General features: G+C 33.4%; 5 protein-coding genes and 1 pseudogene across 15 annotated transcripts; 3 read left to right on the top strand and 3 right to left on the bottom strand.

The window, feature by feature from the left end:
• Window positions 1–27,280: 27,280 nt before the first annotated feature.
• On the bottom strand, window positions 27,281–31,615 carry LOC106666350 (SCY1-like protein 2). Its single transcript, XM_014393478.2, has 14 exons — window positions 31,255–31,615; window positions 30,665–30,860; window positions 30,463–30,604; window positions 30,243–30,389; window positions 29,970–30,182; window positions 29,798–29,914; window positions 29,492–29,634; window positions 29,268–29,427; window positions 28,963–29,199; window positions 28,772–28,904; window positions 28,492–28,702; window positions 28,272–28,421; window positions 27,815–27,921; window positions 27,281–27,748 (listed from the first exon to the last, which is right to left on the bottom strand). The coding sequence occupies exons 1-14, from the start codon at window positions 31,379–31,381 to the stop codon at window positions 27,321–27,323; spliced, it is 2,511 nt and encodes an 836-aa protein (XP_014248964.1). The 5' UTR covers window positions 31,382–31,615; the 3' UTR covers window positions 27,281–27,320.
• Window positions 31,616–31,632: 17 nt separating this feature from the next.
• LOC106666352 (ADP-ribose pyrophosphatase, mitochondrial) lies at window positions 31,633–52,544 on the top strand. Of its 10 annotated transcripts, none has more exons than XM_024230082.1 (2): window positions 31,633–31,716; window positions 50,569–52,544. In XM_024230082.1, the coding sequence occupies exon 2, from the start codon at window positions 50,576–50,578 to the stop codon at window positions 52,031–52,033; it is 1,458 nt and encodes a 485-aa protein (XP_024085850.1). In that variant the 5' UTR covers window positions 31,633–31,716; window positions 50,569–50,575; the 3' UTR covers window positions 52,034–52,544. The 10 variants fall into 10 exon arrangements, with proteins under 10 accessions (XP_024085850.1, XP_024085847.1, XP_014248972.1 ...); XM_024230079.1 differs by lacking the exon at window positions 50,569–52,544 and adding an exon at window positions 47,975–50,112 and having other exon boundaries at window positions 31,634–31,716; XM_014393486.2 differs by lacking the exon at window positions 50,569–52,544 and adding an exon at window positions 37,004–37,923 and having other exon boundaries at window positions 31,639–31,716.
• Window positions 52,545–54,589: 2,045 nt separating this feature from the next.
• Window positions 54,590–61,384, top strand: LOC106673666 (ubiquitin-conjugating enzyme E2-17 kDa). 2 transcript variants are annotated; one of them, XM_024230076.1, is made up of 4 exons: window positions 54,590–55,037; window positions 60,488–60,568; window positions 60,668–60,872; window positions 60,934–61,384. In XM_024230076.1, the coding sequence occupies exons 1-4, from the start codon at window positions 54,994–54,996 to the stop codon at window positions 61,057–61,059; spliced, it is 456 nt and encodes a 151-aa protein (XP_024085844.1). In that variant the 5' UTR covers window positions 54,590–54,993; the 3' UTR covers window positions 61,060–61,384. The 2 variants fall into 2 exon arrangements, with proteins under 2 accessions (XP_024085844.1, XP_024085843.1); XM_024230075.1 differs by lacking the exon at window positions 54,590–55,037 and adding an exon at window positions 55,415–55,497.
• A 4,363-nt stretch (window positions 61,385–65,747) lies between these two features.
• LOC106673669 (alpha-crystallin B chain-like) lies at window positions 65,748–66,946 on the bottom strand. Its single transcript, XM_014405854.2, has 3 exons — window positions 66,613–66,946; window positions 66,090–66,538; window positions 65,748–66,020 (listed from the first exon to the last, which is right to left on the bottom strand). Exons 2-3 carry the CDS (start codon window positions 66,534–66,536, stop codon window positions 65,913–65,915), a joined length of 555 nt encoding a protein of 184 aa, XP_014261340.1. The 5' UTR covers window positions 66,537–66,538; window positions 66,613–66,946; the 3' UTR covers window positions 65,748–65,912.
• A 1,855-nt stretch (window positions 66,947–68,801) lies between these two features.
• On the top strand, window positions 68,802–69,442 carry LOC106669042 (alpha-crystallin A chain-like). The gene is made up of 2 exons (XM_024230074.1): window positions 68,802–69,248; window positions 69,326–69,442. Exons 1-2 carry the CDS (start codon window positions 68,802–68,804, stop codon window positions 69,422–69,424), a joined length of 546 nt encoding a protein of 181 aa, XP_024085842.1. The 3' UTR covers window positions 69,425–69,442.
• Window positions 69,443–70,222: 780 nt separating this feature from the next.
• On the bottom strand, window positions 70,223–71,662 carry LOC106669041 (annotated as a pseudogene).
• Window positions 71,663–72,089: the final 427 nt, after the last annotated feature.

Below are 72,089 nucleotides of genomic sequence, written 5' to 3'. Positions count from 1 at the left end.
GCGTTTTCAGTAACTCGTCCGACGCGAGGTAATAACAGGGTATTTTGTTCGGCCAGTTGGGGAGCAAAGTGTCTGCTTTGCTCTTCTTCCCTTCAATTAAAAACTGATTGCAGAACAAACAAACGAACACGAGGGGCTGCCTCGACGAGATTAAAGTATTCTAATGGAGTTTAAATGTCATTTCCAGTATTTCCACCTTTTTTTTCAATCACAACACTGTTATTTTGTATGTATCTAATTTTGTTGTATTCGTTCAATTATCTTCTTTCCAGACAGGTAGGGTAAATTAATCAAAGAACCCTATCCTTTGTTGATATCTAACATATATTTATAATACATAATAATAATGTACATAATAATAATACAAGGAGAAAAATGTAAGAAATCAGAAACTCCATTTTGTAAAAAGCTATTTGAATTTGATTAAAATGATACCTTAAGTTTTGAATGGTTGCACCCATATGCCAATTAAATTGGTTATTTGCTAAATGAAATGTAATTTATAATCATAATGAATGAATGAATTGAAAAATGGCAAAAAGAGGAAAAATTCGAAAGTTTGTAGGTTGAGATAGGGAGTTGGTGTCTGAGTGGATCGAAGTCACGGTAGCTCAAGTGGTATAGCAGCGGCTTATTTACCTGAACGTATTGATAGGATTGGTTGAAAAGAAAAAATAAGTATCATGAGCGGGATTCGAATCCACGGTCTGTGCTGAAGGTCGTGGGTTCGAATCCCGCTCATGACACTAACTTTTTCATTTCAACCAAAACCTTACATAAAAAGATTAGTTAATTGACAGAAGTAATTTGGTCAATAAACCACTAAATATAATGGATATAATCATAATATGTATTTAATAAATAAAATGTAGTTTACCATTATAATAATTTATTAATACATGATCACTCAGTTCTATGTTATTATGATGAAGCTGAGCTAAATGAGGTGACGCTAAGTCTTTCTTTTTTTGTATATTAAAAAATGTATGTAACAAGACCATTCAGAAATGAAAGCAATGATTTAAAAAACCCGATGGGGTAAATTAACCAAACAATCCTATCCTTTGTCGGACATATATTTATAATATATAATAATAATCCAAGGAAAAAAATGTACGAAATCAGACACTACAATTTTTAAAAAGTTATTTGAATTTGATTAAAACAATACCTTGAGTTTTGAATTATTGCACCCATATGTCAATTAAATTGGTTATTTACTAAATAAAATGTAATTTATAATCATAATATGTATTTACTAAATAAAATGTAGTTTACCATTATAATAATTTATTAATACATGAACACGCAGTTCTATGTTATTATGATGAAGCTGACCTAATTGAGATAAGGCTGTTTTTTTTGTATATAAAAATGTATGTAACAAGCCCATTCAGAAACGAAAGCAATGATAAAAAAAACCCGATGGAGTAAATTAACCAAAGAACCCTATCCTTTGTTGATGTCTAACATATATTTATGATAATAATACAAGGAGAAAATGTAAGAAATCAGATACTACAATTTTTAAAAAGTTATTTGAATTTGATTAAAACGATACCTTAAGTTTTGAATGATTGCACCCATATGTCAATTAAATTGGTTATATAGGAGCTTTTCCAGTATTTTGCCAAGGTAAACCCTTCTGTGTTCATAGAAGAGATTCAACCATTGAAACCTGGCCTATTAATCAAGTGCCTTGATGAAATAGGACTCACCGGTGTGCTTTGGGCAGAGAACGGGGATACAATAACTCTTAAAGAGCGCAGTATATTGCACCCCGACTATTACATCTACGTCTATTAAATAATGAACCTTTTGTGAAGTTTGCCACTCTCTAGGATTAAACATAAGAGCACCCAATTATACATTATTTCCTAAAAACCAAACTTTGGTGGTATTTTGCAAATTTGATCATTTCTTAAGGTTCTTAATTGAAAAATATCTCATATGAAAATAGTAGAAAGGAAATTTAATACTGAAATCGTGACATACGGTCTGGTGTGATGTAGGTTTCAGAAAAACATTTTCTTTATCGTGCCAACGTTTCGATCTTTATTGAGATCATCTTCAGACCTGGGATTTACAAACATTGTTTAAATTCAACAAAACATGTAGGATGTGGAAAAAAGTGAGTTTATACAATGCAAATAAATATATATAAAAAAAATATTTATTTGTCTTGTATAAATTCACTTTTTTCTACATCCTACATGTTTTTGTTAAATTTAAACAATGTTTGTAAATCTCAGGCCCTGAAGATGATCTCAATAAAGATCGAAACGTTGGCACGATAAAGAAAATGTTTTTCTGAAACCTNATTTTAAAAGAAATACTTTGATTGAATGTAAAAAATATATTTTTTTGCATTGTATAAATTCACCTTTTTCCACATCCTACATGTATTTGTTAAATTAAATTTAAACAATGTAAATCTCAGGCCCTGAAGATGATCTCAATAAAGATCGAAACGTTGGCACGATAAAGAAAATGTTTTTCTGAAACCTACATCACACCAGACAGCTTCTCACGATTTCTGAATAATCATCGACAAACGGTCTCTAATCACCGCACATTAATACTGAATGCAAAACTGTGATAGCCCTGATGTTAGATATTTGTATTTTTTTCATCATTCAAAATTGACAAAAAATCGTAACTCATCAAGGAGTGAAGGAAAATAGGTATGGGGAAACTATACGTTGGAAGTTGTTGCAAATAAGGTTTACCATCGCCAAAAAAGATTTTCGACATCCTATATAGGGTGTTCCCAAACACTTCGGTCTCGGATTTTTTCTACACTTTTGTAAATATTGTAGATAATTAAATTTCCTTTCAATTTAATTTCTCTATGGAATGAAGAGGGTAAAGTTTTACTCATGGTTTTTGGATTCAGGAGAGCGCATCGAGTTAAGAATCCTTCGGGCGACTTTTTCTAATTAAGACGGCTAAACCGGTAGTCCTTTCGTTTTACTAAAGAGTCCTAACTGGTCCTTTAAAAAATACAAAAGTTTCCGCAACTAATTATTACTTGAAAAAGTCCCGTCTGGACTTCCCTCTGTTGATTCCAACCCCTTTCTTCGAGTATATTAGATTTCGAACCTACGTCTGTTTAAGAGGCGAGATGTAAGGAGAGAGCACGTAGTCTAAACTAATTCCGCACAACTTGTAGTCTCGGATCGATCTGAGTTTCTCTGCACCAAGCTCTCTTCTTCTGCCGGCTTAATTCCCTATTTTATTTATTGCCTCGCGATCGTGAAAAACGGAAGAAGATGAAAACTGTATGGCGCGAGAGTGAAATGAAAACTGTCTTTGATAATTTACTGCAATATAAATAACGATGAGACCTTTGTAAGAAGCCGTCATCGAATGTTTCCAATCGCAAAGCGCTATTGGTCATAAATCTAACTTTTAATTGCAAAACTGGTCTAGAAATCTCTTCACAACGACTCTCGTACACTGGTATTTCAAAGATAAAACTAGTAAATAGTAGTAAAAATATGAAACTAACACAGCCAAAGGAAAACAATAACTTTTCCAAGAAAAAGATTTCAAATAATTTTACTTTTTATCTAAGGTCTTAAGGTTGCTAAGCATAAGAAAAAAAACGTCGATATGGTGAGATCTTCAGTTAAAAACTTGCTTGCAAAGTAAAATGATCTTCTAAATGGCTCGCAAAAAGCTAGGACTTTTTAAAACGTTTCTATAAATTTTATGATATACTTTACAAGCTAAGTCAGATCAGAGAAATCAGGTTGCGTAAGAATAATTACAACACTCTTTACGTTTAATGAAATTTTGTTGTTCAAAGTGTTATGAATCGTTAATCAATTTTTAAAAAATACATAAATAAAATATAAATAAGCTATTAAGTACTACTCAACTTTCCTCTTTTCTGAGAATTGAAGGCAAATTAGTTGAAATCTAATCTGACAACCAAGCTGTGTTCAGAGCATTGCCTTTACTTGTACGTAAAGTATGGGACCGCATGCTTGAGTGATCCGGGAGAAGTAGGAATAGACGAACAAACTATCTATTATCTGGTCTCAGGGAACTAAGACAGAAGGGTAAGGAAGAGGCAGATAGAATAGCCATAGAATAGTCGTCAGTAGCATCGAAAGGACCCACGAAGTCACGCCTAAACTCACTCATTCCTACCATAAGAGGGCTTAACGTCCAACTTGTGCTGATTTAAGTTGGGTGTCGCGGACGAGGATCAGCTCACTTACAGAATCTTTTACATATTATGAATAATTAAAATTCTCATCGTTGTACTTGTACTCGAGCCCAGAGCCAATAGCGTGACAAATCCGAGTCGAACACCGACACTACTCTGCCACAACAGACTACTCATTACAGACCGGCTGAGTCAAGAATCAACAAATTACAAAACTCAGGTTAATTGTAGGACTGCTAACCGGACATCTCAATAGGTGGCACTAATAGGTAGTCTGTGTAGGTTCTACCAAGAAGAGGAAACTTTAGTACATATTATATTCTACTGTCAATGCCTGACAAGGAAAAGGCTTCTACTCATGAAAAAGGTAAGTTGAAATAAAGCGGAGCCACTATGTATGACGGGTAATAACAAAGATTTAAAGCTGAATACTGAGCTATACCATAGTCCCATTTTGGTCTATGCACCAAATGGTTCCATACCTGGTGGAAAAAAGATACCAGGACAGAACAGGCGAAAGACATTATTTAAGAAAGTCTCGCCTATAGCAGTTCTGCTATGCAGCAAAGCCGAATACAACTCAGGATCAATGCCGGTCTGCCAGCCTTGCCAACTCTATAGGCACGAGAGGCAAAAAACAGCCTCTGGCTGTCCAGCACATAATATTTTCTACTGTGAATACATGACAAGGAAGAGCCTAAAAACTCAAATGGGAAAAAACCTGAAATACGTAAAGAAGGTAAAGCTGGACAGTGAGGAGCAAGGGAGTAATCACATTTTTGTTGATCTTTGTTGGTTGCAGTGCTCATATCTGATGGAAGAACAGGAGACAATATTTTTAAGAATTTCTCCACTTTAGATGTCCTCTCTTCTGACCATAGCCCTTTTGTCCTCGCACTAGAGTTCCACCCTAAACTAAAACACCTCGACCCACCCTGCTCGACGGACCGATTACCTGTACTTATTTTGAGTAACACTCGAATAACAACCCTAACAACCGTTCAGCAACTAGACAACAACGTAGACCTTGCCTAACTCAACAGAGTATCTGGGACTCCATATTATGCATCAGTCCAAGAAGTACTGGAACGGTACCATACAATTTACCCTTCCAAATAGGACACTGATATCCCGCAAGTGTCGAGCAAGACCTCGATTGCACCGCACTTGATACCCCTTTGGCAAAAGACTTTTCAATCGTTTGACTAGGCAGTTATTCAACTAAGGACACCACTACCACATCAACCAATCCTCGACTCATACAGAAACACGACAATTCACTATGGACTGCTACAAAGAAAATCCTCAAATACAAAACACATCCCAACTCCTCCAACGATGAATCTCGGGCCAAATCCAATGAGGACAAAGCCCACCTCCTGGCCCAACACCTCTCTGCAATTCAATCCTCACGCAGGCAACCAAGATCTTCACCATTCTGAAAAAATCCTTAATAATTTTGACGAACCATTACCTCACTTTCCCTCCCAAAACCATTCTCTCCAGAAGAAGTGAATCTTAAATCTCACCAAAAAGAAAAGCCCAGGTAAGACCTAATCACTCCCATCATCTTTTTCCAACTACCTAAAAAGTCATTATCTTCATAACCTATTCAACGCCATCATAACCCATTTCCCCACTCTTTGAAAACCTAAGACCTAAGAAAACCTAAGAAACCTAATCATCAACTATCTCCTACACATCAGTCTTTTTCCATTATTGGCAAAATACTGGAAAAGCTCCTATAGATCCATTTGTCTAGAGAAATTCCTAGCAAACACAATTCCCATCACCAATTCGGTTATCGGAGTTGCTAGTCGACTCTACAACAGTTCTTCTAACCAGGCCTTTGACCGAGTACTGCGTTGTTGTGGAAGCTCAAGAACATCGTTACTTCCTAATATCCCACAAAGCTTCATTATCTCCTATCCATCCTATTTCTAGCAGGTATCCCATAAGGAAGCGTGCTCGACTATTCGACAGACGATCTAAACTCTCACTGACAAACGAAAGAAAACTTTACATTGCCCTCCCCCATTTGGACACACAGACCTGAAATATACGGGACTGCAAAGCGTTCCAATACCTTCAATCTATAATACTTACACAATAGTCAATGCCCCTTTCCAATCACACCATCCATACCGATATAAATGTTCCTCTTGTTACTCAACTAGCCCTACAAAACGTTCCAAACTATCCCATCATCTGAACTCGTTCGTCAAAACCCTCATCCAGCACGTTACATAATCATCCTAACAGGAGACTGAAGTATCAGGGGCCCCGCGACAACCTCATTACTAAACATCGGTCTCCTAGAATGGATCCCATCAAAATCATATTGATGTACTAACGACTTCCAACACTGGTTAGTTTGTTGTTCATGTTTCCATGCTATTTTATATATACATGATGTTTTACTTTTGAGTCGAATAATGTATTTGTAAAATAAAGAAGAAAAAAGGAAGTTTCACGAACTCAACAAAACGTAGGATCATTGCAGGTCTGCTAGCCGACTCAACAGGCACTTAAAAATATTTAGAATGGCAGAAAACAGCCTATGTAGGTTCTGTCAAGACGAAGACATCTTAAGTTCTACTGTAAACGGTTGGTGGATACACGGAAGAACACAATAGTCCTGCTATTGCCTATAAAACTGAAGTACACAGTGCGATAGACTTTGCAGTCACCTCATACGAACCTAACCTGTTTTAAGTCATGATTTATTTTCCAAAATTAACTGATTAATTAAAATTATTTTAAAAATAAAATTAAAAATAATATTCATTTTTTTCCCAATGATCAAAATTAAACCAAAACCAGGGACCAGACACGACCAAATTATAAGTCCACAACACCACAGACCTCAACAAAAAACCTCATAAGTTTAAATTTTCTTTATTCAAAAAACGACCAACTTTTCAAATTAAAAACTTGTTTATAATAAGCTATAAATAAATTCATGAAGTATGATCCCCTTCGATGTGTAAAACGATTGGGTTAGGCCAGCAATAAAATGATGATTGAAGTTTTATGGTGAAAGTGATAATTGCTGATGTGTCAAGTAGCAGTTTATGGTATACCCAGCCTGTCGATTATGTTATAAGGGAGCATGTGTAAAAATTAAAAAAAAACAACATAGAAGTGACAAACACAATAAATATGTGTTAACAACCCCGAGGGAAATAGGAAATACAATGGTCCATACGTCAAAGTGTCTTGTTCCACTTCGGAATACAATTGGCGATACATTGCGAGGGATAATTCGATGAAGGTTAGGCCTCTGCGGTTTACTGCTGGTCGTAAAAGCCACTTTATGTCCGCGGCAACATCCCGCCCTCTTAATGATTTATTTACTACCACCCACGACACTTCAGGCCTCGCCTCCGAAAATAGACTTCATGAATGTTAATTTTTGTAAATTGTGATTGGATTTTTAAACGATTCTTATCTCTGCACGGCCCGTTTGTATTGGATAGGGTTGAAATTTGTTTTATAAAACTCACCTGATAAACGCGGTTTCTTTCCCACTCGGAATTAACTTGTCCTAAAAATAATGAACACCTGTTAGTTTTAACACTAAAGAACAACCTAAATTAAGAATAGGTAGTGTAAAGATAATGATAAAGTAAACATTCTACTTAACTACTGATTGCAGACTGCAGAGATATGAAACTGACGAGAAGAAAAAAATTTAATCCTTATTTCTTAGATCAAAAAATTTGGGTCGGACAAATCCTTCTTAACCATTATCTTTGACGTTAAAGATCGATATCTACATACAGAAAAGTGCCAGCTCAGGAAGAAATCGCATTGCGACACAATTACTTAGAAACAAGAAAGACACTAAGGACATATCTGCCCGATAGCAAACATATTTCCACCACTATCCATATTAAAATATGAAGGATAAGCGCACAAAAGAAACGCTATACTGATGAAATTACAAAATTTGATAAGGATTTCCTCGAATTAATCTGAATACAAGCCCTTAAATGTAACTACGAACGAAAAGACCTTCGCTTGTTAACGAACAACGAGAAAATAATACATAAATTATACTGTATTTACATTGAGCTTACAACTATGCTTACAGCAATTACATACTTTTCGTTTTTAAATATTAGGTTGGCAAGAAAATATTGATTTTTTTACAGTATACATTTTTATTTATTTTCATACCTGGCATGTTTTTGACTATTCGGATATGTATTGTACATTGTTTGCAATTAGATTTGGCCATCATTCATTGTCTATTCCTTTTGCATAAAAATTTCATTCTTTTCAGTCTAGGAACGTTTGAACAATTTCAAAACTTTCAAAGTTATGGCCATTTAAACCATTTTTTTAATGGCCGAAATAATAGTAGTCACAAGGTGAAATGTCCGGAGAGCATGGAGGGTGTGATAAAATTTCCCAATTCGGATTAGTAAATAATTGTTTGGTCGTAAAAGCAACGTAGGGGCTGGATTAGTGGTGAAAGACAACACCTTTTCTGTTTGCTACTACAAGCCGTTTTTGCTTTATTTTAAGGCCAAACCGGCTAACCAGCCTAAAGTACAGTTCACTAGCAACAGTTTGGTGGTAAAAGCTTAAACGCGAGGGGCCGGATCTGTCCCACCAACTGCCAAAATGCACAGCATACCTTTTTTTGCATTTGTTGTTTTGGAACCACTGAAGGCCATTGATCGGGTTGGTAAATAAGCTTTTTTTCGGACTATGACTTTGAAAGTAATCCATTTTTCATCGCCTGTTAACAATCTTTGAAGAAATGGGTCGTAAGAGTGACGACAGAGGAGTAAAGAGGAGCAAAGTGAGATACGATGTGCCAAATTCCTTTCGCTGAGTTCATGTGGGATCCATATAACGTACTTTTGAACAAAACCACGTCTTTAGGTGTGTTTTCCAATGGTATGGTAAAAATTTAACATGTCTCCTAGATGTCGGGTCGGCAAAAAGGGATTTCCTTCTAGCCTATGCCTCAATGTTGTCGTCAACCTCAAAAGGACGTCCACATCGCGCGTCATCTTCAAGAACAAATCTTCCTTCTCTACAACGAGGAAGCCACCGCTAGACTTTACGAACATTTCAAGCATTAATAACACACTGCACACAAATATTCAGTTGCAACAGTAGAATCTATAAAGTAAACAATGCCTTAAATGCGTTTCATCGGAAGTCATGATTAAATAGAACCTATTAACCTATTAAATTATTTGACACAACTAAAGAATTTGAAAACAGAAACAGATAAAACCTTATAATTTAGGGATTAAGCAAGCGTATTTGTAAACAAAAATAATATAGACAAAAACTGTAAATATTGCGCTAATTAATCCTATAATTGAAAAACGACATTACTTTCTTGCCAAACCGATATAATATGAACTCCATATATGTTTAGCAGTCATAATTGACCGTATTAATTATTTCAATCAATTATATATGTAAGGTCTTGAAAATATAGTGTCACGAGCGAGATTCGAACGATTAAACCAACTTGAGCTATCGTAAGTGTAAGAAGTTAGAGCAGCGGCCGAAGGGCGTGGGTTCGAATCCCGTTTATGACACTAATTTTTCATCCCAACCAAAAACCTTAGATAAAATGACTAATTAATTGGATTAATTAATATGGTTAATTAAGACCTCTAATCAACATAGATTAATTTATTTCTGTTTGTTGGTCTGTATATGTCTATCTGTTTGTTATTTTGCTATATTGTGCTTTCATTTGTTGTGCGAATGTTTTTCTGCTTTTCTTTCTGAATGAAGTAGCTCGTTTGTGTGTATATGTTTATTTTTTCGTCAATTTGTGATTGGGCGTGTTTTTGTTCTTTTGGTTTATGGTTCATTCTTTGTGTGTGTTAGTTCGTTTGTATATGTATGTTTATTTGTTTTTCCATTTCTGATTGCATGTTTTGTTTGTTATGCTTACGGTTTTCAGCTTTTATTTGTGTATATGAAAATTTATTTGTGTGACTTTTTATTTGTTTTGCTTATTTTTCTGCTTTTCTTCTTAAATGTGAGGGTGTGTACGTTTATTTGTTCTTCCATTTGTTATTGTGTGTATTTTTTTGCGTATGTTTTTCTGTCTTACTTTTTGCGCGAGTTAATTTGTTTGCGTTTATTAGTACAAGCGAGTGCTTGTTTGGTTGCTATTTTTATTGTTGTGTGTTTATCTGCACTTGTTTCTGCGGCAGTTCTTAATTGTCTTTGTTTACTTTCTTGTGTGCGTGTCTGTTTGTATTTGTTTATTTCTATGCGTTTTTGTTTGGCTGTGAATTTGATTGTTGTGCGTGAGCGTTTTTTCTTATATCTTTCTTTCTGTGAATATTTGTGATATATTCTTATTTGCTCATCCATTTGTAATTGTGAGTTTTTGTTTGCGTTTTTTCGAAGTTTATTTATGGGTTTGTTTGTGTCTGTTTCCTTATTCCTTCCCGCCTTTGATTTGGTCTGTGTTTGTTTGTGTTTATTTTGTCAGGTATGTTTGTTTATGTGCTTATTTGTATGTGTTTGGTTTTAAATCTGATTTTTGTCCATGTTTTTTCTGCGCTCATTTGACTGTTTGTTAGTTTATGCATGGATATTTTTTTTAAACATCTTTTTTGGTTAAAGCATTAAACAAACCGTAATTTGAAAAATTAACTTTGTAAATTTGATCTGCCTGGAAAATGTACAAATTTCCTTTTAGCAGTTTTATTATAATAGTAAACCGTATTTAAAGTGTTACGAAAAAGTACGTTTTTTAACTATGGGTCGACCTTTTTTTTTTCGAATTGTGTGTCACGCATGTTCGATGTAACCGTCACGAGCGATAGCGAGTAGGTCATTAAATCCATGGCATCCGTCATATGGCAAGTAGGAAAATGATACAGTCATTGCCTGGCTATGGCGAATCACTAAAACCAAACACCTATTTTCATCATAAAAATAATCAAACAGTTGTTAACCTAACTTAAAAGACAGACTTCAAACGAGCGGAATGTCGGAAGACAATTTGTGTAAAATATATTTTCCAAAGGTGCCAAGATCCAATGCCCTGGGGTTAAATGGAAAGTATTAATCTTGTAAAGAGGACAGATAGTACGGATCTAATTTCTCTTTTATATAGGGCAATAGATGGATAAAGACCTTTTCCCTCCGTTTGGCTCGGCTTAAAATACCTTTTTTATTCATGAAACAATCGATTTATTTCTATCCTAAAGCCAAATTATAAAGAAGATTGTTTTTAGGAAAGTTGTTATTTATTAAACGCTTTTGTATGACAATATGCGTCGAACTGTTTATTTCTTACGTCGAACCATATCAATAAAAATAATTAAAAAAATTAAGTCCATTAAAGTTCGTGGTCCGATTGACCAATTAACATTTTTCAATTAATTAATATTTATGAAAGGTATTGGTTAAGATAAAAAAAGTCAGCGTCGTGAGCAGGATTCGAACCCACGACCTTCGGCTAAATACGCCGCTACTCTACCACTTGAGCTATCGTGACTTCGACCTTTTATCTTAACCAATACCTTTCGTAAATATTAATTAATTGAATAATAAACAATGATATAACTTAGTTTATGTTACATTATGCTAAATGTGTGGGTGTTTAGTCACCGGTAGTTAATGATTATTTGGAGATCATAAGATGCGGTCTGGCGTGACGTAGGTTTTAGAAAAACATTTTCTTTATCGTGCCAACGTTTCGATCTTTATTGAGATCATCTTCAGGGCCTGGGATTTATAAACGTTGTTTAAATTATACAAATACATGTAGGATGTGAAAAAAGTGAATTTATACAGACTCAAAATATTTGTATATAAAACTGTTTTCTGTCCCAACTTCTTTCCCAACCCCTTCAAAAACCAACGTCCCAAAACAACAATATCTCACTAGCAGTCACAACACGACACCCAATAATGACACATCTACACAGAAAACAAGCACTTTGAGTACAATTACTTTTATTAAACCTAAAATTTCTGTAACGTGTACATCATTGTATAAATTCATTTTTTTTGTCGGGTTCGAATGCAGGGCCGCTGCATTCGAACCCGAGCCCTTTACCTTACAGTGATGAACGCCCTGTCAACACCTAAACCGTTGTGGCCACCGACGCCCCTATAAATTCATATTTATATCTTACATGTAATTGTATAATTTAAACAATGTTTATAAATGCCAGGCCCGGAAGATGATCTTAATAAAGATCGTAACGTTGACACGATAAAGAAAATATTTATCTAAAACCTCACACCAGACCGCATCTCACGATCTCCAAATAATCATTATGCTAAATAATGTTAAATTTCCTACATCATCGGGTAGTAGGGTGGAATTAGAAGTTGTTAAATTATAAGTTTTATCCAACTGTCTTTAATAAAGGGACAGCGTACAGCTATAAAATCTTGGAACTACACAAATATAGCGTTGCGGAGTAGATTTATATCGTTCTGAGTTATAAGCAAAGTTTGTCTCGGTAAACTTCTCCAGGTCCTGTTCGCTCAAGGTTTCTTCTTCTAGTTTTATCAAGTTGACATGTTATTGATTTTATCTTTGAAGGGGTCCGGAGGCAATAAGTAGAGCGAAAATATACATCGAGTGCTCTGCAATGTGATGTAACTTGAGTGGCCTTATAACAATAAAACAGCACCATCTCCAACCATTCTAGTCCACTTTTGTACAAGGCCGACCTTTTACACAAATTACCTTCGGGAAATTGTTTCCGAGGGATGGCCGTTGTCGTTCCTCATGTCCGGAGTCCGACTTCGACATATATCGCGATTGGATCAGTTTGAAGACTAATGGCGCGAATTGAGACGTCTAATCCGATTGAAACGTTAACCGGTCTGGCAAGACGTGGAGGAGAAAGAACAAATCAGTTTGTAGACAGCGGTTCCGATAAGCAAACAACTGAAATAGATTGATCAAAAGGGAATGGCTCGAATCACGCCGTTTCCCACTCGGTTTGAAGGAAATTACAGGGTGTTTCTTATTTACTGGGAGGGTACTAAAGCTTATTCAGGAAAAAAGAGGGGAGGGGACATGTGTGTCTGTTCTCACTATTCTTGATAAATTTCTGCAGTGAATCATTCACCCGCAGATCCACCCTGAATCAAATTAAGTTTACAAATACACGCCGTGTACATCGTAACGTATTTAAATCTCCAAGCAACGAAAGAAAACTACGAAGATTTAAATCCAACAAAAACAGACCATTTGACTACATTCTACATCATCAAATACTTCAACGACCAACAAAATACCTATTTAAATAAGCGCACCAAAAATGAAATTAACGTTGCAATCAGCTAAAAGTGCAATTAACAAGCGTATAATATTGTTTGTCGTAAAATGTGTATAATTATACTGAGACAGTGTTTGTTAAGACGAACGAAATGGACATTAGTCAAGAAAGTTCAAACTTCCAGAGAATCCTAACATATAAGTAAACAAACTACGAACATAAAAACAAACAATCAAACATACAAAGAACACACGCGCAACAAAGAAAAACACGCACATACCTAGAACCAATAAACAAACCAGCAAGTATGTCTTTGATGTCAGACTGATTTACTAAAAAACAAGAGTAAAATTTTTATAAACCAAAAAATACGTACTTAGCATGCTTTTTTTAAAATCTAATTGTAAAATACAATCCATTTGTGTTTAGTGGTCTAATTAACCATATTAATTATTTCAATTAATTATTCTTTTTATGTAAGGCCTTGGTTGAGATGAAAAAGTTAGTGTCACGAGTGGGATTCGAATCCACGACCTTCGAATGGGTTCGAATCCCGCAAGGCCCTACATAAAAAAAAATAATTAATTGAAGTAAAATGCAATTCTTTCAGGTTTTTAGTTGAGATAAAAAAGTCCGTGTCGCGAGCGGGATTCGAACCCACGATTTTCGGCTAGATACGCCGCTGCTCTACCAGCTATCGTGACCTCAATCCACTCGGGCACTAACTTCCCATCTCAACCCCACCTTTTGACTCGAGAATACAATGTTTATTTTTATTTTTTACATCTAGCGTTGGTCTGAAAATTCCTTGGATGGGTTTTGGAGGAATTTTGAAAAATTACTTAGGTGTATCATTCTACATCATAGCAGCCCTGAATGACCTGAGGCTGGCCAAATAATATATCTTGTATTGTCTTGTAATACCTCACCGGCAAAAAATAATGATAAAAATAAGTGTAATGAATAAAGCAATAAACAAAAATTAAATAAAACATTAATTATATTTACTTAAGACGAACGCAAAAATGAAATACAACGAATACACGACTATCCTACTTCAGCCATAGATCCTCTTTGTGCCTTCCAGACCTTTTTCCACCCCTATCTTTATATTTTTTGGTCGTCATTATTTCTGGCTACGTTCGGAAGCATTCAACTTTCTCAAACCAAAATTGAGCAACCTCGACCAATCAACGATGTTCGTAAAAAAATTAATTAATATATAATAACTATACAGTAAACTATACAATAAATCTTGTTTCTTCCTGTATAGTAGTTATACTGCCCTAAGTCGACGTAGGACATATCTCAGAGACCCAAGCAGTTTAAGCTCATCCACCTTCAACTGAAATCTTGTCTGGGAAAGCCAAATTTCCAACTCCTAGAAAAACACCGAGATGGAGTGCCAGGAGACGAGATTGAAGGTAATGAACAGGCTGAAAAAGTAGCAAAAGCATGATCAGCCATCAACCCTTTGTACCAAAACCGATAACTGGCACACTGCAAAGCATAGTAAAATTGGAACAGAGCAAATGAATTGAGAAAACACTGAATCCCTGCAACATTGCAACCAGGAAAACAAACCTAACTCTCTCAGCAAGCAAAAATTAAGGAAAATAATAGACCTTTATGCTGGCCATTGTCCATTTATATACCTTTAAAACTGCAGCAGACAGCATTAAAGAGCAGAGACATTGGAACAGCTCTTTCTGACTGCATCATCCTGGAGATAAAAGCTACTTTCTGGGGTATGGGTAAAAAGAATGGTCCACACGACAGATCTTTTTAGGTCGCAGTATTTTAGGATTGAATGCTAATAAACAGTAAACAAGGAAACATCAGAATTTGTTTTCAAAGTGAATGTTTACATTAAAATAAATTCATTTACATATATTCGATAAAGCTTTTACGAAGTCCTAATCTTAGTTACCTACATTAGTTAACCAAAATTCATATTCCTCCCATGAACTCACAGATACGCATAGGCGAACAAATATTTTTTTTACTGGAAAGGAATTTGATTTGAAGCATATTTTGCCGTGACTAATTTACAAGTAATGAATGTAATAGTCTATATTGCATATATATAATCTTTTATAATTTGTTGAAGTCGCGAGGAGCGGTCAAAAATGAGGTAGTTTAGAAAAACACCTTTTTCATTAGAAGGAACAACAATGCGTGGAGAGCTGGAGATGACCTTTTCTGTTTGTCAATCTCCAAACTTTTCACAATAAAAGATTATGTGCGTTTCTTAGTGACCTGTTGTTTCATAATTTGTTGAAGTCGTGAGGAGCGGTCAAGAATGAGATAGTTTAGAAAAACACCTTTTTCATTTTTTTTTTGCCGACGTTTCGAGCTTTATTCGGATCATTTTTTTAATATGTGGTGCTATTCTTGTGGTCATATTAAATAAAAAAGAATAGCAACACACTTTATGTCCTGAAGTGACTCGAATAAAGGTCGAAAAAATAAAAAAGGTGTTTTTCTAAACTACCTCATTCTTGACCGCTCCTCACGACTTCAACAAATTATGTAACAACAGGTCACTAAGAAACACACATAATCTATTATTGTGAAAAGTTTGGAGACTGACAAACAGAAAAGGTAGGTCATCACCAGCCTTCTACGCATTGTTGTTCCTTCTTATTTGATAACACTGATAAAAATTTAAAAAAATGCTAGGTTGCAACACAGTGTAAAACATTAGCTACAACCACCGCTCGTAGAAACAGAAATAATCCTGCTAAACTGTGGCAGATTAAGAAAGACGTCGGTTCCTGGTCCCTGGAGAACGGTACGAAAAGGGAAAAGTCCATACTGGCAAGACTAGGCATAGGTCAGGCATAGATCTTACAAGAATAACGCACGGGCACTTCTGGCCGGAAAGCGACCCCCGTTATACAAGAATAGAATAATGGTTGAGTACCTTTTCAACTGTAGAAGATTTGACGTATTTGGACTATATTTTGGCATATCATCGGTCCTGTGCGTTGTCTTGCGGCAGGGCAGCGGGCACAGATCGCTTTCGGGCACCTCAGGGCTGTAGGGATTTTAAATGCATATAGTGCTTTTTATGTGTGTTTGTGTTGTGACTGTGTTGACTTTATGTTAATTTATTGAAATGAATGTAATTTATTAGCGTGAAAGGAAGGGGTTGCTTATAACCCCGCCCCGAGGAATATCGAGTACTCTGAGGGAGGGAACGTGACCAGTCATCTTTGTTTCTATCGAGTGTGTTCATTTATTGAAATGAATGTAATTTATTAGGGTGAAAGGTAAGGGTTGCTTATAACCCTGCCCCGAGGAATATCGAGTACTCTGGGGGAGTGAATGTGACCAGACATCTTTGTTTCTATCGAGTATGTTTGTGTTCTTTTATTGAAATGAATGTAATTTATTAGCGTGAAAGGAAGGGGTTGCTTATAACCCCGCCCCGAGGAATATCGAGTACTCTGAGAGAGGGAACGTGACCAGTCATCTTTGTTTCTATCGAGTGTCGTGTTTGTGTTCATTTAATGCAATGAATGTAATTTATTAGGGTGAAAGGTAAGGGTTGCTTATAACCCTGCTCCGAGGAATATCGAGTACTCTGGGGGAGTGAATGTGACCAGACATCTTTGTTTCTATCGAGTATGTTTGTGTTCTTTTATTGAAATGAATGTAATTTATTAGCGTAAAAGGAAGGGGTTGCTTATAACCCCGCCCCGAGGAATATCGAGTACTCTGTGGGGGTGAATGTGACCAGACATCTATGTTTGTGGTGATGTATATATGTATGTATGTTTTGTTTCTATTCTATATTTGACAAACTGAGGTACAAACGATGGGCTAGCATTTTAGGATAATGACGTGGTACACATTTAAAAGCAGAGTCAGAAACCAGATCGAGACGTTCAAATGGCTGCAGTCCGGCACCTTAGCTGTTTGTCGGCCCATGGGGTGAGGGGCACTTGTAAAACAAATATTGATGTATATACGTAAATTGCTCATTGTTTATTTATTTGTGCCATACTTTGTGATGAGTGATTCTAAGTCAATAATAGACTGATATTAAGCTCAAGAAGTAAAATAAGCGCTGTACAGAAACTGTATCGAAGCGGTTTATCGAACAGTTCAGAATGTCCATTATGGTATCCACCGATGCGTGTTGAAAGGTTGTATTAATATGCGGCAATAAGGTTCCCTCACAATCAGTAATCCCGTGTTGACTCACTCAAACCATTCTCTTAATCTCCACCCCAGGACACAACTTCCATCCCCACGTCGGGTTGGCCGTCGGACCCGAAATCGTTTTAATTAAATCATGTGAAATGACTTTATACAGAAACGCTTGATTAATGTCGTGACTCATTTATTACGATTGTTTTGTGCGCTCGATCTATTCCGTTTGTTCAAAAGTTTGGAGCGTTTAAGAGACAACTAAAGTTAACAAAATTAAGTTAATTAAAAACCAATTTTCTAATAATGAATAAGGTTTCAAATGACCAAGGTAGTATGTAACAATCATTTCAATTTACTTGAGAACTACAATCAAGAAGAAACAGAAACCTCTTTTTATTATTTTTATAATTATTTGGAGTTCGTAAGATGCAAAAGAACCCTATCAGAATTAAAAATAGTACTCCCTAGTCAACATAAATCATGATGTAGCTTAAAAACAAAATATGATATTTTCGAAGATTAGATCCAATACAATTAATTGGTCAAGCTGACCACGAAATTAGTGAATTTATTAGATCCAATTACTGATTCCGTACGTATTTTTTAAAATAATACAAATCTTAAAACAAATAAAAATTAGCAATTGATTATCCAACGGCCGACTAAAACAAGGACATGAAAAATTAGATATTTCCAGTTTTATCGTTTATCACTCATGATGATATACATAACTATACAATAATAATTTATTTTATACAAACCACGTTCAAACATCGAATTTGTGAGTGAGTCTTTACTGTAAGACATGAATGTATAAAAAAAATACAAGATATTCCAGTTTGATCCTTTCATCATTTATCATCAATCATTAATTATTTTAGCGATAAATACTTCTTAGTATCTAAGTTATAATTTACCTTATTACCATGGTAATAGCAAATATAATTTAGTGTCATTTAATGAATACTTGAATTTTTGTAATAATCCATCGCATTTTTATTCTATACCTACAGTAACTCTGAAAGAAGGGCGTTTATTTATATATTTGTTAATAATGAATACAAGTATTATTAGTATTAAAAACAGAGATAATTTATTACCGTTTAACATTTATCATGAATATCTTGATATATATTATACGAAAAAATGATGATGTCTTACTAATAATAATAATACATTTTTATGGGGTCAAACCAATGAAATTGTGGGTTTTTCTATATTGCAAGACATAAAACGCCTCGAAAAAAACAAATTAATCATTACGTAAAACTCACTAGTTTAGTTGAGATGAAAAAGTCAATGGCACGAGCGGGATTCGAACCCACGATCTTCGGCTAGATACGCCGCTGCTCTACCACTTGAGCCACCTCGATCCACTCGGACACTAACTTCCCATCTCAACCACACCTTTTGAATTTGAATGGAGGGAAAATTTAAAAGGTTGGTTGAGATGGGAAGTTAGTGTCAGAGTGGATCGAGGTCACGATCTCCACATAATCAGTTATTATTGATAAAAAACATCACCAAACAAATATGCATGTTAAATCACTTTTTTCAAATATGTTTTATGTCATTTCAGTTTAAAAAACCTCAGAAATACAGTATTTCCTTTAATTTATTAAAGATATATTATCATTAATAAAATATATCACTACTTAAATATTTATGAAAAATGACAAACGAAAAATCTACATGATTTGTTTATTTTTTTATTTTATTTTTTTTTTCGAGGCGTTTTATGGCTTACAATATGAAAAACCCACAAATTCGATAGTTTGACCCATAAAAATGTATTATTACTATTAGTAAGACATCATCATTTTTTCGTATAATATATATCAAGATATTCATGATAAATGTTAAACGGTAATTATCTCTTGGTTTTTATACTAATACTACTTTTATTTGTTATTAACAAATATATAAATAAACGCCCTTCTTTCAGAGTTACCGTAGGAATAGAATAAAAATACGTTGGATTATTACGAAAATTCAAGTATTCATTAAATGACACTAAATTATATTTACTATTACCATGGTGGTAAGGTAAATTATAACTTAGATACGAAGAAGTATTTATCGCTTAAATAATTAATGATTGATGATTAATGATGAAAGGATCAAACTGGAATATCTTGTATTTTTTTATACATTCATGTCTTACAGTACTAACTCACAAATTCGATGTTTGAACGTGGTTTGTATAAAATAAATTATTATTATACAGTTATGTATATCATCATGAGGGATAAACGACAAGACTGGAAATATCTTATTTTCATTTGTTTTAAGACTTGTATTCTTTTAAAAATACTTACGGAATCAGTAATTGGATCTTTGAAAATATCATTTTGTTTTTATCCTACATCATTATTTATGTTTGCTGCTATTTTTAATTCTGATAGGGTATTTTCGCTTATTATAAATTACTTATATTTATACAACACCGTAGTAAAATGACAAAATGTAATCAAAAAAGACAATAATTGGACCCAAGCCTTGGGTCTACAAACCCGTTTAATTTAAGAGCACACTGTGTTTAAGTTAACATACTATGTTATAAATAAATTATTTATATATAATTACATAAATTAACCTCGATGTTGTAGGGTATTGAGGTTTGAAAACTGTTAAACAAACATAGATTTGAAAGGAGGCAACAGCCCCGGTAGCAACTAGCCGCAAGTAAATATAGACAGGCCGACGATGGTAATATTAGCTCTATCCAGCCGCCGTTCCCGCACTCCAGTCTTGATAGGATGCGAACACAAAAACCACATTAAACAGCTTAAAGGCCCTCGGACTTGATGGGCCTTTTATTGAAATTAATGAGGAACACCTTACGTGTTTGCATTGGGGAGAGAAACCGCACATTAAGCTCACGATAGGACTTAGTACAAACACTGTACAACACACAAACCTTACTAAATACATGTAACATATTGCGAAAGTCCTTGTTGTAAACATAAGCCGCCATACGATCGATCGTATGGTTTGTAAACAAAGACATATCAAACCTTTTTTTTTTGTTTGCTTTTAATTCAAATTCTTGTTGAAGAATGTGTCGACCTCTGGTGATTCTGCCTGCAAAAACTAGTTTCCAGCCTTTTAGATAAACCGAATGGGAAAAATGACAGACCAGGGTGATCGGTACGAGGCTATAAAAGTTGAATCGTCCACTTAATAGAAGTACCAGACCGAAACAAATCGTTCAGAAGAAATCCCTTTTAATGAATGACTGTTCTTTGACCAACACCCAAAAATATAAGCTAGTTTCAATTCGACATGAAAACCAATCTCAATATGAAAAAATTGTCCACAAATTACCTAACACATCCTTATTTGAAGAGTTCCGTCAAGTTTTTAAAAACATGCAAATGCTTAAAGCTTAATAAGTTCGATGTATATCACACATTAGGTCGAACAGCTTTTTGCTTTGAGTGCAGCAACTTTCCTTCTGCTTTTAGCCATTTATTCTTTTATTTCGCCTTCTCTTTCTTCCTCTCTTTTCTATTCCAAGGAAATTTGCATTAAACTTGTTTGCTCAGGTTTTTGTCTTTTTTAATTTTCGACATACGTTCCAGTTCGGGTTTGGGTCAAAGCCGTCAATGGGGAAACCAATAAAGGAACATAGATAAATGAATAGATAAGTACAGTCGTAGACAGACAGATAGATTATAGCTAGGAGATAGACAGAGAGGGAGAAAGAGAGAGAGAAGTTAGTTGGAAATAGACGATGTAGTTTAGGTAATTTTTAAGCTATTTAAGTAGGGGAAGCACATACTTTAAGTTACGTTAACATCACAGTATGCACTGTTGGAAAAAGCCTACATAGAAAATTCATGCAAATCACATGAAGAGACGTCCAAGAGAAAAAATTTCAGAAAATTAAAAAGAAAATATAAGAATCAGTGTGATACATAGGGCGATAGATAAATAAACAGTATGTCAAAGAGGCAGATTGATTGAGAGGTAGATAGATGGAGAGCGAGAAAGAGACGAGTGAGAGTGAGAAGGCGAAGTTAGATTAAAATAGACGATGTAGTTTAGGTAATTTTTTAGCTTTTCAAGTAGCGTAAGACCACACTTCAAAGTATTTTAATTTACAGTGTATACCGGTGGAAAAAGCTTAGTTAGAAAACATCTAACAAAAAGAAAAACTTAGAAAATTAGAACAATAGAATATCCGTTGGGATATAAAGAGAGATAGAGGAATATCTAGTTAAATGGATATAGGAAGACAGACAGACAGAAAGAGAGAGAGAGAGATAGGAGAGAAAGGAGAGAGAAAGGAGAGAGAAAGGAGAGAGAAAGAGAGAGAGTGAGTGAGAGAGAGAGAGAGAAAGAGAGAGTGAGAGTGAGAGAGTGAGAGCGAGAGAAAGAAAGAGAGAGGAGAGAGAGAGAGCGAGAGTGGCAGGGAGGGAACAAAGAGAGACGTATTATAGAAGACCATAGAAAACCGTGTAACATCTAACAAAAAGAAAAATATATAAAATTAGAAAAATAGAACAGCCGGTGTGATATAAAGAGAGATAGAGGAATATCTAGTTAAATGAATATAAGTAGACATACAGACAGAAAGACAGAGAGAGAGAGAGAGAGAGAGAGAGAGAGAGAGAGAGAGAGAGAGAGAGAGAGAGAGAGAGAGANAGATATAAGTAGACATACAGAGAGAGAGAGAGAGAGTGAGTGTGAGAGAGAGAGAGAGAGAGAGAGAGAGAGAGAGAGACAGACAGAGACAGATAGAGAGAGAGACAGAGAGTGAGTGTGAGAGAGAGAGAGAGAGAGTGAGAGACAGACAGACAGACAGACAGAGAGTGAGTGTGTGAGAGTGAGTGAGAGAGGCAGACACAGAGAGAGAGAGAGACTGAGAGAGAGTAAGAAAGAGAAAGGGAGAGGGAGAGGGAGAGATAGAGAGAGGGAGAGTGAGATAGAGAGGGAGAGGGAGAGGGAGAGAGAGAGAAGTTTGATGAAAATATACGATTTAGTTTAAGTAATTTTTAAGCTTTTCAAGCGGCGTGAGATCATACTTTAAACTTTGTTAATTTACAGTGTATACCGGTGAAAAAAGCACAGTTAGAAAACATCTAACAAAAAGAAAAACAGAAAAATAGAACATCCGATGGGATATAGAGAGATAGAGGAATATCTAGTTAAATGGATATAGGTAGACAGACAGACAGACAGACAGACAGACAGACAGACAGAAAGAGAAAGAGAAAGAGAGAGAGAGAGAGAAAGAGAAAGAGAGAGAGAGAGAGAGAGAGAGAGAGAGAGAGAGAGAGAGTGGTTTGATGAAAATATACGATTTTCTTTAAGTAAATTTTGCTTTTTAAGTCGCTTAAGCACATACTTTAAAATATGTTAATTTACAGTGTACACAGTGGAAAAAGCATAGAAAAAATAGTCAAACCACACGAAGCGACATTTAAAAAAGAGATATAAATGACTAGATAGTTAAATTGATATAGGTAGACTATAAAGTATGTTAATTTACAGTGTATACCGGTGAAAAAAGCATAGTTAGATCCGTTGGGATATAAAGAGAGATAGAGGAATATCTAGTTAAATGGATATAGGTAGACAGACAGACAGAAAGAGAGAAAGAGAGAGAGAGAGAGAGAGAGAGAGAGAGAGAGAGAGACATCTTCAGTGGTAAATATGCAAGTACAAATANAGTTACATCCGTTGGGATATAAAGAGAGATAGAGGAATATCTAAGAGAGAGAGGAGAGCGAGAAAGAGAGAGAGTGAGTGAGAGAGAGAAAGAGAGAGCGAGAGAGAGAGCGAGAGAAAGAGAGAAGAGAGAGAGAGGAGAGCGAGAGAGAGAGAGAGGAGAGAGAGAGAGAGCGAGAGTGGCAGGGAGGGAACAAAGAGAGACGTATTATAGAAGACCATAGAAAACCGTGTAACAATTTACTAAAACATTTTTATTATTTTATGTTTTGAGTTTGTTTCACCTATAAAAATTATTAAGCATTATTAAAAATAAAAAAATATTATTATGATTATATAAAAAGAAAGAAAGTTTTTGACTATTATTTCAAACCTCATAATCAGTTTAACATTGCAACATTAATGTTTTACACCTTTAAAAGTTCATGTTTTACTGTAACGACTAGATATTCACTGGTAAAAAACAGTGTTTAAGCAAATCAAAAAAATATGTAGATACGTTGTTTCAGAATTCTTTGACATAGTATTTACGACTATGACTTGTGCTGAAAATACCTAAAATTTTCTTTTATAAAATTGTATCCATATTTAAACGAATGACAGGATAACATTTTATCAATATAAACACCTTTTGACCGGTACATTCTAAACCCCCAATCTAAAACCAAAAACCAAAAACTTTCAAAGGCCAAAAATAAACAAAACTCCACAAAATCAAAAATAGGTGAAAACGAAACTCATTATTTTAGCCGATTCTAATTGATCACGAAGTGACGAATTCCCTCCCCCGTGAGTCACGTGGTCCCGCTTGGCGGACGACTTGTCGCGAAAAAAATCCTTCGAAAGCTTTTTCCCTAAACCAGACAAAAAACAATATAACAATATTATCGACGTATTAAATATATTTTTTTCAATATTGCCTCTCCTCAAGGACAAACCATAAAAAATAATACTCTGGGAAACCTATGATCACATTTTTTTTAAGACTGTTACTTTTTTTTTGTAAGCTCAGTGGGAAATATATTAATTTTGAAATTACTTAAAATTAAAACCGATGTGTTCATATTGTGCAAAAATCAAAATCATTTTAAAAATCTAGATAATTTTTATATAAACTCATACTCCAACTAACAAACAAAATACAAACTTTTGTCATTAAAAAAATATATATATATTAAAAATGATTTTTATTTGGTCATTTTATAAATAATAAAATTGCTCAAAAGGCTATTCATAATTTTTAAAAAAATGTATAAATACCCAGTGTTCTTTTATCCAGGAAATTTCTCAGGGACGAAAATGACAAAGACGAAAATGATGTTACGCCAACATCGATACACCACGACACCACATTCACTCCACGCGGGTTGAAACCATACTGAGTTTTGAGTCTGTGTGGTGTCGGGGGTGGTCGACGGCCCCTTCCACGCTCGCGGCAGGCGAAATGCCAGGCGCAACACTGAACACGCGCTCATCCCTGAAGACGGAAAGCCCCCGCCCCGCCAAATAAGGTATTAAAACAAACCCCCAGGTGATTAATTGAATCAAAACGCGTCGAAAATTTAAAATTTCATTGTTCATTTTAACGGCTAAGGTGTTCATTAATAAATGTCAGATAAACATAAACTAGAATTAATTATTATTTTTATCTAAGGTCTTAGTTGAGATGAAAAAGTTAATGTAACAAGTGGGATTCGAGCCCACGACCGGCTCAATATGCCACTGCTCTAACCACCTACAATCATATGCTCAAGCAGTTACAGCAGCGACGTATTGAGCCAAAGGTCCGTGAGTTCAAACCCCATCATGTCATTTGCTTTTTCATCTTACCAAGACCTTAGATAAAAAGTACAAATAATTGAAATAATATATACTCTTACAAGTGATTCATTCGATCAAAGAAAATATTTACATATTCCAATCTTTGCAATTGTAAATAAAAGCCATTATTTACAATAATTTTTAATAATTTATTTATATTTTTCATTGGCACGATGGCGAAAATTCCTCTTTCCTCCTGTCGACGATTTTCACCGAGCCAGAACTAGAAGTCCTCGAGTCCATGCNTATTTATATTTATAATAATTTAGTATAATTTTTTCTCTTATTAAATGAGGTATTTTTCTCTAAATAAAAAAAAGTTAACCTGCCTCTTTACCTTTCAACTCCAGCAGCGGAACAAAACGCAATCTCACGATAAAACACCGTGAAATTATGTATTCATAAAACACCTGAGCTTAAATGTGTCTCAAGTGGCTGCCGTAGAAGGACTATTAATCATAAAACTAACTGCCAAGAATGAATTTACTATAACGATGAAATTTGTCCTATAAAAGTTTTAACCGACAAAGGTAATGTCGATACATGCATACCACACCTCAGGGCCTTAAAAAACAGGCCAACTTGCAGAAATCGCCCAGACCCACTTCTGACAGATCGACTCGGCAGGGATAGGCAGACCAGTATGGTTGGTAAAGTACAAATGGCAGATTTATCGACCTGTAACCCACTCAGCGAAATATGACAATATTTTACTTTGATTTAAAAAATAAAGTTTGATTAAATGCTGAACTTAAATTACAAATAACATTGGACAATAAATAGGCCAAAAAAAATCATTAAAACTTTTAAGCCAGAAAAGTTTAAACAACCATCTTTATTTATTTCCAATGCAAAATTTATACTAGGGTGTAAAAACATTAATTGGAGGGAGCCTTTTAGATCTAATATTCCCAACCATATACATAAAATATTGTCTACATAGCATTTCCAAATTGATTTTTTTGTTAATATTTTTGAAAAAAACTTTTTCACAGTTATCCATGAATATTCCAGCACAATGTGGTGATAATTAATTTATTTAACCCCCTCCTCATTAGTTTTTTTTTTTTTTTTTTTTTTGAGGGTTCGCAACAGCAGAGGTCATATAAACCCTCAGGGTGCCAGTGTTTTTGAAAAAAAGCCCATTTGTAAGTATGTCGGGTTCGAATGCAGGGCCGCTGGATTCGAACCCAGGACCTTTACCTTACAGTGATGTCAACGACTAAACCTTGCGGCCACCGACGCCCCTCCTCATTAGAAATCCTTTCTTTTCTTAAAATGTATTATTAAATTTACATTAATTAGATATGAATATATTTAAGAGGTCTAAATACCATTTTTTACAAATTCATTAATGAAGTTCTCCAAAAGTTTTTATTAGTTTAGTACATTATTTAAACTTTTTTTAATTTGGTGGCCACAATGGTATTAACACAGCCCTCATTGTGAGGAAAAGGTCGGTTCTAATCCAGCGGCCCTACATTCATTTTCATTCCCAATATATTTACAAATGGGCTTCCTTTTTTTTCAAAAAACATCTAAATCTTGAGGGTTGATATGACCTATGCTGCTGCAAACCCTCTTAAAAATACTACTAATAATAATAATAAAAAAAATAATCCATTATCATGTCAGCCTATTCAAGCTTTATGTTTCAGCAATTCTGACTTGTTTCAGTATATCCGAGGCAAATCTGGTATGATCAAACTGCTAATATGTGCCAACTTGCAGAACTATGAACACCTTCAAAACAAAAATTTTATACATCACAATTTTTTGAGACTTAAACAGCAAATGTTCTATGTTGTCAGAAGACATGCCCACATCACCTGTTTCAGTATAAAAAATTAAAATATAAAGTTAATTATGAAATATATTCAAAATGGTACTCGAGTGATTGGAAAAAGGTTTAAATGCAATCAAAACATTTTGTGTTAAATATTTAACTTTTGTAATCAATTATCAAATAGTTCAAGCCTTCCCTCTGCACATATGGTAAAATAACCTTAAAATTACAATACATTTATTATGATATAGATAAAAGATTTTATTGTAGTGGGATCATCTTAACATAAGATAGTTTTAATAAATTTTAAAATAATAAGGTGTAACCTAGTGTCATATATAAATAAAAAACTAACAAATTTTTACAAATAAATCTTAACGTATTTCTGTACATGAATAAAATAATTATATAAAAACATGAATCTAAAAAGGATATAATTGCCCTATTTGGTAACTTTTTAGCTCAAGAGGTCATTTATATCATCGTTAGAAAGTGGTTTGGGGGCTTGTTGCACTCGGAGGGATGGGGCCTGTGATGATGGTGTTAGCAGGGGCGTTTGTAAGTTTGAGTTCCAGGAGCCCCACTCCTGGCTGGCATTCCCTGGGCTTTTCATGAACGAATTGCTGTTGAGCGACATCATCTGGTTGTTGGTCATTTGGCTTAGGGAAGACGATGAGTTCAAGTTGGAGAAGTTTTGTGACTGGAAACCCCCTGCAAATCCGTTCCCCTTGGCATTGCCGGTAAATGGCATGCTGACACTGCTCATCGTAAATGAATTGTTTAGAGAAGTGTTCGTTGGAAATGCCTGTGTGGTGGTGTTGCTCAAACCGAACGTTTGGGGTTTACTGGTTCCAAGTGTAAAATTGTTGCTGTCCAAAAGGCTCGCTGATAAAAACAATAATTCAAATCATTAATTTATAAACTCTCTAATAATATTTAGTAATTAAATACCTGTCAGGTCTTTAGGCTGGGGCTTGGGTTTATTATTCGTTACCACTGAAAGATTTAAAGGAACTTGAGACATAAGCTGTTTTGAAGCCTCACTCTCTGCTATAATTCTGTGCGAATAAAATAATTATTATCCTTTAGTAATATTAAGTATTGACTTTAATTTATAAAATAATAAAATATTATTTAAATCAAATAAAAAAATGAAATTGTTTAATTATTTTCATTTTTGAATATTTCTACTTCAGTTCCTCTACGGGAAGTCAATAATCCATAATTATATTTTAAACAATAAAGCAAATCTATAATTTTGGCAATTTTACAGTAACAATCGTGATTCAGTTTTTTTCAAGACACTGTGGCATTTCAAGCAAACTGATCACTAATGATAAAATGAGATTAGGTTGATGGGCGACAATCAAGAATAAATTAATTTTTATTATTATTTTAGACCTATTACCTCTGTTTTTCTTCAAGTGTAAGTGTTGGTTTTTGACTAGGTGGAGGTGTAGACTTTTTATCATCTGTCCTTAAACTGAAAAGGTCTGGCAAAGGAGGATCTGCGTTGTTATTCGATAGTGATGTTACCGCCATTGAACTTTCTAAAGTTCTAAGATACACAAAATGTCATTTTATAAAATATAACTTTCTTTTATTGTTACACTTATTCCTTTCCTTACTTTTGTTGCTCTTGTAGCTGTTCCAGTTTCACTTTGTGTTCGACTTCAACTCTCCCAACCATATCTTTAATAACAGACATGATGGTATTGAATTGATTCAGAGTAAGAAAATTCTCAACAGCGAGTGGCATAAGAAATGGAATAGCCTTCTGCGCCATGAATTCTTTACTCATCATCATTTTTTTATTTGTTAAGACCAACTTGTAAATTCCTGTAAATATTATAGTGATGAAAATAGAAAAATCAGATTTTTAAAAAATATATATATATTTATATAGACCTAGGATGCCCATCAACACGGCAGGCTCTTTGGAGGGAATCTCCGGTAAAAATGGAAGCACTTCATCCATTACTAACCATTTGTCTAAGCTGTCCAGAAGCTTTCCGATGCAAAGCAAACAATTCACCCTAATCTAAATACAAAAGACTTTAGGAATTTATTCAAATGCGTTATTTATCCAAAGCACTTACAGATATGTATGATGTTGAAATGCACAGCCGTTTGATTCGAGGTAATACTGCGTTTTTTAAAGCCGGGTACTCGATGAGATTGGCGAAATTTGGCAAATTTGAGAGGCAAAGCTCTTGAATTTCTTGGGTGTCTGTCTCAAAGCCTCTATACAGCATAGGCAGTATATGAGATTTGACTTCTTCACATGGTGTCATTTTTAATAGAAAGTCCATTTTTTGCATGAATATCAAAAGTATCTGGAAAAAAATCGATTGATGTGTGATTTAAGAACGCAATTATTTTCATATAAAAAATGCAAAACTACCTGAATCGGATTCTGAATTTTCATAACTGTAATAAGATGAGGGAGTATGTGTGTGCTGAACTCCTGCTTGGAACAGTTCTCGGCTATAAAAAATACAGAAGGCAACACAAAAGGTACCATCATGGGATTGACAAATTCCTTAACAAGACATGGAATGACCCTATAATTAAATTTTTTTTTAAATTAATAATCAATACGTAAAGTCCAAGAGTTAAAAACTCTACCTGTACAAGCAAACTCTGTGTGGCAGCTTGTCCAAAACTTGTGGAAGTCCTTTATAAAAATGAGACTTTTGCCTGTTATCCCATTGAAAAAGTGAATCGAGATAGTTCAAAGCTTTTACACCAACATCTTCAAAAAAATCAATCTGCAAAAAGTTAAACAAATAACTACAAAAAAAGATCAAAAAAACGCTTATCTAAAATATATAGCATTGTAATAATAATAGTAGTAACTAATATTGATAAAAAGATTTATTATTCATAAAATTGCCAGACAACATTAAATATGCAACAAATGTTCAAAGTTACCTTACTAAAATCATGTTCATCAGGCCTCAATTCAGGTGTTGAAGTTAGCATTATTTTAACCAATGCGCGTACACCTTCTGCTACATTGTTCAGCTGACCGTTTTGCAATAATTTCAACTGAAATATAATCCTTTTAGTTCAAGAAATATTAACAATAATCATTTAAACATACTTTTGACATGTTTGCTGTGTAGCTGTGCCAATCGGTGTTGGAGAAAGGCGTCCGGCCCGAATTATAAATGGCAAATATGAGCACACCTAGGGAAAATATGTCGCTCGGGGGTGATATCGATTCAGTTAGGCCGCATTCTGGTGCTAAATAATCTAAATCTGGCCTAGCTAATTCATGCCTGAAGCTCCTAGGATCTGGGCACTTCCACATAGGCTAAAAATATATATCATTTTTAATAAACAATTTTTTTTTAACATAATAGAAGTTACATACAGTGGCATCTGATGATGAATTTAAAATCGCAAAGTCAAAACCAAATATTTTCCAAGCTCCCTGTTCATTAATAACTATACTAGAAGGGCACAGATTCATATGAAGAATTTTTGCATCCTTGTGTAAAAACGCTAAACCTTCACTTATCTATAAAAATTTTATTTAAAAAAAAATATATTAACTTTACTATAAAGTATTTTTTATGCAACAAAAATATTACCTGTAAAAGTCCATATTTTATTTCAACATCATAAAGTTTATAATTATTTATCGCTTCAATATTCTGTGGCATGTTGTCTTTTTTACCTAATATATTAGCTAGACTAGCAAATACGGGTTCAGTTGCAAAAGCTAAACAGTCTCTGAAAAAAAAAAAAAGATTTTTAAGTTTGGAAGAACCGATACTACGATGTTGGACGTACCTTGATTCTTCTAAGGGGTGTTGTACGACTAGGATTTGAGGGTGGCGCAGCTTCGTAAGCTGGCCGATTCCTCTTTTCAGAGTTTCAAGTAGCACATCACGGTCCTGCGGTACTACCTGCCGCTTCTCGAATACAAATATAGAAGCAGATTGCTTTGTCGACTTTTTGTATCCACTGTATATTTTCCACAATAAGCCTAAAAACGAACAAAACAAAAATTTTGTCACAGCACAAAAAGCCCCATCTGAAACTGGTCTTTGGGAAGGGTTGTGTGAAAAAAGTGTCAGGGGCGATGGTGGTAATCGAACACACAACCCTGGGGTCTACATGCCAAGATTTTATCCCACTGACCACTCTGGCGGGTCCCTAGTGTTTTAAATTGACTAGGGTCTATCAGGCTGACCAGTCAGCTACCACAGTCCCTAGCGTTTTAAGTGCAGTGTAATACCCTTCATCAATATCGATAAGCTGATGCAGATTTTTTCGAAACATTGTAAGTTTAAGCAAAAGTTTTGTTTGGAGGTAAGTATGATCTCCTAGCACCAAACCATCTGAGCTTAAGTCCTAATGAGATTAATCGAATGAATTACCTGGCCCAGCACTTCCAATGTGGTTCGTGACTTCGTACTCCCTCGTGACCGGGTTGCCCGGAAGGACACCGGAGAGCTGCGAGACGGTGCTGGACACCGTCGAGCAGAACTTGTTCAGCACGTCCATATTCCCAGTGACGAAGTCCTGCTTGACAAACAAGTGTCGAAACGGACAATTACCGCATTAGTCATACAGGAGTTTTTACAGCAGCCCCGGCTTCGATCCTGCTGCGGGTTTTGTTTTATCAACGGAAAATCACCCAAAACGAGGAGGAGGCATGTTTTAATATTGCTTCCGGACTGCTAAACGTCCGTGGAAGTTTGACATCTGGCGTTTGACGTTTTCACCTCTAACAAATAAAATTAACTGGAGGTTCTACTCGTTGTTATCCAACATTAAGACAGAAGGTTTTCTTCCCTTTGTCACTTTTCACGCTTGTTATGCTTATTTTAAAACAATCGGTAAGATATAAATTTTCTACTTATTAAACTTTTAAACCCCTAAAATAAAATGCCCTATCCTTTTTAAAAAGGTTAAGTTGTACTTAATGTGAGTAGGAACCATCTTTTTTAAAAAGGATTGAACTCCACACTCACCCCATCATTTATAATTTCTATAAAATGACCTAATCAAATTTCTATTTAAATCTAAAAATAAAAATTTCTGGGCTATAAAATATTTTCCAAAAAATGAATTGCCATACTCACCCCACCTCAAATTATTTCTATTAATTTTCTAATTAAAGCATTTAATGGATTAAAATACAATTGACAGTGTCTGTAAGAAGAACTATCTTTTCCAAAAATGAGTTTTGCCATACTCACCCCACCTCAAATCATTTTTTTTTTTTTATTATAAATTATAAAAGGCGATCAACCGCTTTGGGTCATTTTCCGCCTTAAAAAATTTCAAGCTGGGTGGTGAGTGGGCCACAGCTCAGGAATCCCCCAATAGCGGGAACCAGGGCCCCGGCAGCATCATACGCCCCGGACACTCCCCACAACCTCCACCAGGTGGGCACCCAAACCGCATCCCAAGACACCACCCAACATTGAGTGGATTACAGATTATTGCATACTGAACTTGAATGATTTTTTATTAAATTATTATATTATTTTATCTTCATATTTCCGAAATTAGTTTAGTTTAGTTTGTTTATTTGGTCGAAGTCATCACCAAGCGAGTCTTTGAGATTGGTTGGAATTTTCAACCGATGTCTTTCTGCTACATATTTTTTGCAATTTGTCAAAATGTGTTTCACTGTTATTCTTTCTGCGCAAACAACACGAAGCGGAGTCTCTTTTTTTGCCATGAGATAAGAATGAGTAAGCCTACAATGACCAATTCTGAGCCTAGCAAGGACAACTTCTTCATGCCTGGAACCTCTATGCGATGAGGCCCAAGGTGTTACGAAGTCGTTTGCCATAACTGCCAAGACTTTCTTTTATGCCAAGCTGCCACATCGGATTTTGGTGTTTTTGTAATTTCCATTAAGTTTTGCCTGTTTTGCCAAATGGTCCACCTTCCCATTGCCAAATATTCCGCAGTTTCCAGGAATCCACATGAAAACTACTCTATTTCCCTGATTTTGCAGAGATTCAATGGTAAGTAGGATGTCTTGTATCAATGGATGTACAGAAAAGTTGTTTTTAAGTGCCAATAGCGCTGACAAAGAGTCAGTACAGATGACAATTGTTTCCCTGGATGGGGCTAATGTAGTTAAGCATTTTGCTATTGCTATAATCTCAGCAGTATAGCTGTTACGTATATGTGGTAGGGTAAACATATATTGTGCCTTATTATTATTAGTGAAAAAAGCAGCGCCTGTCCCTACATCATTTTTTGAGCCATCTGTAAAACATAGTGTGGGATTCGAAAAGATATCTATTATTTTATAAAATTCTTGACTGTACATGTAGGTGGGAGTACTCTTCTTAGAAAATTTAGTGAGGTCTAAGCATAGATTAGGCTTTGGAAGCAGCCAGGGAGGTTTAGGTGAAATTCCAATTTTATAGAGAGGGGGGATCGTAGCATTTATTAATTGTAAATGAGCAGCCACTCTAGATGGAAAATGCTTTATTTTACAGCATAGGGTATCTTCAAACGGAATAGAGTTTTCACTTGGAAAAAGGGACACTAGAGGATGGGAAGGGCATGAGAGAATTTTAACTGCAAAGTTCAAGTCCAATCTTAATCTTCGATGTTTGAGGGGCAATTCTCCAGCTATATGCAGCATGCACACTAACAGATGGACTAGATCTAAATGCACCTATGGCTAGACGCAAACCTGTGTTTTGTAAAAGGATCAATCATGGACAATGTTCTGTAACTAGCAGTGCTGTATGCACAACTCCCATAGTCCAGTTTAGAGCGAATGAGACATCGGTAGATTTTTAGCATGCTAGCTCTATCAGCACCCCATGTCGTTCCATTAATAATTCGGAGAAAATTGATAGAATTTGAGCATTGTGCTTTCAGTGTTTTCAAATGTTTAGACCAGTTAAGAGTACGAGTGAAGATTACTCCTAAATATCAGACAGAATCAGCAAAGTCTACAGTTATGCCATTAATTTTAAGTGACATATTAGTATGAGGCCTTCTCTTTGCAAAAAGGACTGCTTTAATTTTGACAATGATCTTTAACCCCCTCTACTGAATAAAACAGAACTACATACAAAAAAATACAATAAAGTGCATAATTCATGCTTAAATTAATAACAAATTTTAAAAAATTTAAAAATTACAATCCTCTGCAGTAGGTATTTAATAACAAAACATGAAACAGACAGTGTACCTTCCCAGCCGTCCTCTCTTTATGTACACTGACAGGCAAAAAATTCCACCCACTTGTAATATAACTTGATTTGTACATGTTTTTTATATATTAATCAAAGTTTCATGATTTTTAACGTTTAATAATTGAGTATTGGTATAAAAAAGAAAAAAAACTAAATTGCTAAGGAAAATGAAAAATAAAAGATGGACAGACAAAATGTGTTTTGATTTTGTTTTTAATTAACATTTCAATTTCACATATTTCCTCCTCTTGCCTTAATTACATCTCAAAGACGCCTCAGCATACTTTCTACCAATCTGGAAATGTCCCTTTACTGGAGGTTATCCCATTTTTTGCGATGAGTTCTTTCAAGATAGTAGAGTGTATCAGGAAATTATAGATGTGCTCGTATTCGTCTTTAGAGATTATCCCATAAATGTTCGATGGGATTCAAGTCTAGAGAAAGGGTGGCCAGGCAAAGACCCTTATGCAGTTGAAGGTACGTTTGTACTATGTGAGCGACATGTGGATGGGCATTATTGTGTATTACAATAGGATTGATGATATCATCTAGGATAGGCAACGCATCCACAATTTCCTCCACATAGCAAGTGCCCGTCAGAGACCCTTCACTAACAACAGCCAACTCCTTGTGACTCTCCATTGAGATTCCCACCCACACCATCACTCACCTACGTTGAAAAGGTTGGGTCTGGGAAAAATTACAAGCTCCATACCTTTCATTTTGCCTTCTCCACACTCTTTCATGCCCATCTGGAGATCATAGAGCAAATCTACACTCATCTGTAAAAATTACAGCTGACCAATAGTCCAAAGATCGATAGCTGTGTTGTTGAGCAAATGCGAGTGTGTTACAGGCGAAAAGCAATCAGTCCATACTGATTTAATCTTCTTTGAATAGTGCGTTCAAAAATTTGAACACCTTATACTTCCTGGAGCTGATGAATTGCTTGAACCATAAGGTGCCGGTTTTGCAAAATTCTCAGTCAAAAACGGTCATCTTGTGGTTCTGTGGTTGCCCTAGGCTGTCCAGAACCGGGCCTTCTGTAGTAGGACCCTGCTTCTCAAAACGTCTAACGGCGTCTCGCAGTGTTTTGTTGGGAACTCTGATGGTAATAGCCACATAACTAATGGAACGTCCAACATCAATAAATGCCACACCATGCGCAACATCCTCAGCACTAAGTGGCATTTTTAAGTTTAAAAATTGAAATTAAGAAAACATAGCTGAAAACTAAACAGTTTATTGCTTCAGGTTATAAATGAGACTGAATAAACATTTTAAAGTCCGTAAAAAGTAAATGTAAAAATTCTTTATCCAAAGCAAGGATAAAGGATTAAGGGTATTTACCAAATTTAAAACATAGCATAAACAAATATTTATTGGTTACAACAATGAGACAAATTAAGGTCAGAATTTTCTTTTATCAACAAAAGGATAACAAACCAATTGGGCGGCATTTTTTTCCTGTCAGTGTAATTATATGTAAATAAAATGGAAGTTTCTTTCAATTTTTAACAATAAAGTCAGCGTTTCTCCATGTACATTGTTACATTCCAAAATTGGAAATAAATTCAGACAAAGAAATTTGTTTTAATTAGGCAATTAAAAAAATTGAAAACCAATGTCCATTTAAGCAGGTGGTGCATTCTTTTTCCTATGGTTCATCAAAAAAAACCCACCTGCATTGGTCTGCCTATATTCACCATTTTGGTCTATCAAATACATTCTGGCATTTCGCTATCTTCACTGTTTCTAACAGTTGCTATACTTACATTATTTCTTAACTAGACAAAATAAAATTTCATTATTTTTGTCACAACTCACCAAGAACTCTCAGGTCCTTCAGGATCCTAGCTGAATTTACAACTTTTTCAGAAAAGTGTGTGGTGTTTAGTGACGATTAGTTAATTTGGAGTTGTGAAATGCAGTCTGGTGTGACATAGGTTTAGAAAACCATTTTCTTTATCGTGCCAACATTTCAATCTTTATTGAGATCATCCTCAGGTCCTGGGATTTATAAGAATTGTTTAATTATACAAATACATGTAGGATGTGAAAAAATGAATTTATGCAATGCTAGAAATTTTAGACTCAATGAAAGTAAGTACAAATACTTTGATTGAGTCTAAAATTGATATCATATAAATTCATTTTTTCACGTCCTTCATGTATTTGTATAATTTAAAAAATATTTATAAATCCCAGACCCTGAAGATGATCTCAATAAAGATCAAGCATTGGCACGATAAAGAAAATATTTCCTTAAACCTACGTTCAACCAGACCGCATCTCACAATTTCTCAGAAAGTTTTTTTTTTTTTTTTTTTTTTTTACTACTTTAACATTGGCCTGAAAATTTGTCTATTCTTTCATTTTGGATATTTAGGAATGATATGGAACTAAGGCAAGTAGGTCTGTTAAAGACTTCAGATGCTTTTTACTCATGAATGGTAATTAAGCTTATTACAATTACAAGATTTTAGAATATTTTGGCTGCTTAATCTTCTAAAATTTAGTCAATAGTTTATTCATACACCTGAAATAAAGTAGGGTCAGCTCTAGGCCCATAGCTTTAATATTATTGTTAATTTTGCAGTGTTAAATAAGGGCCCTTTAAAAAAAAACTTTAAACATTTTTTAAAAAGACTAAAATTTAACTCCATGCCTCAGACCCTATTGTTTAAATTTAAACATCTCTATTTAGTAAGGGACAAGATTAAGTACTTGTATTATTTTGTGTCAACTTAAATATATATTTTTCAATTATTACAATTGCAATAATGGCTATTAGAAATGAATGTACAAAAACTTTGTTAATTACGAAGATATTTTTATGCAATATTACAATTGGAATAAGATAAAAATCAATGTTTGTACCAACATTTGCACTGCGTAGTGACCTTTGTTTTTATATATATTTATATGTATGGATCTATTTCACTTTTAGATATCAGGGATGTGTACTAAAGTAAGCCATTTCAAATGTAGAGTGCTTGAGTATCCAAAAAGCAATGTCAAGAGAGTTTATGTACCGGACGATAAAGTGTCCTGGGATGTATCTTGGGATGATTACAACCCTGTTAGGTATACATCAAGTGCTTTAAAAAATAAACCCTGGGCCGATCCGGACATTTGTGAAGAAAACTTTAATCCACGATGGAATAGTGTGGATGGCAAGGTTGAAAGAAGGAGTTTTGGAGGCAATTACAAAATACATAATGGTCATCCGCTTAATCCATGTGGTAGGACTGGTTTGTCTGGTAGAGGCCTTCTTGGACGTTGGGGTCCGAACCATGCAGCAGATCCCATTGTCACAAGGTGGAAACGTGAAAACGGCAGTATCTCATATGATAAGCTGTCCGGGAAAAATATAATGCAGTTTATCGCAATAAGAAGAGGTGACAACAATGAGATAGCAATACCAGGAGGTATGGTCGATGTAGGCGAAGTTGTTTCACAGACCCTCAAAAGAGAGTTCCTCGAAGAAGCACTCAACTCCAACATGATGGAAGATGAGACCAAGTTGGATATGCAGGACAAGCTCAAAGCCCTGTTTGCATCTGGTGTGGACATCTATAAAGGTTACGTTGATGATCCAAGAAATACGGACAATGCCTGGATGGAAACGGTTGCACAAAATTTTCACGACGAAGATGGCTCTTCAGTCAGTAAGTTGAATCTGCAAGCGGGTGATGATGCCATCGGTGTCTGCTGGCTTGATATATCAAAAGATCTTAAGCTCTACGCCAGTCATTCAGATTTTATTGAAATTGTTGCAAAGAGGCACAATGCACATTGGTGAAACAAATATTCATCTTGTGAATCTTTAATTTTTTTTTTTTTTTAAATAAATTAGATTCTTTTTTACTTCTCTTGTTCTTTATTATTGACCAAATAGTAGTTTCTGTTTGAAAAGGAAGACCAAAAGTCGTTCATCCTGCAGGCACATTAATCTAAAAAAAAAAAAAATTATATCTCTGGTACACGTATTTATGCCAGACTTTATCGATTTAGGACACATCTTTTTGAGATCATGTGAGGCCTGCCACTGAGCTAAACTCGTCTGTCAGACCAACATGATCCATAACCAAGCTACAGACATATTATCAAATTTTCTGACAATTATCATTATTAGAGTTAAAAGATTGTCTACCTTTGTGTAATTTTACAAATTCATTGGTGCCTGATTTATATCAAAATTGTGCAGACAATAACAAAAATTCATTTTTAATATCAATAATATGACAACAAGTTTCAATTAAAATTGCTTGTAATGATTATTTGGAGATCGTAAGGTCTGGTGTGTAGGTTTTAGAAAAACATTTTCTTTGTCATGCCAATGTTTCAATCTATATTGAAATCATCTTCAGGCCTGGGATTTATAATATAATATAATCATTGGCGAACGGTCACTAAACACCACACATTGCTTGTAATTTCAAGTAGATTTTCTTCCTTTTGACAAGGAAGAGGTTGTCGGGGATATGGATAAAAGAGCGGTCACAAGGTCTACTGCACCTTGCCTGCAACTATTGCGCTTTTATTTATAACACACTGGCCAGCTTCAGGTTATTAATCAGCCTCCATAGCTTCGCCAACAGCTCCTTGGTGAAGGATGGTTTTTCTTGTACTAGTTGTAAGATTCTGTACCTCCATAGACATGCACAGAAACATCGAATGTGTTCTGCGGTTTCCTCTTCGTGACATGATCTGCCCAGTGTCTGTACTCCTATCTAGTGCATGTGCCTTCTTAAGTGGCAGTGCCCTATCAGGAATCCGACCAGAATCCTAGTTCGGTTGTGGTTGTAAGTTTTGGGGAAGGTCCTTCTAAGTTCTAGTGCCTCATACTTGTATTATTCCATCAGGTTTTGGACTTATTAAGGATCCATTTTAAGATGTATCCTCTTTTGTGGCAGGATGCTAACCCACACTAAGGTTCAAGACCCAGAGTCCATGTTGGCTCCCCTTTTTTGCCAACATGTCGACTTTTTCGTTGCATCTGTGTCCCGAGAGATTGTAAGCAAATTTAAAATCCTTTGCATAATAAAATATAAATATTAAAAAAATAATATAAACATCGATATTTATTATCAAAAAGTAATAATGATATTGTCGATGTCTCGAACATCGATGTGTTCATTAAGCTGTCTCATTTTGATTTAACGTAAACGAAGATTATCACGTTTCTCGACCTTCGTTTCCGAATGCTGTTAAAATCGTGAAGAATCACAGGTAATTAATCATAACATTTTTTTTTCTTCTTCTGTCGACTTATCCTTGAACATGCCAACAATCTGTTCTATTATTAATCTTTTATCGATCATATTAGCTGATTCAAATACAATATTGTCGAACATAAATACGAGCCATTAAATTTACCATGTGTGATGTCAAAAGTTTAAAACAGACCAATAACAACTATAACTGGAGGATGTGGAACTCGAGTAAAACCGCCGCAGCTTTTTCGCATTTGTCTGGTATTTTGACAACGTTTCTATAAATCCGAGAGTTACGTTAGTTTTACAAACGCACCTTTGATCTTGTACCGTTGTAATTATTGTTCATGTACAGTTTCATTTGTGGCCATGCCGTTGTGAAGGTGATGACTTATGTCGAGCACACTCAGTGATGATGTACCAGCTCTGCACATGTCATTTCCTACTGATTAGCATCCCTGGTGAAGATTAAACTTATCTTATTGTCTTATTAAGCAATGACAGCCATAACAGTACTCATGTCAGGCCAGATCATTAGATTTGTTATTCAATTGTTGGTTGAAACTGTCATAAGTTGTTCCTGCTCTAAGTATTCAAAGACAGGACCAATAGTGCAAATAAGAGCTATGCTTCTTGCATATTACATATATCACACTGATGACACATGTCATCTATGACCAATCCACCAGAACCCGTTGTCAGTCGTTATTGTGCATTCTTATTGCATCCTGCTTGTATTATTATTAAAAAAGCTCATCAAATGCTAAAAAAATTAATTGCAATTTTTTTCACGCCCTATTTCAAATAATGTTTTCATATTGAGTGAAAGAATAAAAAAATAGTGGGTCAGAGAGGAAAAAAGGCAGAGATAAAGTAAAAAAGATACAGATATAAAGGGAATCAAATAGGCAAACCAAGACAAATAGATTGAAAAGTTATAACTTCCATATATTGTATACAATACATATACTATCTATACAGGGTGAATTTCACTTCTGTTCCCCATATATTTCCTTTATTGGGGAAAAAACCCAAAACACGTAAAATTTTATGTTTTTTTTACTTTCTCATGAATGAGAAAGTTTTGATCAAATGCACCCGGATAATGGGATGCGGATGGGAACTTAACTATTGCCATTCAAGATACTTTTTAAAAGGATTTTTGACGCTGAACCCAACGGTGTAGACAGTTTTATTATTCCAAAGGTCATTTTTTAGATAAACAAAACCTTATCCAACTTCTTCAAACAAGAACAAATCTATTTACTTATCATTTTAATTGATAGTAAATTAAATGCTAATGGTACAAAAAGAAAATTTTCACAATTCCTTCAAATAACATAGGCTAACTGGATGCTTTGAATGTAGTTCATTAAATTAGATTCAGCCCGGTGCAAATTTCAGTCCACAACAACATAGAAACTTAAAAAGATTAATGTTTAACCAAAAACAAAAAAAATGTACATAAAAATTGATTTTTTCACATCTGAGACTTTTGAATAATCTCAACAAAAAAATTTAATGTTTTAATGAATAATTAACACACCTTAAAAACCACCACACTAAAGTTTAGATTTTATGTTCTTTGACTTACTGTGCATATCATAAAAATGTATAATTCAAGAAAAAGTGACGATGGTTCTGCTGTTCGGAAAAGTAGATCAAAAATTGGATGAATTGTGCTTTAATGAGTTATATCTAGTGTCCTATTAATCACAGTTATTTGAGAAAATTATTGCAAGATATTTCTTCCGGTACTATGAGCAATTATAATTTACTATCAATTAAAATCATAAATAAATTTGTTTTTGGTTGAAGAAGTTGGAGATTTCTTTTGTCTTAAAAACATTATTCAGAAAAAGCTTTTTGTAATATAAGTTGAGAATAGTTGGTCCAAATTAATTTGAACTGCTATTTGAATTGAATGCAGCTTCAAAAAAGCTTTTAAAAAAAGTACGTTGATGAAAAATTGCTATTTGAAATGGTTAAGTTCCTTTCTGTATCCTATTATCCTAGTGAGTTAGAAAAAAAAACTTTGTGTTCATAAACTAGGCAAAAAATAATTTATATTATGGTTTTTCACAATAGACTTTTTTTATTGTGATTTAATTGTCCTTTGTGGATTTTCAAAATATAAAGTAGATTAGCAATTGATAAAAGAAATTAAGTAAGATACTCAATTTGGCTTTGGTAAACTTTTTTTCAGGTTGAATGTCTTTCATAATAAATATACTAGTAACAGTACTCAGTAAATAGAACCAAATTAATTTTGTAATTAAATAATTAATTACATAATTATTTATTTGGTTGATTCCTCCTAAAACATTAGGTTTAAATTTTGTGGTAAAGAGGATGAAATTATTGTTACTTTCGGAACTTTATCAGCATTGTCAATATTAAAATTGATATAAGCCTTTTGAAGTATTATTACTGATATTGCATTAACTAGAATGTAGTTTAAACCCAATTGCATTTTCACATTTGGCTTGTTTTTCAGGATTAATAGTTATGAGAAATAATAAAAAAATTTAAACATGTATTTTCCAAAATTCATTAAGGGTTTTCAGATAAGAAAGTAAAATCATAAAAATAACAGAAAGTCTAAAGTAGACATGTTTTCCAGGTATGAACAGTGCAATATCTTCCAGTCAGACTGCAACTCTTAAAGATTGTCAGCAAATGTTTTCTTTCTTCATGAAACTTTCAAGCTTCACTAGGTATCAGTTGGACGAGGTTCTGCCTAGCCTCATATCCAAATCGCATTTTGTGATACCCGATGAAGTTGCTGAAGAGTGCGATGTTCTGCTCATATCCGTCAGAACTTTTATACAACTGATGAAAGTAGTACAGAAAAGGGTGAAAGAGAGTCAGACGTTAGGAGGTGTCGTCGAGCTGTGGAGGGATGTCTTGTACGAGATGTACACGAATATCAATCCCACTACGGGGACGATGGAGAAAAAAGGCCACTATTGTGGACTGTGCAACTACCACTCGTTTTGTTCACAGGAGTGGAACGAACATTTGAGGAATGACAAAGTCCATTTGGAAAGAAACAACCTTGCCCTTCTCGAGGCTAACAGAGTCGAGGGCACTTATTGTAAATTTTGTGGGGTAATTCTCTATAGCGAACAGATCCATTTGGATCTCATACTGAATTCTGAAGATCACAAAGCTCTGGACAGTAAGGTCAGAAAAATCGAAGCTAATAAAACTATGTCAAACGATTTGACGGCAAAAGGTAATAGCTCAGCCTCAACATCAATAGACGTACCGACAGCTAACTCCAATAACTTAAAATGTAACGAAAGGAAGGATTTCCATAGTAGTACAAGTAGTATGGCCGGTAGCAGAATGAATGATTTTAATCCTAAAGGAAGGAACTGGTCCAAAAATAAAAACAAAGAGCAAACCAACAATTTCAAAAAAAAGAAAAATCTGTGTGATATAAACTTAAACCACGAAGAAAAATTCAGAACGACTGTCATATCGGAAGAATTTGAGATCCTTAATTCAAGACTCAGTTCAAACCAGTGTGCTGAGGGGCATTATTGTAGACCTTGCGGAATGATATTTGAAAAGAAACGTGACTGGAAAAACCACTGTTCCAATGTCAATCACCAATCCGGGAATACGATCAGCACATGCGAATTTTGCAAAATGTCTTTCTTGGTGTTTAAAATGCACGCAGGAGATTACATGGGGTACCACTTGAAGAAATGCCACCCAGAAAGATCATTGAGAATCTACGAATCGAAAAACAACTTAAGAACCAAAAATGCCCAGCAGTGGCAATCGGAGAACGATCTTTCAATGAATTCAAACCGGGCAGTTTCCACTTTCGGAGGCTCTCTTGCAGATCTGTCTTCTAACATAAGTCATATCCAACCACCCATGAATCTTTTACAATCGTCGCCCGTTCCCAGTCAAGAAATTTCTCCTCAGACCAGCACACCGAATTCCTTAATGAATTCTCTGACCATAAACGCATACGAACAAATAAATCCAAAATTCTTTGAAATATTAGAAGCCAAGAAATTTGATTATGATACAACTAAAATTATGTCTTTCAAAGGGCTGTGTCTAAATTGCGATATTGATTTCTCATGCCAGTTTGAATGGATAAGCCACTTCGACTCACACGAAATTAAAGTAGATGAAGAAATTCTAGAATGTCAGAAATGTAATTTGGGAATTTTTGGAAATAAGGAAATGATAGAAAGATTTTACCTGCAACATCCAGACCATATTGCTCTCGATGAATATATCCAAAGTTAGCCATTATTCATTTTTATTTTACTTATTTTTATTCAGCCATATCAGATAAATTACTTTGTTCTTTATTATACAACTTAACAAAGCATCTTATCTCTTTATTGTTTTTTCTTTCTTTCTGCTTAGTTGATTTTATTTATAAAAATATTAATCTTATATGTTTTGTTTGTATTTTAAAACTGATAAGAAGAGCCTTTTTTAATGGTGTTACTTTTTTTATTTTTGAAAATAATCTTAGAAAAATTACTCAACAAGTGTAACTACATAAACAAATCTGCATTGCAATTATTATATTAGCTTTTATTATTTAATTTTACAGTAAATAATAGTTTTGTGCACATGCACATAATTATTTTTATGTAAATTAACTCAGGCAAATCAAAAAAAGTTTTTTAAAATAACTAATTGAATATAACAGTTGAGATGTTCTACTACTACGAATGAAAAAGAGAATGAATATTATTAGGTCTCACGTAATAAGAATAATACAGGGTGGCCTCAATCGATTCAGCCACACTTCCAGATCTTATAGGAAATTGAACGTTGAGTAAAAAAGGTCCTATGAACCTGTGTCCGCAAACCCTTCAGTTCCGAGCTACAGGCAAAAAACGATGAAAAACCACGTTTTTTGAATTATTCGTGAAATTGTTAGTAAACCATTAGCCTGACCGTAAAACAGCTCGAAACATCATCTGTGGAGGATTAATTTCTGCGTCGAATGAAATTAAAACCAGCCTGATCGGCCGAAAATTTCATTTTTGGCCATTTTTCGAAGTTAGGAGGTCAAGGGGTACACAAAATTCACCATTTCTGACATTTTTATTGAAAATTCACAACTTGAACACCCTATCAAAAAATTCTCCGTTACAAACCTCGTTTTTTGGTGATCGAATTCTCCGTCACATTAGACCAACCCCAGTCCGATTCATGAAACATTTGAATTTTGGCTAATTTACTGCTTTTCACCCAAATCGAATGTTACTGTTTTCTGATGGGTACCCCCTACTGAATGAAATAATGTACAAAAAATCTGAATGTTGAACACCAGCAAACAAGGTTTGTAACGGAGAATTTTTTGATAGGGTGTTCAAGTTGTTAATTTTTAATTAAAATATCTGAAATGGTGAATTTTGTGTACCCCTTCACCTCCTAACTTCGAAAAATGTTTCATTTTTGGCCGATCAGGCTGGTTTTAATCTCATTCGACGAAGAAATTAATCCTCCACAGATGATATTTCGAGCTGTTTTACGGTCAAGCTAACGGTTTACTAACAATTTCACGAATAATTTTAAAAAAACGTGTGGTTTTTCATCGTTTTTTGCCTGTAGCTCGGAACTGAAGGGTTTGCAGGACCTTTTTTACTCAGCGTTCAATTTCCTATAAGATCTGGAAGTGTGGCTGAATCGATTGGGGCCACCCTGTATAGAGAGGGAAAATGCAGATTAATGCTGCTTACATAGTTTCTAAGAATATGTCTACTTCTGTGGGCAAGTGTAACTTGTACAAACTCGTGTTCAGAGATAATTTGACGTAACATGTATTGCATACAGAACTGGGGACATGATAGCACTAAAAGGATGCAGTATATTAAACACCTCAAATTGTAGGTCTACCTCTATTTTCCTGATGATTCTTATCATTAAATATTAGATGTCTACATATTGGAGAAGATTAAATAAATTTGTCTCTCCAGTGGTATCAATCGAACTGCTAACAGTCCATAAATCGGAAGAAGTTGAAAATTTAATGGAAAAAATTTATCTTATTTGCTATAATAGTTCTTAGATATTTTATATTGAGTTTAATATTTGAGCATTTCAAGACAAAGGTGATGCATAAAAGATCACGCTTGATAAAAAGATTAACATATTCAAAACATCAGCGATTTTATTAAATGATTTTTGGGGCAAACCCATCTTCTAAAGCTCGCTCTTTACCAGAGTTTTTCACTTTCACTCTTCAACAAAAGGTTTTACACTTCTCCGCCCCAGTTGACAATGTGCATCACCTTTTGATGGGGTCTGCAAGTGACTTACAATTAAAAAGACTACAAGTCCGCCAAAATCGAATTTTGCAGATGATGTGCCGTACTATATTAGGAACTCTATAATTCACCTTGGTGTAAATATACCATATGTCACCGAAGTTGTGAAAGAAGCTTATGTAAAAATGTCTAAAACATATAACTGAACACTCGAATTCAGTCTTAACTAAATGTTCAGTCTTTGCCGCCGACGTGTGAACTTAGAAGGCTGAAAAGGAGACATGCTGACCTTGCTGTATAAATAAGTAAATCCAAGCAGAGGACAGCTACTGGGTCCTTTTCACAAGTTTCATGTCAATTAGTGTTAAATGTTATGTATATATTTTTCATTATTTATCTCTATGTAACTAATGTCCAATAAAGTTATCCACATTAAAAAATAATAAAAGTGCTAGAAGATGTGGCAAATTCAAGAATAAAGACCTCAGCTGGTGTCCAATTAAAATTGAGTAATATTAATAAAGCTTATAACTAATACTACCAAGAACAAATATTGTTTAGATGTGGTTTGAGATGAATCAACATTGTATAGTAAATTAATTAAGGTTTTTAGTTGAGATGAAAAAAGTTAATGGCACGAGAGGGATTCGAACCCACGACCTTCGGCTAGATACGCCGCTGCTCTACCACCTGAGCTATCGTGACCTCGATCCACTCGGACATCAACTCCCCATCTCAACCCCACCTTATGAGTTTGCCATTTTTCAAATGTCGTGTAATCAGTTAGGATTCACGACGACAATTGAAATGGCGACGGAGAACTTTAGTGAAGTGTATTTCATTTTTAAATCATTGATTCACTACTTTCGTGGTCCGCTTGACCAATTAATACATGACAATTAATTAAGGTTTTTAATTGAGATGAAAACAAGTTAATGGCACGAGAGGGATTCGAATACGATCACAATAGCTCTGGTGGTAGAGCAGCGGCGGATCTAGACAAAGGTCGTGGGTTCGAATCCCTCTCGTGCCATTAATTTTTTCTCATCAACTAAAAACCTTAATTAATTGTCATGTATTAATTGATCAAGCGGACCACGAAAGTAGTGAATTATTTTATAGTAAGAAAGTAATTTCAAATATGATAAATAATTTTCATTTTGAGCTATCATTATAATACCTATGAAAAAGGATATTTATCAACTGATAACAAAGACGATGCTGAAGAGTAGAGAGCAATTTAAGGTGCTTCGAATTTTTTTTTTTTTTTCTAAGTTTTATTAGGTAGCGACTACCTCATTGGATGTCGAGACTGCATCATATGTTATAAAGTTTAAACTTGCTAAATTTTTATGAAAGTTTTTGTATAAAAACATAAGTATTCAAAAATTTATATGAATCACTAATACGAATATTATAACTGAAAATACATTATTTTTTAGCCATATTTCAGTCAGAATTTGTATTATATGATACCACTGCTTAAGGGAAAATACATTTTCAGTATTCAAGTGTTCTTTTGTGACCTGTCAAGGATATAAGTATGTTGAGGCATAACCTGTGTATATAGAGCTGTTGACCATTAAATGTCAATAGCCATGATACATAAAAGAAGCTCAAAATGCAAAAACAGGCTGCAAACTTTGGTAAATTAAAATGTGGTAACAATTGTCCAGAAAATTATCAATTTTATAGCGAAATTATCTTGGATTACTGAAAAATTCATGACAAAATTGATTCTTCTCTTCTTCCTTCATGGTTGTTCGCTTATTTTAAGATATTTTAAGGTGTTTTTCAGGAGCATAAAACCATTTCAACATCATTTTATTAAAGCAATATCGATTTCGGGGGCACCAGCCTTCTTCATTCTGGTTTCAATTTTAGAAACGCATAACAAAAAATTTTATTATGTTGCTTTTGGGCATCCATCAATCCAAAAGTAGTGGCATGCAAATTATTTAATAATTAAACAACGACCACAAAACAGTGAACTGATAACAATTGCCAGAATTCAACATGTCCAAAACACTGCTGACTGATAAGAATTACGAATCTCTAAATTTTATCTCTGCAAAACTGATTAAAAGCACGTGCAGCATATATAGAGTACATTTGATAACTTCGGACCTCCAACTAATGCAACTAATAAAATTCCACTACTTACTCCTTGTTTTTAATCTGTTTTTACTTCTAATAAAGAATGTGGCAAATCACAAGTTTTCTTCACAAAATCTCATGGAACTTCATTAGGAATAATATATGCTGCGGAACACGGTCAGTGTATGCAATTGTAAAGATAATTGGTTGTAATAAGGTTGTGTACAAGGACTTAAAAAATTTCAAATGATACATTTTTATATTAGTAAAAACACAGAAAATAACTTATTACATTTACTGTTTTACTTTTATTATTATTTTCAAGTTGTATTTAATTTTGTGTTTCAGGAGAGCAATGGATTCACAAAAACAAGAAAGCAAACATGCCATTGATTTGTTCTTGAAATTGTCTAGTTTTTTGAGGTTCAGTTTACAAGAAATTTTGCCAAATAGTACAGATAAATATGGGATAGAAATCCCTCGGATTGTCTTCGACGAAATTGAAAACTTAGTCTCTTCGGTTACAGATTTCATAAATGCATTTAAAAAATGCGATGCTACTGAGCCTAAAGTAGATAAAATTAACAAGCCTGCATTGTGGATAGATCAGGACAACATTAAGGAGCCTGAGAGTTGGACAAATGAGAAAAACAAGCAGACTGATTATGGTATGGAACTGGACCAAACAGTGGTGTCTGAGATGTGGATTGACATGTTTAAAGAGATGCAAAATAGTATCAACAAGAATACCGGTAAACTTGGAAAAAAAGGATTTTACTGCGGCCTCTGCAATTATTATTCACTCAGCAAGGAAGAATGGAAAAAGCATTTTGTTGATAGAAACCACATCAGAATCTATGATCTAGCTTTAGAGGAAGCAAAATGCGCCATTAAAACCTCACAATGTCATTTTTGCGGTGTGGAACTTTTCAGCGAGGTGCCCCATTTAGATGCTATATTCAAGTCTTCTATTCATCAACGTATTCACGGTGTGATCATGACTTCCAAAGATTCCACTAACTCTTCTAATAACACTAATAGAAATATTGACATCCATTCCTTTGGACTGAATTTAAAGGCTGAGATTTATTCTGTACCAAATAACTCAAATTTGACAAATAATGAAATAGTTGATAAAGCTACTTCTTACTCCCAACGTTCCATTATAGAAAAAGGTACATCTCAGAATAAAGAAAAAAAATTGATCAAAAACAGTAAGTCGAAAAATAGTGCTGGTAGTTGTATATCACAATCGAAAGAGTCAGAAAATCGAGTTGAAATAAAAAAAGAATTTGACTTTAAAGAAAAAGAGTTCAAAAACAAACAGCAAACCGGCAATTTAAAAAAAACGAAAACTCCAAACAATGTTAACTTTAACCAGGAAAAGTCACAACAACTAGCATTGCAATTTCAGAATCTCAATAGAACACTCAGTTCACAAAAGGACAGTGAAGGGTATTATTGTAAACCTTGTGGGATGGCGTTCGAAAAGAAACCTGACTGGGATAACCACTGCCAAAATATCGTTCACAAGACTGCTAATATTCTCCACCAGTGCCAATTTTGCAAATTCTCTCTCTTGTCATTCAAGAAAGATGCTGGAGATTATATGGAATATCACATGAAAATATGCCATCCGGAACATTCGACAGGGAGTAACAAATCGAAAAAAAGCAAACAAACAAAAAACGCCCAACAGTCTGAGGAGAAGTGTTTGGAGTTCTCTCATTCCCCTGCCCATTACTCTTCGACCACGAGCCTTAATGGCCCAAGCACTCATAATTCCTCATTTCCCCGTCAGGAAATAACCGAAAACCCCCGTGAGCAAATAAATCCAAAATTCTTCGATTTATTAAAAGTGAAACAATATTCGAGTAATATTCGGAATTTCAAAGGGCTGTGTTTAAAATGTGATATTGATTTCTCATGTCAATTTGAATGGGTAAGCCACTTCCACTCGCACCCAATTAACACAGACGAAGAAGTCATAGAGTGTCAGAAATGTAATTTAGGGGTTTTCGGAAATAGGGAAATAATAAAAACACTTTATATGCAGCATCCAGACCATATCTCCCTTGATCGTCAATCTACATAAATAAAAATCATAAGAAAAATTATGTAGAGTTTTGTTTAATTATTTAAAACTAAAAAGAAAGTTTCTTGATTCTTGTTTTTTTTATTGTTGCATTTTTTTCAGATTTGTTTGGGTTTAAATAAACTTACGCTTTTCCAACTGTGCTTTACGATTTTATTATTATTATTATTATTATTATTTGTTCAATCAAATGGTTATATAAAATTATTTATTAAAATTAAAAAAAAAGCTTTCTTGTTTTGATAGAGAGATGTGAGTGTAAATAAGTCGATTGTTTCTGATCTTATAAATTATCTCTTTTACATTAATTAGATTAACTTTAAAACAATTGATCTTGTTTTAATAATTAATAACTCAAATAATAATGTACAAATTAGAACCAAAATTCCTTTATTTTGTTATTGTTATAGTGACAATTTTGTAATACAGTCAAAATAAACTTTTGTATTTTCAAGTTGGAAAACAAGCTGCTTGTTTATATAAAATAAACAGTTTCATATGGAAAATGTGATGGTTTTGTGTGATCCTCCAGTTTTTTGTTCAGCGGTTCGATCATCCCTTGTTTATTATTTACCTCCAAAAGTATCCTAAGTGTCAATAGTATTGCCATCATGAACAAACTCGCAATGGTGAATGAGCAATTTTTGCAAATATAAAACAAGACATTTTTACAATCTAGTTCTTGATATTATTTTTATTTGTAATAAATAATTAATTGTAAATAAACAGAATTATAATATTCTCTTTTTTTTCATTATTTTTAATTATTTTCATATATAAAATTATAATAAACCTCTAACAAGTGTTTTATTATTGTTTTCAAGTTGAACTTAATTTTGTGTTGCAGGGAAACTATGGACATGGAAAAGAAAGAAAACAATCATGCAATTGATTTATTCACAAAGTTATCTAGTTTTTTGAGATTCAATTTACAAGAAATGTTGCCATATTGCATAGATAAATACAAAATGGAAATTCCCTTATATGTCATTGAGGAGGCTGAAAATTTGCTCTTTTCGGTTACAGATTTCATAAAAATGTTTAAAATGAAAAAAAGCACAATTGACAAATGCCAGTTGGAAAAGGAGACAATTCAAGAACCAGAATGGTGTGATAAAGAGGACGAAATAACTCAGTCGGAGTTGTGGATTGACATGTTTAACAAGATGAAAGATAGTATTGACAAGAATAAACTCAATATAAAAGGATTTTACTGCGGCATTTGCAATTATTACTCACAGAGCAAGGAGGATTGGGAAAGCCATATACTTTTTGATACAGACCACAACAGATACTACAAGTTGGCTTTGGTTGATGGTCAAAGCGTCATCAAGGTATCCGAATGTAATTTTTGCGGAGTTGTACTCTTCAGCGAGCAGCCTCATTTGGATGCCATCTTAAGATCTGCACTTCACCAAAGTGTTCACATTGCGCTCTTGACTTGTCAGAATATCCCTGCTGATACTACTAAAACCGATGTTACCACTCAGTTAGAACCGGACATAAAATCAAAAATATCATCTGTTTCGCTTAAATTACAAACTCTAAAAGTGCATATAGAAAAGTTAGGTAAAAAAGATTCAAATGATTTAAACCAAACGTTCAAAGAAACTAGTATAAATAAATCAAGTGAAAATAAACCTGAAACAAAAGAACTTAATATTTCTGGCACCATTTTAAAGAATAAATCTAAGAAGAAGAAAAAGAAAGATTCTCTCCTTAAATCAGAGATTCAACACGGTCTGCCTGAAAACAATGAAAGTGAAAATCGAGAAAAATATCAGGAACAAGTAAATGATTTCTCACATTCTGCTGAATATGAAAATCAACCTGAAACAAAAGAACTCAATACTTCTGGCACCATTTTAAAGAATAAATCTAAGAAAAAGAAAAATTCTCTCCTTAAATCACAGATCCAAACTGGCCTGCCTGAAATCAATGAAAGTGAAAATCAAGAAGAATATCAGGAACAAGTAAGTGATCTCTTACATTCTGCCGAATATGAAAATCAACCTGAAACAAAAGAACTCAATACCTCTGGCACCATTTTAAAGAATAAATCTAAGAAGAAGAAAAAGAAAAATTCTCTCCTTACATCGCAGATTCAAACTGGCCTGCCTGAAATCAATGAAAGTGAAAATCAAGAAGAATATCAGGAACAAGTAAGTAATCTCTCACATTCTGCTGAATATGAAAATCAACATGGCCTGCCTGAAAACAATGAAAGTGAAAATCAAGAGGAATATCTTCAACAATTGAATGATCTCTCACATTCTGCTGAATCTGAAACAAAAGAATTAATTATTTTATAGTACTACTAAGACACTATACGTAAGAATAAATAGACAGATACTTTCCTGAACATGCAAATTTGAAACTTTGCAAAATGACCTACTTGAAAACAATAAAAGTGGAAGTAAAGATAAATATGAGATGAAGGATCAAGAAAACAATAGCAATAATATTTTTTATTTTTTTAAAGTAAAATTTTCAATTTCTAATACTAACTGCTATTTTACAATGTTAAACAACTATTGGAATATGTTATTAAATAACAGACATTAGTATAGTATTAAACAAGACCATTGTTATCATAAATATGTTTTTTTTTTAATATACAGAACTTCTTTTTTAATTTATACATTGTGGTATTATGTATTATTTAGGTATAAGTTACTACTAACAGAATTGTTCAGTTTTTCATTGTTTACAACCACTTTGAAATTAATGTTAATTACACAATTATTTATATTCGTATTACTACTTATTGTAGTCGTTTTTCACAAAAACTACAATTAAAGGATTTTCAAACTTTTTTCATTATCTATGGATTTTTAATTGCTTTCTGAGGTTTAATTGTATTTGGTGGAAAGGAAATTTAAACTTTGAAGTGTTAAGATGTTTAGTAAAGGGTTCCATTTTTTAAAATGTATCATTTCAAACTTTCCAATATAAGGTTAAAAACCAATTGTATATGAAAAAATATACCAAGGTGAGTTAAGTTTAAACAATTGGGCCAAGAACACTTCCTTGTTAAACACCATTTTGCACAGTTGCTGTCATGCCTTAGATTCTTGTGATCTGTTGTCTACTTTTAGCACGGTGTTCTTTATTCGTATTTTATTCATTTTGAGAATTGTGATTGTTATTTTTTTCAATTAATTTTTAATCCAAAAAGACAAAATTTGCCCCTCAACAAGAGCAATTTTATTGTTTAAATTAGTGCTTCTACATTGTCAAAATCCATGTTGATACAAGAATGAATGTGACTACTATGTAAAGCATATAAACTGAATTTGAAAACAAACCAATTAAAAAGTAAAAGCAAAATAAGAAAAATATGCATTACAATTAGAAGTACAATTCTACAATAAAAACATGTATGTATGTACAACAATGTATAAAAAAAAGTTATAATTATTTAATCACAATAACTAAAGAACACAAATATAACTAACTATTGTTGAATATAGAATTGACCACAACTCATTGTTAGGTAGTAAATTGGGTGCTGGACAACTGAATTCAGTCAATTTAATTGCACAATTAAAGAAAAAATATATTTATTATTATTTCGAGATCGGTCCGGTGTTTCGTAGGCTTAGAAAAACATTTTCTTTGTCGTGCCAACGTTTCAATCTTTGTTGAGATCGTCTTCAGAGCTCAAAGTGTTTGTTTTCTGTGTAGATGTGTCATTATTGAGTGTCGTGTTGGGAGGGCACTCTCAACACAATAATGGCACATCTACACAGAAAACAAACACTTTGAGCCCTGAAGATGATCTCAATAAAGATCGAAACATTGGCACGATAAAAAAAAGTTTTTCAAAACCTGCATCACACCAGATGCATCTCATGATCTCCAAATAATCATTAATTAACAGTCACTAAACACCACACAAATATATTTATTTATTTAGAAATCGTGAGATGCAGTCTGGGTGATGTAGGTTTCAGAAAAACATTTTCTTTATCGTGCCAATGTTTCGATCTTTATTGAGATCATCTTCAGGGCCTGGGATTTACAAACATTGTTTACATATAACAATTACATTTTGGATGTGGAAAAGTGAATTTATACAATGCAAAATAAATATCGATTAACGGTCACTAATCACCACACAAATATATTTATTGTTGAATTTATCGCCCACAAATCATTGTTAGGTAGGAAATCTCTAAAAATTATTAATTATATTATTGTCAATTAATTAAGGTTTTTAGTTGAGATAAAAAAGTCAATGGCACGAGCGGGATTCGAACCCACGATCTTCGGCTAGATACACCGCTCCTCTACCACTTGACCTCGATCCACTCGGACACCAACTTCCCATCTCAACCCCACCTTTTGAATTTTGAAATGGGAAGTTGGTGACCGAGTGGATCGAGGTCATGATAGCTCAAGTGGTAGAGCAGCTGCGTATCTAGCCAAAGATCGTGGGTTCGAATCCCGCTCGTGCCATTGACTTTTTTATCTCAACTAAAAACCTTAATTAATTGTAATATATTAATTGGTCAAGCGGACCACGAAATTAGGGAATTATTGTCAGTGATTAATATTTCAATGTTTTTCATGTCTTAAATTTTGTCTTTCGTGTAATTATTTAAATAAAGTGGGCTGGCTATTACCTGCAAATAAGTAAATTTGTGATCTTTCCCGTTAAATATGTACAAATATTGTATATTGGAGCTTCCGAGTGGTGTAACAAAATCGTGGAGGGGGCGCAAGTTTTTAAAGAACTTTCAACATTTTTCCATAGAGATATTTTTATAATTAAAAATGAATCGTATTGTTGTAATTGGTTCATAGCTGGGGGTGGGGAGAAAAAAACCGACCGGAGCGTCAAATTTTCTCTCAAAGAGGGAAAACATATGTTCAATAATATTTTCTCTTTCGTATTCACTCGATCATCCTTTAAAAAGAAAATATAATAATTATGTATTTGAAAATGGGCAGTTTTTCCTAAATGGAAGGACCGGATTTTCCAATAAGGGGCCGATTCGGCGAAGGTGTCCAGCTCCGTTGGCACGCCTGCCGGCCCAATATGAGAATTTATTTTGCTGAAAGCTTCGTCTTCGCCGAGGTTAGGAAGTAGACCTTTTTGTTTTTCTCCCTCGGGTATCCACCTAGCACCAAAAAATTGCAACTAGAAAAACAGGCAAAATTGATCGAGATTCCGTTTGAAATTCGCCGGAGTGGACAAATCCCTAGTGTCAAAAGAAAGTAACAAAATTCCACACAGTATCAATAATCACATTTTTAATACCTAATTATGTCTACACCTGCCAGACGGCGATTAATGAGAGATTTTAAACGGTGAGTCGATTATTTTCAATACAGTTCACTTTCAGCTTGAAGGGGACAGTCGTGTCCTTTTTCCACGGTTTCATTGATGGGAGAGGCGTTTTGTACATTTTTCCCCCCAGCACCGTTGTGCAATCCTCCGAGGTAGAAATCCCAAAACAACGCCACGTACAAAAATCCCTTTTCTCTTCTTCCATTCCGGCTTTCCTCGACGATAAACCGGAAAAACCTTTTCTTCATTTTCCGTTTAGACTATTATCAAGAACGGCATGCAATTTGTTCCCGATCCGCAGTGACACAGCGGGAGTAAAAATAGTTGTTTTCGTAACGTTTGTCTCGACCCGAAGGTCGAAGTCCCTTTTATCGATTTCAAGGTTCTCTTTCCTTTTGGCTATTAAAAGAAAATGGGGTGGAAAAGGGATTTTGACAATAACTCCATGTCGATCACCACTGTATCGGTTCTCCGGACAGTGCAAGTACCGCAACCGATTGATAACCTTGAACACTCACCATACTGCCCTGGTCACATTTATAACTGATACATTCATTTTCATTCATCAAAATTTGCAAAAGTCAACAACAACACCTCGTAACAATATTCTATGCCAAATTGGCCCTGCTATAAAAAATATATCTATTATAAAATTTCTTTTATTAAAATGTACTTTTGCTTTTTGTACTGTCGTCATTGTTGTTTAAATGTCTTTACAGGTTTTGCATCCATACATCCACGTATTCAATCATGTATTATTTCCTTCTTGTTGATTGAATAATTGGTACAACAGCTAATGTATAATAACTATATTAGCTTCATTTATGCATATCAAACCTTGGCCCTTTGTATCACTTGGCACTGACAAAAAAATTTAAAATCATTCTTGTATTCCATGTGTAGTATTTAATGCTTTTGCTTTTTGCAGTTTTATGCTGGTGTTCAATTGTTCAATGAAAAAAATTATCGCATTTTGTGGTGATTAGTAACTGTTAATCGATAAGTATTTAGAAATCGTGAGATGCGGTCTGGTGTGATGTAGGTTTCAGAAAAACATTTTCTTTATTGTGCCAACGTTTCGATCTTTATTGAGCCCTGAAGATGATCTCAATAAAGATCGAAACGTTGGCACGATAAAGAAAATGTTTTTCTGAAACCTACATCACACCAGACCTCATCTCACGATTTCTAAATAATTATGGCATTTATTTAAATTTCTTTACAGGTTTTACATCCATGTGTGCATCCAAATATTCAATGTTTTAATCTTTTTGATTTGGTGTAACATCCTTCTATGTATTTAATAATTATCTTTGTTGATACATAATATAGAGCCTGACAGTTTGGCTGTTGTAAGTAATGTTGTTAGCACTGACGTAAAAAAAAAATCAGTCATGTATTGTTTCTAGTTATCTAATCATTTTTGGCACTTTAAAATAATAATAATAATAATATGGCACTCTTTAAATTATTTAACAGATTTTACAACCATGTTTTATCATTATGATAATAATATTGAACTTTTTTCATTTTTCAATATTAGCCAGAGAATATGATGAATTGTATGAATTGAATTTTTGGGGACTTCTGGTGTTTTTAACCTGTACCTTTGCCATTAGGGCAAGGTTTTTTTCTTATTGGTCGCAACGTACAAGGGGATGCCAGGGGCAACGGCGCGGGTATTGAACCCATGACCACAGGGTCTATGAGCTCAGAGTCTGATACACTGACCACTCGGCTACTTCGTTCCCCATGAACTTTCATTAAGGAAAATGTATTATTTATTATCTTTATTTGGTGTTAAACATTAACATCAACGTTTTCATTTAAAAATTGTGGGTTTTTTCTGTGTATTCTTTACATATTATCTTCACAGATCTTTTAATACTTAAATCCTTTATGCCAATACATCCCAACACCATCCTTACAATCTATGCAGACGATACAGCAATTTTATCCCTTTTATAATCAATCTAAGGCCCGGTTCTCACGGAGGCAGTCTGATAGACCGGTATCAAGAAGATGGAGGAAACATAGGGGCAAACCCTCTCATTCAGACAGAGGGACTGAAAGTTGACCGGTACGAGATTCCAATTTTTAGTCACTTGGGATACTTTTTCTGTATGAAGGCACCTGACGGGACATTGTGCAGAATGTCATTCCCACAATTCAGTCGCTATCAAGCAGATCACTCTGTCTGTATCTTGTTTTCATACTCCTCTTTTTTATACTTATAAAAAATGGACAGAAGTGAAATAACAAACTAATTTTATTAGTTCAAATATATCCCATGCTTTAGGGCAAAGTGACTATTAGTATGCAGATAAAGTTAAAAAAAAGAAAATGTGTTGCAATTGCTATACGACCTTCTAACTCGTCCATTATAAAACTATGACAGAGTAAAACATCTGGGCCTTTAAAACATTTAGGAGAGGATCGAGAAGAGATGGAGGGGAGATGACAATCTAATTGCTAGGAGAGTCATCTAGATACTCTTGTATCGCATATGCACCTCACTCATGGGCCTACGCCACCTCCAATATACAGGAGCTCAGTATAGAATAGTCCAAACTCAGGAAGATAAACGAGGACAATATTATTTCAATTAATTAATCTTTATATAAGGTATTGGTTGAAATGAAAAAATAAGTGTCACGAGCGAGATTCGAACCCACAGTCTAAGCCAAAGGGAGTTCAGATCCCGCTGGTGACACTTACTTTTTCATCTCAACCAATACCTTACATAAAGATTAATTAATTGAAAGAAGTTACTTGATCAATCAGACCATGAAATATAATGATTTTAATAACCAAATTATGTTAACTTTGAACAAACAACTTTGCTCACATGTACATTAACAACAAGGAACACTAACATCACAGGTAAAATACTTAGTGCTACACTAAGACACTGATGTGGAACTCTCTCATAAGACATAAACATCAAGAACTAAATAGACGATTTGGACAACTTATGCAGACTTGTAGGACCAAAAGCAGGTGACTAAAGAACAAATTAACACTGTACAAAACTTTACCTCAAACTATCTGGACAAGGAATCCCACTCTTGACGCTGAATTTTTTATCCCAACCAAAACCTTAATTAAAGATTAATTAATTGAAAAGAATTTATTTGGTCAATAGGACCACGAAACCTAATAGTTGTAATAAGCAAAATGAAGTATAATTTTGAAGTCATCAGTAATATGATAACATAAACAAAAAAAAGTATACTTCACTAAAGCTCTCCGTGACCATTTCATTTGTTGCCAAGAATCAAATATATTACAAAAAAAAAAAAAAAAAAAAAAAAAAAATTCGAAAGGTGTGGTTGAGATGGGAAGTTGGTGTCGGAGTGGATCGAAGTCACGATAGCTCAAGTGGTAGAGCACAGCGGTGTATTTAGCCGAAGGTCGTGGGTTCGAATCCTGCTCATGACACTGACTTTTTTATCTCAACCAAAACCTTAATTAAAAATTAATTAATCGAAATTCATTATAATTTAAAAATTGTTCAAAAAGATATGTTTTATAATCAGAAATATATCACTAATTGAAGTTTTGTTAATAATTTTATATATATAATTCTATGTTACATATATAAATTCTAATGCAAGATTTAAATATGTAAAAGCAAATTGAAAAGCCCAGAAAACATTTTTTCCATATTTTTTTGCACCTTTCAGGTTGAACCTTCTTCCCAATTGACGTTTTTCCCTGAAAGTTAGCAGGGATACTTCACACAGTTTTGATTGAATTATATAAAACATTTATTACGCAAATTCAATAATAAGAGTTGTGATTGAGTATGTTGAAAACATTTTATGTTGTATCGATAATCTTTAATTGGATGTGTAAAGTCCGAACAAAAGAAAGGGAAACCTGTTGGCAAAGTCATTTTAGTGGTCTTTTGTATTGGGTGTTTTTATTTACAAAAAAAGTGAAATTTCATTCGTACATGTCCGATCAAATCAGCAATGGATTCTTGGATGGAGTCTTTGCTGGTTTGTTCATCAGTGTAGTAGATTAATTCATTTTTTATGTACACTAATTTATGAAGGTGTATGTCAACATTGTCAAATACACTCAACTGCATTGAACATAACAATTATTCCCAATATATGTGTACACATTGTTTATTATTTATTATATTATTTTTATGGAATTAATAATTATTTTATGGAAGTTTTTCAGTTTCTGGCTCTGTTTTAGTTTTGTAATTTTCTTCTATTAAGTAAAAATACTACCTTTGAACCAAGTCGATAAGTGGATGTCATTAAAAAATAAATAAATAAAAAGTATTAATAAAAATAAAATAAGTATTAATAAAAGAATGAATGCATGAGAAAAATGAATTTTTCAATCGTCATCATTTGCTGAAGTCATTAAAAATAAAATTTATTTGAACAAATACATTCAAAATAAACTCCAATAAATACTAATTGAAAAAAACAAAAAAAAACAGGGTTGTTTGTATTTACTGATATGAATGAAAATCAGCAAAATTATAAAGTAAAATGAAATCTTCATGGTCCCTGTGTCATATGAAATTGAACTGCACTTCTACATAAACAGAACCCCTTATTTGGACGGATGCTGGATGACTCATGTTTGTTGAATAATCTTTGGCCAGGGGGTAGGGGCTGATACAACTTAGAATATATGTTTTTCAATACTTTTAAATATTCTTAGCCTTATATAATTCATTAATTTTTTAACAATAAATATTTTAATTAATTAAAGAAACAATTATCATCTCTGACATTAGTATTACGCTACCATTGAACAATACATATTTAATTAATTAGATAATATCAAAATTTCTAATAAATGTGTTGTCAAGTCTGAGATCATAAACTTGTAATTTTTATTTTGTCTCTGATCATCATTGGTCTGTGTATTTGACATAATAGTAATCTAGAAATATATTTATGTTTGCATTTTGCATGTGTTTATGTAAATTATTTAATACACATTTGAATTAGATGTTACATCAGAATTGCCCAAATATAATAATATAAATTCTAGTTACTTTATTTGAAAATTTCCCATCCATTTTTGAACAACTGACGTAAATAAATTTACTGAAATTACCTTGTAATTGGCAAGAAATGAAATAAAGGCTGTAAAACTAAAACTATTTCCTATTACATAAATAATACCACAGTATAATTTTGTAATAATAATAAAAAGAATAATCTTATTTATTGATGAAATATAAGTAATTGTAAATATTAATATGCTATGTGTAGGATTTTAGTTTGAGACTGAAGTTCAAGAATGCATTAAATTGAACTTTATTTGAGCCTGGTTGTTTTTGTTCAAACTAAAACCCGAAACACAGCCAATATAAATATAGATAAAAAAGATTTGAAGATTTATTGTAAATTTTGTGTACAGTTGATTTATTTTGTTTTGATAATATGTATAATTAACCTCTATTCATTTTTACTTTTTTCCATTTTTACAGATTGCAAGAAGATCCTCCTACTGGAGTCAGTGGAGCTCCCACAGATAACAACATTATGATATGGAATGCTGTTATTTTTGGGTGAGTAGTTCATTCGCCAGTTTTGTATTTTTTTTTTTTTTTTTTTTCTTGAAGAATGATAGCTAATGTAGTTTGTTATATATGTTTTTATTATTTTAGTCCTCATGATACACCATTCGAAGATGGAACTTTTAAGTTAACTATAGAATTTACCGAAGAGTACCCCAACAAACCGCCGACTGTACGATTTGTCTCGAAAATGTTTCACCCCAACGTCTACGCCGATGGCGGGATTTGTTTAGATATTTTACAAAATAGATGGAGTCCAACGTACGACGTTTCTGCGATATTAACATCTATACAGGTGAGGATTTGTTTGTATTGTGATACAATCATGTTTGTTTTGCATTATTTATTTTTTACAGTCATTGTTAAGCGATCCAAACCCGAATTCACCAGCGAATTCAATGGCGGCACAATTATACAAAGAAAACCGACGGGAATACGAAAAACGAGTGAAAGCTTGTGTAGAACAAAGTTTTGTAGACTAGCTAAATCTCCGTTTGTATATTTTATCAACAAATTGATATCAGCATTATACCTTATTACGAATTTGAGCGTCAAATTATTATTATTATTATATTATTTCTATTATTTTCCCAGAATGAAGAGTCAATATTTTGTTCGATAAGTGTAATGTTTTTTATACATTGGTGTAATCAGTGTCTTTATTGTTATTTCTTTTTCAATCACGGAATCATTTAATATTTATTTTTTTGTCTAATTCTCTTTTCATCATGATTATGTAAATTTGTGGAAAAAACTTGACTATTCAGTAAAGAAAATAATATAAAAATAAGAATTTTAAAAACTCGAGAGGCACTCATGTTTATTACTTTTTAGTACTTTTGTGTGGATCAGTACAAAAAAAGTACCTAACACTTAAAAAAAAATTAAAATAAAAAAAGCTACTTATTATAACAATTCACTCTAATCTACAATTGTCTATAAATTAACACATTTTCATTTATTTTCCCCCTTTTCAAATTTATGCCTCTCAATCACATTAATTAGACGATTGTAGGCTGTGCCTACTTAATTATTATTTTTCTAATTATATTATTATCATTAGAATTCAAAGCTGTACCATTTGCTGAAAGTGTGAAAGGAGATTATACATTATTAACACTCAATTTTGTATTGGACATGAGAGAAGACACACAAAAAAGTCGTAAAATTAATAATAACAATAATAATAAACAGTTGTAAAATATGAGATACATAAGATATGAATAAAATAAATATAAAAAAAACAATGTATTAAATACTAAAAGTGATGTTTTTGTTGTTAATTTTATTTCTCAAAAGCATTGTTATCTTGCCTAAAAAAAAATAAATTTGAAACTTAGTGCGTTTTTTTCCAAAACAAGGGGGAAAATTCACTAATTAAAAAAGTGTCTTTTTTATATATATCATACACATTAATTATGCCAGGCTCAGAAGGTAACTTGATTTTATTTTTCTAAGTTTATTTCAACCTGGGAAACTCGCTGTAAATTTGCAGGTAACTTAATTATGACACTATATTATTTAAAAAAATGTTTAATACAATTTGATCATGCTAGATGATTCTTTGCCGATTCGTTAATTTTTTGTACACAAAATTATAATTACATCAATGATTCCTTTGAATTATCTCTGGAGCGTGCTTCAAGGAGAAAATTAAGGTACTCATAAAGTCAGGAGACAAATAAAAGAGAAATTTCAACATTTGCATTGTTTCAAATTAACAAGAAAATAAAGACGGTTAGTCGTTTATGTTAAGAAATAAATAAATAAAAAGTTTGGTATATAATAAAATATTAAATTTACTTCTGTCATGAATAGTGCCCTCATCGGACATCGCTGGAGTGGACAGTAACGATGACAGTTAGGTTTTTCAAGGTAGATGTTAAGATAAATAAATATTTCTGATCAAGTGTGAAAGTGGAAAATTATTTTTACGCGAGTGTTTTAAAATTGTTTGGTAGAAGATGGAATGTTTAGTACATTTTCAGATGGAAATTATTTTGGTTAAATATACTGTAAAATATACATCGACAGAGGCTCTTCTCAAAAAATACTAGTTCTTGAGAAAGCAGGTAAAAAATCTTTGTTTCCTGTTTGCAAATTTTGATTATTAAATTCACTAATTTCGTGGTCTGCTTGACCAATTAATATATTACAATTAATTAAGGTTTTTAGTTGAGATAAAAAAGTAAATGGCACGAGCGGGATTCGAACCCACGATCTTCAGCTAGAACGCCGCTGCTCAAGTGGTAGAGCAGTGGTGTATCTAGCCGAAGATCGTGGGTTCGAATCCTGCTCGTGTCATTGACTTTTTTATCTCAACTAAAAACCTTAATTAATTGTAATTTTGATTATTATTGATTTTTCATTCGGATTTTACACATTGCAAGAGATTCTTTGCAAAGAATGTGAGGATTCTTTAAAACTTTTATAATGCTTATTTTTAGTCATTTCCCTTCTGCCCTAACTAATTTACCCAGAATAAAACTGAATTATTTTGTGTTAACCAAGTACTGGCCGTTTTTATAAATTTAATTATAGTAGTTTATTAAACTTTAGTACTGATATAAAGAAGTAGTGCTGATTTTCAAAAAAGATAATAAAAATAGGTCAGACTTTCTTATTGATATCATTTTGTCATATAATTGTTTATTGAGAAGTTTTTATCTTTATGTGTTTATACCTCTCTTTTATTTACTATATTTATTGTACCATAGCCTGAAATTTATTTTTCCAAATTATTTTATATCAATTTGTTTAACCATACATGTTTAGTGGTCATAATTGACCATTATTAATTATTTGAATTAATGACTTTTATCTACGGTCTCAATTGAGTTGAAAAAGTTAGTGTCACGAGTGGGATTCGAACACAAAAAATGGCAAAAAGAGGGTAAATTCAAAAGGTTGAGAAGAGGAGTTGGTGCCACAGTGGAATGAAGTCATGATAGTTCAAGTGGCTAGAGCAGCCAAAAGTCGTGGCCTCGAATCCCGCTCATGACACTAACTTTTTCATCTTATCCAAGACTTTCGATATAAAAAAAAATTGAATTGATTTTTTTATTTATAGTTTTATTGAACTTCGGATCAAACCTGGTGATCAACTATTTTGCATGACTCTATCCTGGAATACAATTTCACTGGACTGAGACTTATTCTTAATCTATTGCCTCAAGTATCTATGTTTTTGTCAGTTCGGTATGCAGTAAAAATGTTCTGGGCCAAAAAGTATCCTTTGTTATCCCTCTAAACACAAGAAATGAAACAGAAATGCATGAGATAAATGACCCTGTTTGCTCATAAAAGCGACTGAATACATTCGTTGGAATGGATATGAAGAAATATATATTTTTTAGTACTGACAACTAAAATAATTTTAAAAGTGCTTCTTAAAAGTCAAGAAATATTAATTTAATACATGAATTTGTCACATTGTCCCGGATAAATGAAGTGAATATTGCCAAAATTTATATTAACTTTATAAAATTGTCTCTACTTAGTATATTGTTTAAAAAATTATTTTTTTGTATCCTCCATGGTTTAAAATTTCATTGATGACCCAACATTGCCAAAATTATGTCAATGCATTAATATATTTACAATTGTTTTACCCTGATGATGACCGTAAATAAGTCGAACAATTAATTAAGTTTCATCATTCAGGCATACCAAGATCAAGATTATTCGTGTAACACTATTACAATTAAAATAAATTTAAAACCATTTATTAAAAAATTAGTCAATGATTTAAGTTTTTTTTTTACTGTGATGACCATAAATAAGTCGAACAACAGTAACAATTAAACAAGTTTCTCCATCCGCCATACCAAGATCAAGATTAATTGTGTAACACTATTACAACTAAAATAAATTTGAAACCATTTATTAAAAAATTAGTCAATGATTTAAGTTTTTTTTACTGTGATGATGACTGTAAATAAGTCCAACAAAGTCAAACCAAGATGAAGATTATTCCTGCAACACTATTACAACTACAATAAATTTGAAACCATTTATTAAAAAATTAGTCAATGATTTAAGTTTTTTTTACTGTGATGACAAGTCCAACAAAGCCAAACCAAGATGAAGATTATTCCTGTAACATTATTACAACTAAAATAAATTTGAAACCATTTATTAAAAAATTAGTCAATGATTTAAGTTTTTTTATGTGTGTAGAGGTTAGTGACCGTTAATTGATAGTTATTCAGATATCGTGAGATGCGGTCGGGTGTGATGTAGGTTTCAGAAATTTTTTTTTACTGTGATGACCATAAATAAGTTGAACGACAGTAACAATTAAACAAGTTTCTCCCTCCAGCCATACCAAGATCAAGATTATTTGTGTAACACTAGTACAACTAAAATAAATTTGAAACCATTTATTAAAAAATTAATCAATGATTTGGTTTTTTTTTACTGTGATGACTAAAATAAATAAGTCCAACAAAGCCAAACCAAGATGAAGATTATTCCTGTGACACTATTACAACTAAAATAAATTTGATATCATTTATTAAAAAATGTTGAACAACATTTAAATAAGTTTCTTCATCCAGGCATACCAAGATCAAGATTGTGTAACATTATTTTAACTAAAATAAATTTGAACCCATTTATTAAAAAAATTATGTCAATGTGTAGACATATTAAGTTTGTTTTACCATATGACAGACTTGGACATATGTAAGTTTGCTTTACCCTGATGCTGACCATAAGTCGAACAACAGTAACAAGTAAGTTTCTTCATCCAGCCATACTAAGATAAAAATTATTTAACGCTATTGCAACCACAATAAATTTGAAACCATTTATTAAAAAACTATAGCAGTTTAGATGTATTTAAGATTGTTTAACATCGTTATGACCATACAACAGGGTTGTGGTTAAGTTTCTTTAATCACATTATACCAAGATCAAAAATTTGTGTAATACTATTGCAACTGAAATAGATTTTTACATTTAAAGATATTTATTTTTATTTCATACCAAGATAAAAGTTTGAATTATGTTTGAATAATGGTCAAGAGTTGTAATAAAAAAACAAAAACAGTTCAACAAAATTTATTACATTGCAAAATAATACGAAACACATAAATTATGATGTAAGAGACTAAAGTTTACAAACTTAATATATACATAATGTCCTAGGAAATAGAAGTGAATTAAATCAAAATTTACATTAAATATAATTACGATAGACAAGAAGACAAGACAGTCGTGTTATTTAGTAGTAAGATAATACTAATACTAAACCAATAGGTACATTACAATATCGAGAACACTTTTTTTTACAAACTTATAAAAAGGAACAGTCTGAAAATTCTCATTAGTTTTATGATGAAGGTTTCTCTTTTTCAGGAGCTTTTTCTTTGTTTTGTTTCACTGCTGGGGCATTGGTGTGGATTATGGGAATCTCACGGCCCATGCTTTCCTTCGTAACCTGAATACAGATAAAACAACATTGGTAAAATTTTGAAGGAAATTTTTTTTTAGAGAATAATTAACTTACCAGCTTAGGAGCTTGGAGTGTGAGAACACCATCAGAAGAAAGATTCGATTTAAGACCGTTAAGGTCTACATCCTTCGGGATCTTGTATTTCCTCGTAAACTGTCTCGATATGAAGCCGTGCTCGTCCGACCTTTCCTCGTGCTTCGCATCGACGACAATCATGTCATTCTCGACTTTTACTTTAAGCTCTTCCGGCTTGAACTGCTGCACGTCTAAGTTGACTTTAAACTCGTCCTTGTTCGAGACGATGGACGAGAGTCCGGAATCCCCTGCAGAAAGGTTCCTCCATGGTCGGACGTAGCCGCATCTCAGTGGAGTCTTAAGCAGCCTGGTAGGTCTCAGGTCATCGTCCAAAAGACCGAGACCGAAATGCTGATCGCTTAAGTCGTAAACAGGCCTGCGGTAATCATCAAGCAGCTCGTTCAACAAAACCGGCAGCAACGACATTTCTAAAACAGGAACAAACACATTTTTACAATTTGATAATAAACTTTAACTATTTTAAAATAAAATGTTTACTCACTTTTAGCTTATATTCAAGTTGTTTGTAAAGTCGAATTGTTGACTAAAAAACGTGTTCGGTTGTCCGTTACAAGAACAAATGATGGTGGGGACGAGCCGGCTGAATTTATATAGCTGAGCTGTAATCGATTGTTCAAAGGCCTAGAATGGCCTCCCCACTTCTAGACCTTTCTAGACTTTTTCACCCAGTTTTAACGATATTTCCGTTTAATTTCTCATCTTTAAATTGAATTTAAATTTAAATATACTTGAAAAAATACATTTGATGTTGTAGAAAGCCAAAAGCATGGGAATTATTTAGTTAAAATGTCTGAAATGTTACCAAATCAAAATCTGAATCCAAGCCATTTTTTGAATTGATCGTTTTCTCATTCAAAACAATAGACATTAGTTAAATATATTTATAAATAAAACAAAGGATTATAAAGTGTTAAAATAATAGGGAGGATAGATTAGAACAATTCATAAAAACGTGTCAGAACTTCACATCCGACATGATTTGAATTCAAAGTTTTTTGCCCTTTGTCAAAGTTTTTCCGTCCTAAGTACAAAGTTCACCGTCCAAAAATGCAGAAAAAAAATAACTTTAATGAATGACCTAATTTTAATAAAAAAACAAACAAATGCCGACGACAATTTTAAATTCCTTCTAAGCTTTTGACCTGAGTAACGATTTTTTTAAATACATTTCTTGGTTAATTAAAGCAATAAGTTTTATTGAAAATTAGAAATACTAATTAAAATTAATACAATTTCAGATATGAAAACAGTTAACGAATATATTTATATTTTTCTATAATATGAAAAAAAATTTTTCCTTGTTAATTATTAATTTTTTAAATAATCAATCTATACCTAATAACAAAAGAAGATAGTTTTTCTTTTTAACAATTAAAACTTTTCGTCCGTTTCCAAATTAATTTAATTTTTTCTTTTCTTAAAAAACATTATTTTTACTATTACATTTTTATAATTGTTATTTAACAATCTTTATGTTTATTTTATTACCTATACTAATTTATAATAAGATATTTTATTATACTGTATTTTGTTTACTTTTCTTATTTTTCTTTTACCTATGAAAAATCTAGGTTAAATTCTGCTTTTCAATTTTTACGAGGATTAAAATACATAGGAAAAAGTTTGAATTAATTTGGAAAAGAGGTCGAAATTCCGAAAAAAATTTTGATATTGAATAAATAATAAAAATGTCGAAAATAAAATGGAAAAAGTAGAATATTAAACGAAAGTCGAAATTAAAAGGAAAAAGTTGATTGTTAAATGGAAACGGTTTAAATTAAAGTGGAAACAGTTAAATGTTAAATGGAAAAGGTTTAAATTAAGTACAATAATAACTGAAAAAGTTTAAATTAAAATGGAAAAAGTTCCATAATAAATAGAAAAGATACAAAATTAAATAGGTCAATTATGACCGCTAAACATATAAGAGTTAATGTAATAAACAATAAAGTCGAAATTAAAATGGAAAAAGTTGAATGTTAAATTAAAGCCGAAATTAAAAGGAAAAAGTTGAATGTGAAATGGAAACGGTTTAAATTAAAGTGGAAACAGTTCAATACTAAATGAAACAGTTTAAATTAAAATGGAAAAAGTTCCATAATAAATAGAATATACGAAAAATTAAATAGGTCAATAATGACCGCTAAACATATAAGAATTAATGTAATAATAATGATAAAGTTTAAATTAAAATGGAAAAGTCGAAATAAAAATGGAAAAAGTTAAATGTTAAACGGAAAAATTGAAGTTAAAATAGAAAAGTTCAATAATAAACGGAAAAGTTTAGGAAAAAGTTGAATGTTAAATGGAAAAGTTTAAATTAAAATAGAAAATGTTGAATGTTTAAATGGAAAAGTCAAAATTAAAATGGAAAAAATTTAACCGTAATTGGAATTGGTCAAAAGGTCGAAATACAAATTAGATGAGGTACAAAAGCTATAAAAAGCTTGATTGGTCAAGCGGACCACGAAATCAGTGAATTTAAGCTATAAAAAGCTTAATTGGTCAAGCGAACCACGAAATTAGTGAATTTAAGCTATAAAAAGCTTAATTGGTCAAGCGGACCACCAAATCAGTGAATTTAAGCTATAAAAAGCTTAATTGGGCAAGCGGACCACGAAATCAGTGAATTTAAGCTATAAAAAGCTCTGCCTCACGTGGAACNGTAGGATGTCATTGCTGCCAGTTTTGTTGAACGAACTGCTGGACGATTATCGTAGGCCAGTCTGCGATTTGCGAGACCAGCATTTTGGACTCGGTCTATTCGACGATGACTTGAGACCAAGCAGGTTGTTGTCTAATCCTCTACGCTGCGGCTACATCCGCCCATGGAGGAACCTTGCTGCCGGTGATTCTGGCCTTTCGTCCATCGTCTCTGACAAGGATGGGTTCAAAGTCAACTTGGACGTGCAGCAGTTTAAGCCGGAAGAGCTTAAAGTAAAAGTCGAGACCGATATGGTTGTCATTGATGGGAAGCACGAAGAACGATCGGACGAGCACGGTTTTATCTCGAGACAGTTCACGAGGAAATACAGGATTCCCAAAGATGTTGATGTCAACGCTCTCAAATCGAATCTTTCTTCCGACGGTGTCCTTTCACTCCAAGCACCCAAGCTGGTAAGTTTCTCGTTAAAATCTAAACAATTTTAAACGTAAAAAATGAAATTAATACAACATATTATTCACGTTTTCAGATCTCCAAGGAGAATCCTTCTCGAGAAATTCCCATCACTCATTCAAATGCTCCAGCTTTGAAGCAGAAAAAGGATAAAAATGAGAAAATGGAAGAGTAATTTTAAAAGAAAAAAAATTCATTCCAATTAAAAGTCTGTTTGTAATTTTTAAGTCTGATTTAATTGCTTTCTTTTAACTATTTATTATTAGTATCCCATGTTTTTTTTTGTACCTTCAATAAAAATAAAACAATTTTTGAGAGTATCATTCTTTGTTAAATTCTTTTCTGGCATATCTTCCCAAGTCCCATACCAAAGTTAATTTTATTTCCATGTGATATTAGGTGAAGTGCGAGTTGAATTACATTTTCCTGACAAAAATAATAGGTAAGCCCTAATAAAAGCCTTAATAAATTATGTAAGGCTGATGTCATGACTAATTAAGTGTTTAATCAAGATTAAGCATGGAATGAGTGTGAGTGATGGCATTGCAGTTTTAATTGGTAAACGTAATTTAAACCGAATTAGAGATTGAGACAGTGTAAATGGGATTGAATAGTTTGAAAAACGTTTTCAGGTCATTGATGTATATGTTAAACAGAAGAGGCGATAAGTGGCCTCCGTGAGGTACACCAGAGAAGGCAAGAATTTCTTTGGATATGCAATTATGTACTTTAAAAATTGAATCCAGTTTGATGAGAAGTTGATTATGAAATGATTTAACCAGGTTATCGGACTTCCTTTTAAGTTATAAAGTACAACGTTCATAAGTTAAATTTATGCACTCAGTGAAATTTAATTTACAGCTACAATAAAGAAATAAAAAATTAAAATGGTCGGCATAATTATAAGTTGTGAAATGCTAATTATTATAGAAAAATAATAATAATGTAAACATTTATAACATTGTAAGGGAGAACAGCTTTATTTTTTAATAGAAACGAGCAAATATTTGCCTTTCACTTTTTGTCCGATTGTGGCATCAATTGCATTTACGGCGCCTCCAATTGGTGCTTGCACTATCGTTTCCATTTTCATGGCAGATCAAACCACAAGTGCATCGCCGGGCTTGCTTCCGAGCTTGATTCTTATTTCAGTTCTCCAGCTTTTTTTGTAACATCTGCAGCGGTCAACTTATTTTGTAACATAAACTGTGCGAGGTCGCCTACCACCTTTGATGATGGTCTGACCTAAAGAAGCAAGAAAATATAATACAATATTAAAAAAAAAAAAAAATAAAAAAAATACAATTGTTGAAAACAATCATTTCATCTTGAATGGGTTATATTTGCCAGGACAGACCCTCAAAATGTTTATCAATTTTGCTTACCTTCAAAATGGTCAAGGGATGAAATGATGTGTTCAAAAAACAACGAACCAAAAGATTCATTCACCTTTATTATGTCACCGAGGATATTGGCTTCAGCATAGGCCTTTTTCAACGTTTCAAACTTTTCACCTAACCAAGCGAAAACGCTTGAAACTGTAAGTTTGTGTACTGGCCGCCTGGTATTTCATTCTGGTACACATCCGCGTTACCCGACTTCATGGTTGCAGTATATTCGAAAGGGGCGTATAGCGTTCTGGCTTGTTCCCGGTATGCTGAATAACCTAAGACTAATCCCTACAACAAATATTATAATGAAGTCTTGGATACCTACAAGATCACAAATTACAGCTTCAAACCTGTGTCTAATGGGGTTCCTTGAAGCGAAGCAATTACTGCGCCCATCGAAGGCTGCGATGTGATGCCTGACAGAATCCACAGCCACATCGACTATAACAGCACCGTCTTCGGCACAAGCGAGCATTGAAGCCACGCCATCTCCGCTTGTGTCGTATGTACATGGATTGGAACATTTGGGTGTTGGTCCCTCAGAGCTGAAATTAACATTTTAGCCGCTTTTGGCTTCAAAAGCCCTGCCATATCCTAAAATTTGGTATTATAAATAAATGTTAACTAATATGCTTTTATTAAAGGATAGGCTTTTTACTTTAACGGTTAAAATGTGAGTCCCGGCATTCACAAGCTCCTTCGTCAATGTCTTGTAATATTGCAGGTCGTATTTCTTCCTAGCCGGATTTGATATGTTGCCTGCTTCAATAATGCCTCCTGCTTTTCCTACAGCATCCATCCCAAGTATCAAGTACGGTAAATAGTTGAGTGAGTCAAATATTCGTCAAACATCCATTTCAGATTTGACGACTTGTTCACAAAACCTGTCGTCGAAAATAGAAAGACAATTTTAAAATTTTCTCTTAATCATGAAAATTAAGTAGAAATAAATACTTGAAAACGACATTGTCTGGGTAGCTGGTATATCCAACTGCATTTGCTCGTAATTTTCGTATCCATAGTGATTAATCTACACCTGTTACTCTACGGCAAATGCTTTAATATTTTAATATTTCAATAATTTAATTAATCCATTTTTTAAAACTACTTTAATGTGTGACTATCTTTTCAAAAATGCATTACAGAAACGTTTTACTTATTAAAAAAACACAATGAAATTGAAAACAAAAGTGGTTTTTATAAGAAAATTAAATTTTGATTTATAATTATTTTTGGATGGTGAAAGAATTAATGTTTATTTTTTTATTTAATTTTTTATTGTAAAAAGTAATTTTTTTCATTTTAAACTTACAAAACAAGGAAAATTTTTACTTTATTTTAAAAAAAATTATATATATATACAGGGTGAATTGCTACTCGTGCTACAAACTTCTCCAGTAGATTCTTCACCCTAAAATGAACAAAAAAGTTCATATTGTCCATGGTCCG

The sequence above is a fragment of the Cimex lectularius genome, unplaced genomic scaffold (assembly GCF_000648675.2).
Source record: "Cimex lectularius strain Harlan isolate CLEC.00 unplaced genomic scaffold, Clec_2.1 scaffold420, whole genome shotgun sequence".
Lineage (NCBI taxonomy): Eukaryota > Metazoa > Arthropoda > Insecta > Hemiptera > Cimicidae > Cimex > Cimex lectularius.
The sequence above is the reverse complement of the archived record's forward strand: the minus strand, read 5'-3'. Positions and strand labels throughout refer to the sequence as shown.

What these genes read in the sequence shown, in the direction of transcription:
- LOC106666350 (XM_014393478.2), bottom strand. Translation starts at nt 31,381, where the DNA reads ATGGACGTGCTGAACAAGTTCTGCTCGACGGTGTCCAGCACCGTCTCG. An exon ending in CACCCCTTAGAAGAATCAAG is followed by an intron (nt 30,605 to 30,664) that starts GTACGTCCAACA and finishes TTTTTTTTTCAG; the next exon opens with AGACTGTTTAGCTTTTGCAA. An exon ending in ACACAGCAAACATGTCAAAA is followed by an intron (nt 29,915 to 29,969) that starts GTATGTTTAAAT and finishes ATTATATTTCAG; the next exon opens with TTGAAATTATTGCAAAACGG.
- LOC106666352 (XM_014393479.2), top strand. Translation starts at nt 47,730, where the DNA reads ATGTGGCAAATCACAAGTTTTCTTCACAAAATCTCATGGAACTTCATT. An exon ending in AATATATGCTGCGGAACACG is followed by an intron (nt 47,804 to 47,974) that starts GTCAGTGTATGC and finishes TTTGTGTTTCAG; the next exon opens with GAGAGCAATGGATTCACAAA.
- LOC106673666 (XM_024230075.1), top strand. Translation starts at nt 55,430, where the DNA reads ATGGGGTGGAAAAGGGATTTTGACAATAACTCCATGTCGATCACCACT. An exon ending in GTATCGGTTCTCCGGACAGT is followed by an intron (nt 55,498 to 60,487) that starts GCAAGTACCGCA and finishes CCATTTTTACAG; the next exon opens with ATTGCAAGAAGATCCTCCTA. An exon ending in CGATATTAACATCTATACAG is followed by an intron (nt 60,873 to 60,933) that starts GTGAGGATTTGT and finishes TATTTTTTACAG; the next exon opens with TCATTGTTAAGCGATCCAAA.
- LOC106673669 (XM_014405854.2), bottom strand. Translation starts at nt 66,536, where the DNA reads ATGTCGTTGCTGCCGGTTTTGTTGAACGAGCTGCTTGATGATTACCGC. An exon ending in CACTCCAAGCTCCTAAGCTG is followed by an intron (nt 66,021 to 66,089) that starts GTAAGTTAATTA and finishes ATCTGTATTCAG; the next exon opens with GTTACGAAGGAAAGCATGGG.
- LOC106669042 (XM_024230074.1), top strand. Translation starts at nt 68,802, where the DNA reads ATGTCATTGCTGCCAGTTTTGTTGAACGAACTGCTGGACGATTATCGT. An exon ending in CACTCCAAGCACCCAAGCTG is followed by an intron (nt 69,249 to 69,325) that starts GTAAGTTTCTCG and finishes TCACGTTTTCAG; the next exon opens with ATCTCCAAGGAGAATCCTTC.